The sequence below is a fragment of the Poecilia mexicana genome, unplaced genomic scaffold (genome assembly GCF_051168715.1).
Source record: "Poecilia mexicana isolate PSO_F unplaced genomic scaffold, ASM5116871v1 scaffold_20, whole genome shotgun sequence".
Classification (NCBI taxonomy): Eukaryota; Metazoa; Chordata; class Actinopteri; order Cyprinodontiformes; family Poeciliidae; genus Poecilia; species Poecilia mexicana.
This window is the reverse complement of record NW_028263389.1, coordinates 22,013,971-22,077,185: the sequence shown is the minus strand read 5'-3', so window position 1 is coordinate 22,077,185 and position 63,215 is coordinate 22,013,971. Positions and strand designations below refer to the sequence as shown.

Here is a 63,215-nt window from a genome sequence, read left to right as displayed (position 1 = left end):
AATCACTGAATCATCTTTCAGTGATTACCATCACTGAATGATGATAATTCATTCAGTGATGCATTATAATAAAATAGAATGGCAGAGTAAAAACTGTAAAACATTGTAGAGAATAAAATCATAACTTCTGGCTCGTTATATTCTCTTGTCCTCCCGGACTCAATGATCCCATGCGTGGAAATAAAAGCCACATTGGGATGACAGTCAATGGTCCACAGCATACATTTTCAGAGTTTATTTTAACATTTAAAAGTATAAAATCACATTGAGAACACAGAAACTTCAAACACACTAAAACAGATATTCATTTCCCTGAGACAAATAGAAAAGGAGAAGAAAGAAAGGCAAAGACGTCTTTGGAGAGTTGCAAAAGCAAATCTAGTTTGTTCCTCACGTGCACAAATTTTTATAGTAAAGGCGTATTCTTTTATTCAAATAAGGCCTATCTTTGCTCATCCAACCAGGAGCTGTCTCGGCCCTCTTAAAAGTTAGAAACTCCCTACAATTTCTTTTCAAGATCAAACATCAGTTGTCACCTTTATCTAAACAAAGTGGAAGCAGAGCTTCTCCTCCACTGGCCTGAACTCCTGCTGTTTTATGGCTTTTCACAGATCAGTGTGAAGCTGGAACTTCTCCTGATTGTTTCCCACACAGAAAAAAGGGCAGATTAAAAGTTTTAGCAGGCAATCTGCTGTAACCACAGGTAACATAAAGATTACTCCAATAACTATATTTAGGCTATTTTAATCAAGACATGTTAACAACTAGGAGAGATTACAAATTAGATTATGTGTTTTACAGATATTCTATGTTGAATTCAGTTTTACACCAGCTGTTAAAATCTTATCAAGATGGTCAAAAGGTTAAACTCACACAAACAGCCATGACCCCCTGTGGATGCCTGCTCAGTCCACAGGGAGGTTAAGAACTGTCTTTTAAATTATAGAAAACTAAAAACTAAACTATTTTAAATTCAACTTATTGTGTCATATTTAACATAAACATCCTACAAATGAAATGCAGATTGGACCTTGGAGGCAATTTGGAACCAAATTTCCTTATTTTAAAATGCTGTTCATTTCATATAATATTGTACATGTGGTTAAGTTCAAAAACTAGTATGTTTAAATTTATTTTCCTAATCTTTTGATGACTAAAGAAAAAAGAACAAAAGGAGGAGGGATTCAGGAACAGAAAGAGGAGCAGCTGTCCTGTTACCCCTCCCCAACACATGCTGTCTCCTCCTGACTGACTGTTAAACCACACAACCAGATGAAAGTTGATAAAAATCTGAATTGAATCATTTTAACTTCAACTGTTGCTGCAACAAAAAGTTAGAAAACTAGTAACTGTGAATGCAAGTAACTCCCTGTTTGTATTGAACTATAAGTAATAGGTAAACATCCATTTATTCTTAGTGATGTCTCCCTCCATAACTTAGTCAGGGGGACAAGCTGTTAGTGTTTTGATGGAAACACTTAGTATTTTTAACCTCTAAGTTCAAATTGTGTTGTTGTTTCTTAAAGTGAGGGATTTCAAATGTTAAATATTGCATATTTAATGGCTTATTTACTGTTCACCTTTTAGTTCTTCCAGCACCTTAAATGGTTTTGATGGACAAGTTGTTGTTTTTTCCCCACTCTCTAGTTAAATATTAACTGTTGGTGGGGTTTTTGTTGTTGTTGTTGTTGTTTATTATTGTGACTTGCTGTAAAATTAATTGCCCATTGGGGACATGAAATCTGAATCTGAATTGATGTAATACCATGACGTGGACAGCAGGGGGACCAAACCACCCTTAAAATGACTAAGTTGGGTTGAAATGTCACCTCTCTGGCTATGCAGTAGATTACTGTCAATTTCAATGAATAAAAATTTAATTTTAACATTATTTAGAGTTGAAATAGCATATTTTCAACTGAGATTAAAGTGACAAAATTGATTTACTGTTGATTTAACCTTTTTAGGTAACATCACAATTCCAGATGTGTGACACAAGGCCCCCATAGCAACTGTTGCTGCTACAGAAAGCAGCAACTAAAAGCAGAACATTATATTTTTAGCATAAAATGTTCATCAGGCAATTAAAGCCAAAAACTGACATAATAAGGCACAAAGAGAACACCAGCATCACATCTCCAGCTGCCACACCACATAAACAGAAACAATAACACCACAGATTACGAGGAGAGCATTGATGATTGATTAGTGAAGATTCTGAAGGGATAAGTTAACCCTCAGAAGTCTTTTTGTTATCTAAAATATTCTTTTGTAGTTTTTCTTTAACAGGGTTCATCCAGCTTTCCAGCAACTTCTAACTAACATTTCATTACTTTTTATCTCATTGGGGCACAGCACAAGAAGACATTGCCAATGCTCCAATAGCAGATCAAACTGCTTGGTGGTGCATCAAACACAACCAAGCGTTGACTGTTCTGAGGATGAGGAGCACTGTTTTAAATGTGCTCCTCATCCTCGAAGCATCCCAGTATCAGAGAGTTGACTGTCAGCTGTGTGTCCGAAGAGGCACAGAGCCTCTGATAAACCCACCTTCACACCTCCATCTAGTTTACTGCAACACCAATGGAGTCCTTCCTAAAATTAGTCCCCAGAGTTCAGGACAAATGGGTGCACTTTCTGCCTATATGTGTGTGTGTGTGCGTGGATGCGTGTGTGTGTGTGTGTGTGTGTGTGTGTTCTCTTTTGAGGAAAGGAATGCTATCACTCTTAGTGCAACAGATAACAGAGGTGTGATGCAGGCAGGAGGACAGTGAAGTCTTTCACCTAGACATCACCATCCACTCAGAGCAGCTGATGAAGAGGTGATGACAAGAACTGAAAGTCTGCTCGTATCCTGCTGTTCATCACTGAGTAAAGTTCAGCTTTGCAATAATGAAAAATAGACCTTTCGCATAAACACATTATTAAGCATCAATAAAATTCACATTCAACTTTTTCTTTAAATCATCAGTCCAAAAAAATCACACACTAATATTTCTTGGACTGTTTTAAGTTTTGATAACGTCATGGCATGTGCAACTTGACATCAAGTTTGCTGCGGCCCCTTCCTTGGGCCGCAGCAAAATTTCTAAGTCTTGACCGGTCCACAGTAATAAAAAGGTTGGGGACCACTGGCATAGCTGACACAGAGGGAAAAAGTAGAAGAATACAAATGGCTTTGAGTTATTCTTCAATGGTTCTTCTGTGTTATTTTTCCCTTTGCTGTGGTACTTTGTACTAAATTAATAATCCCTTCATCTCCAGGTTTCATTTTGTTAACAGAATTGTTCTACCACAGCAGCTCGGCTATGGATAGCAAGTAAAAGAATCATCTTTTTGCCATACAGCATTGTGGGCATGTGCAAAATTTACACATATCAACAACAACATGCAACATGTCTGCAGAGATGATGGCAGATTTGTTAATCTTTGGACTTTGGGCTTCTTTTTGGGTTGGAGTCTAGTCTTTGTGGTGGCCAACCCATGTAAGGAAACTCTTTTTGATGAACCCTGGCATTGTCACCTTGCCATCAGGGAATAATACACTGTACAAACAAAATAACTGAACGGTCTTAATTGAATCGCTTCAATTGGTAACAAGTAATTCAATTAAGTTTACCCAAATGAACTTCAATTGGTTTAACTTGACAAATTGAAGTCATTCTTAATCAAATCATTTAGTTTACTTTAAACAAAGAAGTAAACTAATAAAGGATCTTTTATTAAAAGTTTTTTTTTGTTTTGCTCACGCTGGCTTTACTTGACAGTAGTGGTATGTAATAAACGAGGGAGAAGACATGTGCCAAAGATCATCAGGCCAGGAATCGGACCTTAGCCGTGTCGAGGGCTAAGGTCTCCTTACGTTTGTTGTGCTCCACCCCTGCACCACCACAGCCTGGTGGCTACAGGATCTGTTCCTGGTGAAGCTTTCGTCATTATTTCAGATGTAGGACATTGAACTTAATTGTTTCAAGTAAAGTAAAATGTTCCTTTAGATTAAAAATTTGTAATTTGTAATTCAACACAAAAAAGTAAGTTGTCATCATAAAACCAAAAGAATTAAGTGAGATTAATATAAATAAGTCCATAACATGAACTACAGCCCAAATACACTTTTTAGAGTGTACACCCATTCATGGAATAACCTGGTCATTCTGTATATTCACGTGCTCAGCTAACCTCATTCTTTCTGCTTATCATGTTGATGTTAATGAAACAGATGTTTTTTTTCATTCATCCTGGTTTGTGAAAAGAATTAACTGCTGTTTAGTGTCTGCTTTGACAAACAGGTCATATGAAGCCAAAGCCAATATGTAAAAGTTAAAAGAGACTCATATCTTTGAGAAATCAGTAATGTTTTATTGCATTTGTGTGACTTTTCAGTAAGTCTTTGATTAAAATCCAACTACAAAGTGGAACTTAATAGCTGCCAAATAGCCTGAGGTTGTGCTAACTCAATAGTCAACTCGCTTTGATATCATCTGTCATGACATGTAATAGAAACTTTAGCACAGTGCAGCCTCCTCAAAATCAAAACTAAGTTTAGATTGACTTATATTTGGAGTAAAATCAAACGTTTGTGGGATAACGTTGTTCCTCACCAATGTTCAAAGTGTCACATGGTGCGACTGCAACTTCAGAAGTGCAAGATAAAACCCAGCAGTAATGGCCTGTGGGCAGTTACGGCGCATTTGAATCTATCACAAGTTCTGTTGTAAAAAAAAAAAAAAAAAAAAGTCGTAACCACTACAAAATTCCTCTGCATGCATCATTAGAGCCTTAAGCAAAATTGTGGGAGAAAATCCTCTCCTTCTATCATTCTGGAGTCATGAACTAATATCACATGTTGCATCTGTACACATTACTTTTTGGATAGAACTACTCCTTACCTCATTGATCCTTAGATACCATGTCTCAGCTCCAAGTTCACAGAAAATGCCTAAAAATAAAGTTTTTTTTTTGTAACGTTGGAAACACTCTGAGTTGATCTACAAATGAGGAAACGAAAGCAAGGAGAACTAAAACTCTTTTATTGGAGCTATGTCCTGTGAAAGTATTGCTACCCATCCCCCAAAATTGTTTCAGATCATCAAATAATTGTTACAATTAGACAAAGAAAACCTGACTACAATGACATATTGCTTTTTATAGATCTACTACTTTATGTTGTCAGACAGGTTCTATTTGTGTGATTTTTTTTTTAATCAGTTGATGAAATTGGATCAAAAATGTGTTTAGTCACAGTTAATTCGTGGCTTCAAATGAGGAAAAATTATATTTTCACTTAAAGCCAGGTTGATTTGAACAGCACAAAAACGTTACGGCCAAATTCAGGGTTTCTCCCAGCGTATTATACACCTGTCGGCCGCCATGCTTTACTAGCCCCCTCTCCCGCCGCCAGGCTAAGCGTTGCTTGTTTTTAGGAACATTAAAAAAAAAAAAAAAAAAATCAAGCTGGATTGCAAGCTTCTCTGTTGCTCTGAGCATTTCACTGGCGGAGCAGATTTATTTCTAAAATATAGGTTCATAGAAGAGCTGAAGCCTCTGTGCGGTACCTCGCGCTTCGTCACTGCTTTATTTTTTTTAGTTGACCTCAGCGGGGATCGCGCGCGCCTCCTTTGACTCAAACTGGACACAGGCTGACCTGTATGGATATTTACATCAACCCGCTGTGATCAATTCGGTTTCTTTGCAAAACTTTGCATCGAGGTACGAGTTTACAACCCACCGCATAGCTCTGGTTGCACAGCTGTATGTGAACCGCAGGAATAACTTGTAGTGGTGCTTACAGAGGAGCGTTGAGGAGTGGTGAGAATGATTTATCTTTATGAATTATGCGGCTTTACATGTCAACACGCAGCCCAGCGCCTGGCTCTGTCTTCCCTGTAAAGTTCATGTATGTGTTACTGGTTGGCCGGTGCCTTACAGATTAATTAACCAGTGCTAACTTCATCATGAAGGTTCAGCCTGGCAAGGAAATTTCGTGCTCGCCTCGTAGTGACGCATCACGTTGGTTTTATATTATTTTATTATTATTTCCATTATTATTTTCTGGTTACATGAAGCATCAAACCATACCAAATGCTTTGTCCACTTAGGGTGCGTTCACACTGCAGCCTGAAGTGACTCAATTCCGATTTTTTTGCTGGGCTGTTCACACTACCAGTAAATGCGACCTGTATGTGTTCTGCAGTGTAAACGCACCCAAAGATCTCCTATACTGGGGCCTCTGATGTTCCTATTATTTCTAAACTTTCCAAACTTCTGGAAAATCGCAAAACAGCCGAAACATTGAGTTCCTTTCACAACAATCTTACAAGTGACTAAAATCCCACCTGTTTAGAGTGGCTTTTGAACCATAATAAATGAAAAACTTAGAAACATTTTGAGGTGTAATGACGGCATTTTACAAAATGTTTTAAATGTTGACTATGTTCTATAACTTTGTATTTTTGTGTTTTTATTATATCAAGCACTTTGAACTTCCTTGTTACTGAAATATGCTATACAAATAAGCTTGACCAATTGATTGATTGACTGATTACACATAGATGTATGCGTTGTTCCTTACCATCTGATCCACCTCACCACCAGGGGCTAGTTGGCTTACAGCTTAGCTCTTCTGTTCACTCTAGGATCCAACAGATAGTCACTGGTGTAATCACACAAGAAAGGCAGAAATCATCAGCAGGAGACCTGAGGGTTCCTGATGCCATGTCTACTTACTGACATGCCTAGTCTCAGACAGAGCGTTTGGTATGGCCAAACAATGACTAGTAGGTCAGATTGGGTCCCCCATTCATGGCCATCATCATCTCCAACACGGGATGAGATGACTGATCTGTCATCTTACCAAGACAGATGAGTTCAGCTTTTCCTTCATTCGCTGCAAGAATGGTAAATGGCTTGGATTTACAAAGCACTTTGTGAAATCCAGAGGACCCCACAGCACTTCACTCTACATTCAGTCATTCACATATTCACACGCCGATGGTGGGAAGCTACTGGATTGTAGCCATAGCTGCCACAGCTGCCCTGAGACACCAGGGCAGCTGTGGCAGTGCTGTCATAGGGTCCCTCTGACAGCCACCAGCAGGTATAGCTGAAGCTGGCTACCTACTCTTGACACTGTCACCACCATAACCCATAGAAGGAAAGAATTCTTCTGATCTGGATGGTATAGTTTGTAAGCAACTAAAAGAGTTGCTCCTTAAATTCAGCAATGTCAAATTTAGTGCTGAACTTGGATGGTTAATGAGAACTCTGTCAGTAGCTGTTATTTACGGCAGTAAAGGGCAACCGGAGACATATAGAGAAGAACACATGAAGGAATGCAGGACGGAGACCTTCAGCTATTGTGTCCTCGTACAATACACGACTTCCTTCAGATGCCAGAAGCCGCAAACAAACATACATTAATTTTGAATAGCAGGCAGCAAGGCACCAGGCCCACTTCCTCTGGAGATGTGGATAAGAAAGAGAAGCAGAGAGGAAAGGAGGGGGGGAGAAGGGGCGTGAATAAATCAGTCTCCCTCACATTTAGTTTCATTCCAGATCTCTGGATCCAAACAGCAGCTGGTTGGACTCCGTTTACTCAACTCTCCTAGTTCATCCGTCTTTGCGTCGGTCTCCATTGGTTTTTTTCCTGAGATTGAAGTTATCGGCCTGGGCTGAGGCAAACTACAGACAACAGAAAGGCACTGTGGCTTGTGTCAGATGCAAACTGTGTTCAGCGAATCCCTTCGGATCACCTGTGAAGTAAGGCATCAAGTGCCTTGTTCAAGGGCACTTCAGCAACACCTACCTCAAGGAAAGAGGCGTCCATCGCTTTACCGTCACAAAACCCTTTTGTGAGTTTGCATCAAACTACCAACATCTACATTTAAAATCAGGTAAAATGTCTTCACTGCTCTTAAGCACCCTGCAGTCCAGAACTTTCTAAATTTGAAAACAAAAACATCCTCAACTCTCATGTTGAGTCAAAATGGGGAGTGAAATACGGATAATTATGAATTTTCCAGGCACTTGCTGCCATTTTGATTGTTAACATAGTCACAATCAAGTGATAATGTTACAGTCAGGTGACTATGTTAACTTAAGTTGTAAAAATGTTACATGAAATATGACTTTAAAAAATTGATTCAATATTTAACGCCTTGAAATTGGGCATTTTAAAAAAAAAGTAGTTATGTTAAAAAGCTAATTTATTTTAGCAATGCAATTTGCAAAGTGAAACACACCATGTAGTTTATTTACTGAAGTTTTCAATCCTCTCTCTCTTAATGATGTTTTTCAGCCTAAATAAAAACATGACATTAAGAGCAGAATATTACATTAGACCAATAAAAAAAGCTTAATATTTGTGTGGTTAATGAAACATAAGTTAAAAACCTTCTTGGAAATTATTCGTTTCAAAAAGTGTCTCTAATTAGAGAATCAAGCCTCATTGGAACACATATTTTAATTTATTGAATATTGGTAAGTGATTTATTATATATGTTATTGAAAATTCATATTAATTGTCAGTTTGAAATGATTTCAAGTCTTAATCATTTTTTATTGCATATTAGCAAACAAAGGAGAAGTTATAGGTATGTATGCGTGTGTGTGTGTGTGTGTAGGTGTGTGCGTGTGTGTGTGTGTGTGTGTGTGTGTGTGTGTGTGTGTGTGCGTGGGGGTGTGTGTGTGTGTGTGTGTGCGCTACAGGATGCAGGACAATACCAAGGGCTGGTAATGAACACACACATATATTGACACACAAAGGTCAAGCGAATGTCTATACCAGGAAGTAATATTGTTATTAATGATGCTGGGAGCACTTATGAAAGACATGAACACACACACCCACACACACACAACATCTGTTTAAAGCTCTTATGGGTTCAGAAAAACAGGAAAGGAAGGGCATTAATGTGGTTAAAAATGTGGAGTTCTGATTAATCCTTGGTTTCTTCCAGGCATCATTTAAACATAGTTTCTGCAGTAAATTCCAAGTTAAATGTTATCTTCCATTTTTGTCCAATGAAATCACAGCAAGTAAATTGTAAATTGAAATAAAAAAGCTAATAAAAGTAATCGATGAAAAGAATCCGTTCAGAAAGACACAGAAAGCAAAGTCAGATCATGTTATTGAGGTCAACTGTGGTGTTTCATAGAATGATAATTACTTTGCAAACAAATCGGCATGTCTGCTGAGAAATTTTAAGATGTTGTTTCTTTTATGGAATTAAATCCAGCCGGAGGAGATGGAAATATTTTTTACTTAACTGTGTCTGCGACTGTCTCCTTAAAACCTGAGAAAACAGGATTTATGAAGTTTTATATTGTTGTGTCATTTGTTTCTCTAAATAAACTACTTTTCTATGGCCAATTTCATCAAATTTGTAAAAAGATTAATACAATGCTTTACAGATACACATAGTCACCTAACTAGTTAAATAAATAAATAAATATATAAAAGCAAATGGAAAATTGGAGATAAGATGGCCAATATTGTTATTTTCACTGTATGACCTTCCAAGATGAATAACTGACATTTTTATGACCAAGATTCACCTATTCAGCTCCCTGAGATCTCTTTAAGATCTAAAATCTATTTTTCAAGAGGAACCTGGCAAAATAGTAGCAACATTTACAAGCATTAACATTTACATTCAACCACAGAAACAGATGTAATTATCTTTAGAAGCATTAAAGCATAAAAAAATAAAACATAAGGATCAAAAGTGATGGCAGTTAAAACTCTTCATTTTTTAACAGTGTCTCAGAGTCACTTTCTGCCAATTTAGACTCTTGCTGAAAGTCATTCCAAAACGTAAAGAATACCTTTGAAATATGTTCGTATAAGATGCTTAAATATATAACTTGTTTATATATATTTAGTTTATATATTTATATATAAATACTTGATATATTTAAGCGACTTGTATTCAATTGTTTCATCCAGTACAACGTAATGGGTTTTATAAAGGGTTTTACAAAACCCATTATTTATGCAGGAGCTAAGCTGTAAACTCCAAAGTTTGCTTAATACATTCAGGTCATTTTAATTTAAAGAACACGAGAGGGCAGTGATACAGTGAAGGCTGTCTGTGCGTGCGTGCGTGCGTGCGTGCGTGCGTGCGTGTGTCCAGTTTTCCGTCCCCTGAGGCAGACAGAGAGGGAGTGTGGGAACTGGAATGAGTCTAAACTAAGACATGGGCACAGACATTTTTATAAATGAGGTCAGGGCCAGAGTGGAGATGGAGTCAATAGGGTTAAGATAATAGAAGAACACACACATATACACACAACACAACATGAGTGCAATCTATACTTTTTCAATGCCTTCTTCACTTTTTAATTTTAGAATTACTTATAAAGGCTGCAGGAGACAGTAAGATCTTCTAAATGACCTTTTATGCATCACGTTTGTTGCTCTCTGAATACATTATTATGTATGACTAAAAAGGAAAATCACAGCCTTGTTGGAAGGCATGAAAGCTAAGACAATAGTTTGAGGTACTTTGACGCCCCTTGTAACCCACCTGAACATTTTAAACCTGCTGTTTGTTCTCTCTTACTTTCGATCATCTTGTATCTGCAGCTCAGCAGCTCAGCGGTCATCAGAGCGGTGAATTAAAAGCTCCAAGCCCAGCTTGAGTCAGTCATGGCAGACTGGAGCCTTTTGGGAAACTTTCTGGAGGAAGTACAGGAGCACTCCACCTCTGTTGGCAAGGTATGACACGTCCAAGCACAAAAAGACACACTGAGTACATCCACATGGAGCAGGACAACACTCTGGCTACTGATAAACATTTATACTCTCAGAATAGAACATGTTTCTTCAGATTGTCCTGTTTATGTCCTGATCTGAAGTTTATGTCTGGGCAGACATAAGATAATGTTAATGCTGTTTAGTTTGTTTTATTGTACAAAAATATGAAAATCATTAATTCTTGAAGGGAAACACATGAGCTTATGTTATCCAACATCTGTGTTGTATAAAATGATAGTGATGCACAAGATTGTGTTTTCATTGAGTTAAGCTTAGTTTTTTTAAGTAGATAACAAAAGGAGAAAATTTGCTTAAATAGGTGTCACGGGTCAAATATCAGCATTGTAGTCCAGACAACCTAATTTGAAAACAAGCTGAGATCAGACAAAGCCAACAACAAGACAATACCAAGACTTTGAGGCCCAGTTCACATGGAGCCGGATATTTGGAAAACAATTAAATTTTCATGTGTTTTGGTCTTTCGTCCACATGAAAACTCTGATTAGTATCACTAAAAAGGACTATTTATAAAAACTCGGACGAAAGTGAAGATTTAACACTTCAGTGTTTGTGTATGTGGAGGAAAAACAGAATTTTAGGGTCCAACACATTCTAGTCTGTGACAAATAATGCGCTAATATATCCACATACTTGCCTTGATGCAATTCCCACACAATTGAAACCTCCAGGCGCCAAGTTTAATTCCTAACAGGAAGTTCTGGTTGTTTTACAGCAGGGGTGTCCAAAGTCGGTCCTGGAGGGCCGACATCCTGCATGCTTTAGTTTAACACACCTGGATCAAATGATGGCTCGTTAGAAGGCCTAAGGAGAACATTGACATGCTGAAAAATTGGCATAATCCCAAAACGGATTAAAACAACAGAGCACCGATGTCCTAAGGCAGTGGTCATAGACATAATATAAGGATAGACCCTCATGGACCGCTCTCGTCTATTATCGCTGACGAGATTTAGGGCGGCCATCTTGGAGCAGTACTTCACTCCACTCAGCGTTATGTGTTTAGCAGCACAATGACGTATCAGTGCATTTAATCGATCATAACACACTTTTTTGTTACTGTAAACCATATTCAAACACATATCAAAGCTACATTTATAAACAATTGTATTTTTTAAGTGTTTTTAATACATAGTTCATCATATTTAAATATGCTTAGTGGCTATAACAATAGAATAGGAATATTCTGATATCGATGTATGAGAGCATATTACAAAGCACACAGCCGTTCATCATTTATTTAATAAATTATTTAGTAATATCAATACATATTTATATAACTATACAAACACAAATAAATAATGATTAATAATGACACAAATAAATAATTATTAATACTGAATAATATATATTGGATACATGTTTATATATGTATGTATATACATACATATATATATAGATATATGTATATGTTTTTCAGCTGAGGATTTCCAGCTTCAGAGATTCAGCAGATGAGATTGAGTCCAAAATCCGATGAGATTCATCCGTGCTGCAGTGAATCCGTCTCTCTTTATAGATTTCTCCCTCTTCTTCCTCACATCGTGTCTTTAGGAAACTTTCAAAACAAAAACGGAAGATTTAGGATGTATCTTATTTTTCACTGAGTGAAAGAATATAAATAATAGTCTTTACCACCTGTGTAAACTTTGCCGGTGGATGTTACAACACATAATGTAAGTTTTATAATATGTGTTATATTGTTTCATTTCTAATATAGGCTCTTGTGTCAGATAATCTAAGTCAATGTTAGAGAATAATATTTTTTTTAGATTTACAGAATCTCAGTTAGCCTTCATAGCGGGGCTGAACCCGTATTACACCAAGCACTGTAGCTAATATTAGCTGGTATCTCGCCGATGGACATAAATACAGTAAAGTAATATTCTAATCACAATATATACACAATAATATGTCCATCTTACTTGTGAAATGTTGTCTGTGGAGCCCTCACATCAATAATCCATAGATCCGAACAACAATATCCCTCAGTGCTGAGGCATCTTCTGCTGTTTTGATTGAGCAAAGTAGGAGGGACAACCGTTCCAAGATGGCCGCAGTATTTCCTGCACCGGAGCAGCCAATGCGGGGTCTACTCTTATAGTATGTCTATGGCAGTGGTCCCCAACCCTCGGTCCGTGGACCAATAGACCCTTTTCACATGACGTCAGACAACATCCGTTTTGACTCGATCCAGTGTCTCTTTAGTTCCGGTGTGTGTAGTTAACGCTGTTTCTGGACTCTAAAGCAGCTGCCACAAATACGATTTGAAGATATATCACTATTTGCAATTAGTTTTTCTTCATCAACATAATCTAAACTGGACAAATTCCTCGCTGATTGATACCAGTTTGACTACGAAGGTACGTGTTTTGTTTTTTTCTAGCTGTTAGTTGATATGCTAGGATAGCAATAGTAATTTGTTAGCTGGCTAACATTACGTAGCCTTTCTGTTTTGGAAATAGAACGTATTTAGGCTCTAATCTTAATCAGATTTTTATAGTATAGACTGGGGTTGCCACCCGTCACGTAAAATGCATGATCGTATTAACCCCTTGTTACGGCCCTGGGCCTTGTAGGCTGGGCTGCAGGTGTTGCTTTTGTCTGTCTTTGTGCTCCTCCCCTTTGCAGGTGTCTCTGGTTCATTGATTGGGAGCGCAGAGTACTTGAACCTGGCTGTCTCCGTCTTCTGTCGCCTTCAGCGTCCACTCTGCCGATTGACACTTATGGTGTTTGTTGCCAGGCCTCAGCTCCCCTCCTTTTTGCACATTTGAGTTTGTCTTTGTTTTTGCACTTCAACACTTCCATATGCACCCATACAACACATCCAAGCATTTGCATTACCCCACTGATACTGATATCTACAATCCATTGTTGTTTTTGTTAATAAATATTAATTTAAATGCATTTAACCCCTGCATGGTCTTCCGTTTTGTTATGACCTTGAGCCAGTCGTAACACCCTCCTCACGTCATACTCTAGTTTCACCACCCGCTAAGTAGCGACATTACCTGCAGCCACAAGTCCAAAACTTGACAGTTATGCCAAACACCCGCTGCTCCATCACGTCCTGAGAAGTCAAACTCCTGCTACAATCAAGACATGAGGAGGAAGATGCTGTCATAGATAGATAGATAGATATTAATGTTTCATTGGAGAAATGTGATGAGCTATCTCTCTCTCTCTCTCTCTCTCTCTCTATATATATATATATATATATATATATATATATATATATATATATATATATATATATACATATATATATATATATATTAGCTCATTAACTTCATTAACTTAACCTATGATTAGGTTAAGTTTCTTATACTTTGTTTTGCTGTGGTTGTAGACTTGGCAGTAGAAAATTGATAACATAGGAATAACACCTTTATATCCCTTTTAACAGGTTACAATTGATTCTGCTGTGGTGCCTGTGGAAACAAAGTGCATGAAGTTTGTACTCAGGTGGGAAAACCCTGTGGATCACATGGTGGGACTTCTGCTTCAAACTGCTCACTACAGTTTACCATTGTCTCTGTCATCCACCAGTTCACTGCAGACTGGCACCCGCCAAGGATCCTACATGGATGTCTTCTTAAGTTGTAAACCCTGAGTACATACTGTTGAAATAAAATTGATATGCTTTTGTAAATACATTTTCTCTATCAATGACTTAAATTGTTAACTGTGGTAATTATGTTTGTGTAATGTAGTAACCATGTACAGTGTTTAATATAATTATTAAATAGATGTTTTAAAGAAACAGCCACAAACCTTATGTCTTTGTTCCACAATAGCAGCTTTAATTTTAGCATTTCCTCTCCTCCACATACTTCGTTCCCAGATGTGTAAAATTTACAAAAAGAAACAATTTAAATGTAAAAGTTGCACATATGTAGATTACTCAAGAGAAGCTTTTTACAATAGTTTTTACAGAACTCTACACAACATCAATTCATTTATTAATAGATACATATAGATATTAATTACAGAATAGATACACAAAGATTTCATTTCTAACACAGCTGCTTGCAGTAGTGAGTGTTCATCCAAGAAGTGTGACTTGAAGAAGCAGGGAGGCTCTGTACTGGTTTCTCCTTTTAAATGAAGAGGCCCATGATAGTTTGACTAGACAGCAGTTGTCCTACAGCTGATGGACCTTACCAAGCTCCGCCCAGAAACGCCCCCTAAAATCCCACGTGGCCGCATGTCTCACAAACAAAGCCTCGCGGAGCTTAGTTTCTATGTAAACATGGCGTCTTTCGTTTCAACTGACTCTCTACAAAGTATTTCTGAGTCGATTAGTGTAGCCTTTCTGCCGGATTTTCAAAAAATATCAGCCACGACAATGGACAGGGAAACCAACAAGTTCATCAAGGTGTTTGAGCCAGGCGATGCCTCCAACATTGTGCGCGTCGCAGCTAAATGCTACCGATCAATGAGGAAAACAGCAGATCCTCACACCCTCAGCATAAATATAGCTGTGGACAAGATCACTGATGCCTATTGTTCTTGCAAGGCTGGGTAAGTCGGCATTCATGGTTTTGAGGGTTACTTTTGAAATCAGTGATTTCTGTTGTTGGCAAATGTTTGAGTGTGCCTAGGCCTGATACTCGGTGCTAGCGTGGCTAACACGATTACAGTTTTGTAAAAAGCCTTTTCAGGTAAAATAAAATCATTAATGTATGTCAGATACGGTACACATTTTATTAATCTTACGACGGTTGAGCTGCAAATGCGGTCGTGCACAAACTTTGATCCAAGCAAGGCATTCCGTATCAGATTTGGGAAATCTGTGAATTTTATTTCCACAAATACGATCAGGATACCTGACATCGCCTGTACAGATTCCCCACTGACAGTGGAGAACCGTTCTTATTTGAGTTCTGTCGCAAAAACTTTGATTGTGTAGATTGTGGTCTGCTAGTCCACAATCTACATAGCATGTGTATACTACTTTAGCTTTTGTTTGTGAGACGGTCAAGCACGTGGTAGCTGTGCAGTGACGTCAAATGGGCATTAGCCAATGAAACGCGGACCCTGTGGTAAGGTCCATTGACTGAATCTGCCATGGACAGAGGAACAGAACCATCCCAGATATGGTAGGTTGTTAGGTAGGCTACTGCTGAGAAAGATGAAAACAAATGGAGAAATTATGAATCACATCAGAATATGTAAATTATTACATATTCTATGTAAAAATATTTAATTTTAAATATTAAATCAATATTTAAAATGCTTTTCTAAACAACAGTGTTGGAAGATGTCAGTGATTTTTGTGAAACTTTTAACAACACAGCACTGAAAGGCACTGTGGCTAAAGCTGCTGCTAGCTGGTTTACTCTCCGATGAGAGGCTGTTTATTATATACACAGTCAGAGAATGGTGGATTGACAATGAGTAATGACGGTTATCTAACACTTAAATGCTGTTTTATTAAAGTTGATAAATAAAGTGAATCTCTAAACGTTACAGCACTTACAGAGCAGTGTATATTTTTCTTAACTGTGGCTAAAGCTGCTGCTAGCTGGTTTACTCTCCGATCGGAGACTGGTTCCTTTAAATACAGTTGGAGAAAGGCTAACATGTAAATACTGTTTTATTACAGTTAATACAGAAAGTGAACCTTTTAACGTTACAACACTGACCTCGGCCCTGCTGGCGGTGTATTTTCCCAACTGTGGCTAAATCTGCTGCTAGCTGGTTTATTCTCCGATTGGAGGCTGTTTATTATATACACAGTCAGAGAATGGTGGATTGACAATGAGTAATAACAGCTATCTAACACTTAAATGCTGTTATTATTAACCTTACCTTTTATTATGTCCTTAAGATAATGAGTATCCATGAATTTTTCAGTCTGGTTTCCCGAGGCAAAATCACACCGGAAGTAAAGATACACCGCTTCGAGTTATGGCGGCCAATGTCTGACGTCACTGTGAAAAGGGTCTATTGGTACCGGGCCGCGCAAGAAATGATTAAATATTTCCGTTTTATGTATTATTTGAGTCTGGAGGATCTTTTATTTTGAAAATCCTTTAACCGGATTCTCTCGGTTACTTGCGCGCCAACACTGAGCCCACAAGCAGCAAAATGAGTAAGAAACAGATCAGGTATCTTTGGAAAGTTTCTTTGCAATGTGGTAAAGGCCCAGAGAAGAGACAGGAGGATGGATTTATCCCGGACCGGTAGGTGAGTCAAATATTACAAGCCGCTCTGTGTAACATGCGGCGACCGGCTGCTAATGAGGCAATGAAGCTTCAAACTGCTTCACCACGTAGAGACCAAGCAGGCTGTGGATATAAGCAACACTTCGGGTGTCATTGTCTCCCATCACTCCCAGATGGGACCGTCTCGTTGCAGAGAAACAAGCTCAGGGCTCCGTTAGTCATTATCGTGAGTTAAAATTTTCACGAAAGTAAAATGTTCGTTTTTGTGGCGCATCTGTATCTTATTTTGAAGGGATATGTAAACGTTACCATAGCGTCCAGAGTCGAAGAGCGTTTGGGCAGTGGTCGAGAGGAGATGAGTAGAGCTTGTGAGTCTTAAGTCTGGTTTAGACGGCAAGATTTAAGAATGTCGGCCGATCCTCCAAATCTCTGTGACCACAGAGCTGATAAAAGTAAAACAGGTTCGATCGGTTCGTGTGTCCAGCCACAAGGCAGGAGCAACACAAACCGTTTCCAGTCACGAACATCGCGATTGATAATCCAGTAAAACCCCCAACATAGCATACGGGAATTTAGAATAACCAAACACGGATGACAATGTAGAAGCAATAGTGACAGTTTGTCGACTCATTTTAAAAGATAAAAGACGTAACAAAAAGAAAAAGCGGTGGATAAAAGACAGCGGGAGCAGCCTCTCTATTTGCTGCACTATGATTTAGAGGTAACTATGTTTGTTCATAGTTAACATTTTTAACTGAATAAACATAATAATGACCTTTACATATAATAATAAACATTTCCACATATCATCTCCGATGTCCACCGGACTCTCAGTTGCGTGATATGTCAGCTGTTTGGGATTCCCCTCTGTTCTGACGTCACCGCGCTTTCTGATTGGCTACCTGTCACATTCAGCAGGTTGTATTCTCGTTCCCAGTCAGGGAAAACCCCACAGGCTGCGATAAAAAGGCCAAGACAACCCAAATTGAGTATATTCAGGATTTAGCGGAACATCAACATGCAGAGAAGCCTTATCTGACGATTCACGACCCCCCCTCCCACTCCGGCCGCAGCAAAATTTCCAAGTCTTGACTGGTCCGCAGTAATAAAAAGGTTGGGGACCACTGTTCTAAGGCACAGGTACTGAACCTGTTCTAGAATGAGAGTTCTTTCTGTGGAAACATACTGTTGTATGAACAGAAAAACAAATAAATGCACTGGAATATTTGTCTTCCTCTTGTTTTTTCCCTCGGGACACAGGTGGCAGCATTAAATTCTTCAAAGCAAAATGACTTTATTGGTTGCATTTGAATATGAGTTTCATTCTAAATTGAAGAGGAAACAAAACTTGCAGCTGTGATTTTGTTGGTATACTCTTGAGAAAATTTGAAAACTCATAGTCCAAGTCCAAGATGATCAAGAATTTGACCATGCTGAAGTATCACATCAGTAGCATAAATCAATAAACGTTAAATTGTTTCAGTACTTTGCGGCTGATAGAAGTTTTAAACCTCTACAATATTAACACTAGTTCACCTGTAAAAAGGAAGATGATGCTACTTAAATTTCTTTTCTCACATCTAACAACATTCTTGCTAGCCTGTGTGTGCTAATGAAAAAAAACATTTTTTTGTTGCAACTTGGCTAAAATTACTGTTGATTTACTGTGCCACATCCTTCAGCTACAACACTTCACATACTACCGACAAAGATGGTAACTAACATTTCTACCTGTTGTATTTGCCATGTTGTTTTGGCTTCCAAGCGTTTTCATATGGATTCTGTTTGTTGATTCTCACTCCTCAGGTGTGGCTGACCATCCTGTTTATCTTCCGTATCCTGGTGCTCGGGACGGCAGCCGAGTCATCATGGGGCGATGAGCAGGAAGACTTCAACTGTGACTCAGTGCAGCCGGGCTGCGAGAATGTCTGTTATGACCGAGCATTTCCTATAGCACACATACGATACTGGGTAATAACCTGAACACACTCAATCAAAATTTGCTGTTATACATCAATTAATATTAGGACTCTTACACATCCTGACCCACGTTCAGAAGCTGATTTGAAATCTAAGACAAATTAAATGTAATTATCCGTTCAAAGGGTCTGGACCCTCGGCTATTGAGAAATGATTGTTTCCTGGAGGTATTGCCTCTTAAGTTTTGCCTATCGATTTTTCCCAATCAATGAAGTTTGCCTGTGATTTGTAATGCACCAGTTTGACTCTATGAAGCTTACAGGAAATCGCCTGTGCCATCCTCCACTGCAAAGAGAGAAGAGCCGAGTCGAACAAAGAAGCTGTTTATGTTAATTCAATATTTGAAAGGTGACCAACATGGACTGAACGCTTTGTTCATTTCCTCAGTTGCCGTAGCTAAAACTACAGGCAGACATCACCATTCACTACTCTTTCTGTTGGCTGATTGGCCATGGAGTTTGTTTTCTTCTTGCAGAGAAAACAAACTCCATGTGAGAAATCCCAGATTGTGCTGCAAGTCAGATTTGAATCGTGCAGGATTGCATAAGAAGGTAATGGCCAGGCTAGTTTGATGCCATAAATTCACAGTGTGTTAAAAAGCATGGACTTTAAAGATATTTTCACATTTTGTGATGTTACAAGTACAAATATGTGTCTGTGTGTATGACAAATGCAAAACTATGCAGAAATACTCTTGTTGTGCTTTGGCATTCATCGCTGTTGTCTTTTCAGGTGCTGCAAATTGTATTTGTGTCGACTCCGAGTCTAATCTACATGGGCCACGCCATGCACACGGTTCGCAGGGAGGAGAAGAGAAAGAGTAGCGAGGAGGAGGATGCGGGTGGAGGAGGGAAAGAGGAAGACCAAGGAGGAGGTGAAAAAGGAGGAGGAGGTAGAAACAAGCAGGGAAGGAGTGCTGAGAAGGATGAAGGAAAGGAAAAAGATGAAGGTTCGTCTGCAGGTCGAGTTCGGCTGAGGGGGGCGCTGCTGAAGACATACATACTGAGTATTCTGATCCGTACCATCCTGGAGGTAAGCTTTACTCCACACAACTTTATACGTCCTCATAACCTTTTAAATACATCTTTGATTTCTGAAAGTTTTTCTTTAGACTTTGGCTGCTTTTTAAAATATGCGCCAATTCTCTATACCACTTGATCATGACTGCATGTTAAAAATCTTGAGCAAAAGAATCATATGGGGACAGTCCCCAACCCCCGGGCCGCGGACTGGTACCGGTCCATGGACCAATTGGTACCGGGCCACACAAGAAATAGATATTTCCGTTTTATGTATTATCTGAGTCTGGAGGATCTTTTATTTTGAAAATCCTTTAACTGCCCAGATAGCACACGATGGTATTTCAACATTGAATTATAGTCAGAATGGTTAATTTTTGGTTGAGGTCGACAACTGACGGTGGATCAACCATCAAACAACCATCCAATTCTAGCCAAGTAACCAATGTTGAAAATGTGTCATTGAATCAATGTTGTTTTGGGGTTGAAATCTAATGAATGAAATGCTGATGTCTGATCAATGTCTGATCAATGTTGAATCAATGTATGATGTTTTGCCGCACCCCTTCCCCTCCTCATCAGAGCTCTGGCTGAGAGCATTTTATTACTGAGCAACGTTTTAAATTTAGCACTGTTCAGGATAGTGGGTGGTGATTCCTTTCTATACATTTTCTTACTTGATCATAAAAATTCTCACTGACTGTTTGTGTGTGATATGTTGACACAAAAACATCTACAACTTACTACAAGGAGTGGAGCGGTCCACCCCCACCATTTACATGAGTGGGATGGCCCAACCACACAGCCACTTCGCTGTTGGCTTGTTGGCAAAAGATGTTAATTATATGTTTAATTATGATCACCAAGGTTGAATTTATGGTTGGTTGATGACTGATGGTGGAAAAACTATCAAACAATCATCCAATTCTAGCCAATTAACTAATATTGAAAATGTCTCATGGAATCAATGTTGTTTTGGGGTCGAATTTTAATAGTTGAAATGCCAACGTTGAATCCAGTGTTTTTCCAGCACTGGTCCTCAGAGCACACTGCCTTGCAAGATTTAGGCATTTCCATAATTAGGCACACATGTTTATAATTGATGGCTGATTAACAGGGTTTTGCTGAAATGAAAACATGCAGGTCAGCTTACCTTGAGAACCAGTGTCCAATCAATTTTGAATCCAAGTATGCTGTTTGTTGCACCCCTCCTCACCTCCTCCTCATTGCCTCCTACTCCCCATAAATCTCCCCCCCACCCCACCTGCTCCTCTCAACCTCCCCCTCTTTACGCCCCCCTCACCCCTTTTGAAGGGTGGACACCAGTGGGAAGAGGGGGAGGTCGTGGAAGAAATAAAATAGATGAAGGAAAAGGAATTGGTGATCGCCAAAGCAGTAAACGGGAACTGGAAGGAAGTAGCTCAGAAGAAGAAAGGATTTAAAGTAATATTAAAACTTAAGAACGAGGAAGAACAGGATAAAATCAGCCCCATTGTGGTATCAAGAGAAATTAAAAAGAAATTTTTAATTTTACATACTACCAATTTTTAATTGGTAGTATGTAAAGATATAGAACAAAAAAATAAGGCTTTAAATGTGGATAATATTTGCGAAAGATCTGTGCTGGAGAAAAAAAGTCATGGGAAAAAATAAAAAAAATTAGAGGAGTGATTTATGGGATCCCTCTTGATGAAGATCTTGATAAAATTAAGAGAAGTGTTGTAGGTGCAAAAGTGAATAACTTGAAAAGATTGTCAAAAACAGTGGATGGAGAAAGAGTACGAAGTTTGTCAATCCTTATTGAGTTTGAAGAAAAAGAGTTGCCAAAAAAAATCAAAGTAGGGTATCTCAGTTTTCAAGTTAGACCTTATGTACCTCCACCACTTCGGTGTTTCAATTGCCAAAGGTATGGACACATAGCAGCTTGTAAAGGGAAACAGAGATGTCCAAAATGTGGAGAAGATCACAAATTAGAAGAATGTAAAGAAGAAGCACAAGAGAAATGTTGTAACTGTGGAGGGAATCAGAGTCACATATGGAGGATGTGAAGTAAGGAAGAGAGCAAAAGAAATCATACAGATTAAAACAACTAAAAACATAAGCTATGCAGAAGCAGTTAAAAATGTGAAGGAACAGAAAACAAGAGAGATTGAACAAACAGTGAGTCAAACTATACAGCAATCCAAAGTACAGATAGAAGAAAATGTCACAATACCAGTAGAAAAACTAATATTATTTATAGCTTATGTTATCAACTGCACTGACCAAGCCAAGCACAAAACTGAGAAGATTAAAATAATAGTGAGAGGAGCTGAAAGTTTTTGGGCTTTAAAGAAGGATCACGGGAGAACATAAATAAAACGTTGGAGGAAGATGGGAGACCAGGACCATCAGGTGAATACGGTTCATGTTAATATTACAATGGATGCTAGAAGTTTAATTGCTAATGGACAGGAACTTAAAGGTTATATTGATGAGCTTGAAGAACAACCGGAAATTATTTGTGTTCAGGAAACATGGTTAAAAACAACATTAGATTTTGTGATTAAAGGATATGATAGTGTAAGAAGACATCGACCAGAGAGAGGTGGAGGAGGATGTGGAATATTTATTAAACAAGGGATACAATATCAGGCATTAGGAAAAGGTAAAGAACTAGAATATGTGGTAATTGAGATATGGGAAGAAGAAGGTAAATTCAAAATAATACATTTTTATAATCCATGTAAAACATTATCGATTGAAATAATGGAGGAGTTAACTGAATATTTGGAAGGGAAAGTAATTTGGTGTGGAGATTTTAATGCAAATAGTACATTGTGGGGTAAATGTAATGATAAAAACGGACAAGTTATAGAAGAATTAATGGAAATGAAAAATCTGGTATGTATTAATGATGGAACAAATCAATATAAGAATGGGGATGGAATCAACTATTGATTTAACAATTGTTTCAATTGTTTTAGCTGGTATTAGTGAATGGTTCATTGATAAAAAATCTACAATAGGTAGTGATCATTATCCCATAACAATAAGAGTAGGACTGAATCTAAATAATAAGAATATAAAGCTTGGGAAAAAGTTTAATTTTAATAAGGCAGACTGGATAAAATTTAGATATATGAGTCAAATAAACTTAGAAAAAGTAAATTTGAGTAGGGATATAAATGATGCTAATTTAATAATTTGTAAGATAATAATGGAAGCAGCAGATCATTCTATAAAGAAATCAGGGTGTAAGAATGATAAGAAAATGGTGCCATGGTGGAAAAATGAGTGCAAAGAAGCAATAAAATTAAGAAATAAAGCATTTAAGGTACTCAAGCATAATCCAATTTATAAGAATTTAATTGATTATAAAAGAAAGAAAGCAATAGTAAGGAGAACTATAAAGAAAGCAAAAAGAGAATATTGGAGAAATTTTTGTAATATGATAGGGAAAGAAACAAAAATTGAGAAAATATGGAAAGTAATCAAAAGAATGAATGGTATAAAAAGAGAGTTTGAATATCCTATACTAAAAATAGATGATACAAATATATATAATGAGATGAAGACAAAGTTGAAATATTGGCAAGAACGTTTAGTAAAATTCATAGTTCAAATAATATTAGTGAAAAGGGAAGAAAAGGAAGAGAACATACAAAAATGAAATATAAAGATTTTTACAGAGCGTTGAAGAAACAAATAATTTGTTGAATGTTGAGTTTACAAAAGCTGAATTGAATTATGCACTTAAGAAGACAAAAAACACAGCACCATGTAAAGATCAAATCTGGTATAGAATGATAAGGCAACTCAGTGAAAAATCTAAAGATATATTATTACAATTATATAATAAAATTTGGGAGGAGGGAAAATTACCGTGGAATTGGAAGGAATTAATTATAATACCAATAGCCAAACCAGGAAAAGATAATTCAAACCCAGAAAACTACAGACCAATAGCTTTAACATCAAATCTATGTAAAATAATGGAAAAAATGATTAATAATACACTAGTATATTATTTAAATAGTAAAGGATATATGTCAAAATATCAAAGTGGTTTTTGAAAAGGGAGGAGTACAAATGATCCAACATTATGTTTAGAGCATGACATTAGAAGAGCTCAAGGAAATAAAGCAAGTGTAGTGGTAGTATTTTTTGATATAGAAAAGGCAGATGACATGATGTGTGTGGATGGATTATTAATTAAATTATACAAGTTGGGTATTAAAGGGAGAATATTTAAATGGATTAAAGACTTTTTAACAAATAGAAAAATACAAGTTAGAATTGGTGAAGTTATCTCAGGAAAATATGTAGTAGAAAATGGACTCCACAAGGGAGTATTATAAGTCCATTACTGTTTTCAATGATGATAAATGACGTATTTAAAGATATTGGAAAAGATATGGGTTGTTCACTTTTCGCAGATGATGGAGCTGTTTGGAAAAGTGGGAAAAACGTTGATTTTATTCTTAAATATTACAAGAGGTTATTATTGAAATAGAGAAATGGGCGTTAAAATGGGGATTTAAGTTCTCAGTTGATAAAACGAAAAAGTAATAATATTTACTCAGAAAAAAATAAACAAGGAAATAAAATTAAAATTATATAACCAAGAGTTAGAGCAGGTAAAGTGTATAAAATTTTTAGGGCTATGGTTTGATGAAAAGTTAAAATGGAATATACATATTCAAAAAGTTGTTGATAAATGTAAGAACATTTTGAATATTTTGAGATGTTTGGCTGGCAGTGACTGGGGAGCAGATAGACAATCACTAAAACAGATTTACACAGGAATGACAAGATCCAACATAGACTTTGGTTGTCTAGTTTATGGTTCAGCAGATAAAACACATCTGGTTAAATTAGACATTATCCAACATCAGGCATTAAGATTAAGTACTGGAGCATTTAAAACCACACCAACAGCAGCCTTAGAAATAGAAATGGGAGAAATGCTGTTAGATTTAAGAAGAACAAAACTAGAAATAAATTATTGGTTAAATTTGCAAGGCAATAACTTTGATCATCCAACTCTGGAAATTTTAAATCAATGTTGGGAAAAAGAAAATAAAGAAATGAGGAGTTTTGGATGGACAATTGAAAATAAGATAAAAGAATTTAAAATGAATAGTTTAGAAATTAGTCAAACACCAATATCAATTATATCACCCTGGATTCTACCAGAAGCAACAGTAGATGTCAATAATGGAAAAGAAACAAGATAAATCATACATTGTAGATAGTTATTCAGTGCAATATGTTCAGATTTATACAGATGCATCAAAAATAACTGGGAAAACTGGAATAGCGTTTGTAGAACCAGAATTCAATATACAAATAGGAAAACCAATTACAGACGGATTATCAGTGTGTCTGAACAGACGGTGGACTGCAGCTTTCTGGGAATTGCTTTGGTTTTTGCAGATCGTCATGTTGGTGTGTGCTGCTGCTTTTCCGTAATTATCTTATCGTTGGATAAATTGTGGGAAAGTGTGTTCTTAGTGTAAAAGGTGGAGGAATCGAATGAGGTGAAGCTGTATTAATAAAATATATAATATGCTCAATTCTTTGGCGTGTTTCCTGTAATCTAAGATTTTAGAAAGGTAAAACCAGCAATGATATTAGATAAACATTTAATATAACTGCCATGGCAGAAAAAAAAAAAAAAAAAAAAAAATATATATATATATATATCTCAAAAAGGCCAAGAAAGATAATGAAAGTTCTGTCCGTAAACCTTACTCATGAGGGCTTGATCAAACCTTTAATTTCAATGCAAAAAAAAAAAAATGCAGCAATTCTTCAATATACACTGATTTTATTCTAAAAATATTTAATGTGAATAATCCACAGCCTGGGCTTTACTTGGAACAGCCAGAAAACACCACAGTGCAAAGATAAGATTTTAATTGGGGCTAATTAGAATCCAAATTTTACAAATGCAGTGTGTTATACAGCCTGTATGCAGTTGTTACAACACAAATCCTGGTGAGTCTCATTTCTCATGTTAAAAGTACCTGGAGAAAAAAAAAATGCTCACCAGATATTTAACAAACTTTTCATAAAACTCGTGTTTCTCTTTTTAAAAATAGTACTTTTTGGTTTGGTGTAACATAATGTTAAATATGTTTTCAGAAAAAGATATTAAACATCAGTCTTTGACTGTACAATGTTTTTCACTTAGCGATGGACTGACTGAAATAAATGACATTTCTAATAATATTGAATGAGTCTGTAGTTACTGCAGAACCATTGAACTTAACCACACTAGTGCTGCGTTGCTGTGAGTCAACATAAAGCCAGTGACACCAAAAAGTAATATGTTTGTGTTTGTGAATGAATTTATCTTTTAAATATTTCAGTGGTGATTATGTATTCTGTAGCTAAAGGAGTTTTCCAGCACAGTTGCAATACTGTGCATTGGGTGAGAAGCATTGTAGCAACAATGTGTTGCATTCAAATATCAACTGAGCTACATTTAGGCCCAGCTAGTCTGACCCATTGCAGATTCAAATTTGACATTTTAATTCAATCAAGAAGTTAGTTTCTGATCATAAAAATATGTTAGAGGGGTCACTGCATGATTAAAAACATTTAGCTGTTCTTATCTGTTTGAACTTATATTAAAAATGATATCTAAACCTTTCTTATAGTTGCTGACCACCTTCTTTACATGTTTCCATGGGAAGTTTTATTATTTTGGGTGGTTAGCTCCAAGTCTTTGAGGTTAGAATGGTCGCCTGCCATCATCGTAATCTAATTAAGTATAATTTTGGACTTAACTAAAAGTTCCTGTGAAAAGGAAGGAGGGTTGATGCTGAAGTGTCTAAAAGAAGCATTTTGTGATTTAGTGTCAAACTTCCTTCTTTTCTCCTGCTCACAGCTATTTTTCAGAATACACAGGAGTGTTGAAAAGAAAAGCCATTACACTTGATAGACACTCTATTCAGGTGGACAGGACGCAATAATAGACTATTCATCTGTTCAGGTACTGATTGTCAACCTGAATGCTCAAGAGACAATAGAGGATTCCATTGAAAATCATGTCATTCTCCACATTACTCTCTGCTGAACCACTTCTCCAGACCAATTACTAAACCTTTGTGAAGCTTTGTGGAATGAAATGAGAACTACCTTCAGAGCTTCACTGACTCCAACAAGCAGATGAAAGGATGAAAGCTGGGTTGTCACTGCTTTTATATATATATATATATATATATATATATGTATATGTATATATAGTTTTTAGTTCAATTAACTAAAATGAACTATAGATAGATAGATAGATAGATAGATATCTTATAAAGATCTTTACGCTCTTTAGACGCGTAAAGACATCATGACGCTTTGTCGCACATTGCTCCAGTAGTCTTTTCTTTTTAAGGATTTTTTCGGCACTAGTTTATTTGACAGCAATCTGACTGTAAGGGGGCAGAGAGAGCGGTTGTCATGGGCCCAGCGAATGGAGGACGGGAGTCGGACTCCTGACTACCGCGGCTAAAGTCTCTGTATGCGGGGCGCCGTGCTAACCACCGCGCCGCGCAACGCCCCTATTGCGGTAGCCTATGCTGTAATTTACAGATTGTCTTTGTTAAATTATTTACATTTTTATACAATTTGAGCTTTCTGACGAACTCACCTAGTCCACCTTCTTTCATTTCCTTGGAAAAATCTGTTTTGTCATGTGATTGCGACTAGTGGACTAGCCCAGAAAAAAATCATTGCAGAGAAAAGAATCGACTACTCGATTAATTGATGCAACCCCTATTTCAGATTGTGTCAGGAAGCCGGAGTGCCCGGAGAGAAACCTGCAAACAGGAAACCTGTCAAATCTTTTTACCTTTTGCCCCATAAGTTTGGTCCCAGTCAGATTTCTCCAGCCTCAAAATGGTCACTAGGTCTTCTAGGATTCTTTTCTTCTTCCGATGTTAATATTTTTAGCTCCTCTCCAAAGGGCCCTTTGTCATCTTCCAGAGGAGGCGCTGGAGAAATTAACCTCTGGTGTTCTCAGTTCTTTTCATATATATAAATGAAGCCGTTGTTGTACATGTCTTCACTGCAGTCACTGTCTGCAGTGAAGACATGCTCGTTTTCTGCCTTCACGGTTCGTTCTCCCTTATTTAAATAGCAGTAGAACTCTGTCAGCTTCGGATCCCCACAGATGACAGAGGACAGGTGGTACGTCTCCGTCCCACATTCTGCAGGGACCTCGATGGTCTGAGTGGCTTTTGTTTGGTACCTCCTGGTCACCCTGTGCAGAAAAAACACCAGGACCTTGTTATCGGCCAGACAGTGTTTTTTCTGCCAGGGTGACCCGCAGCCTGAACAACGGCGCTTACATGCTAAATCCAACCAGTACTCCAGCAGTATAGATATACTGGTTGAGAATAATATTGGTGGAAGGGCAATCATGGCGCCGTTGTTCAGGAGCCTGAGGGAAGTGGCTCCACAGTTAGAGCAGAAGTCGTTGTCATACATCTCTCTATCTGTGTCGCCGCCAAACGAGTCCAACCAGACCAGAACAGACTCCAGCAATCTTTTTATGTCGTAGTCCTTTCCCAGACCTGAAGGTAGCTTCTTCTCCGTCAGCTCCATCAGAACTGGGGAAAGGTCTTGTTGACAAAAATGTTTGCCGGGCTGACGGACAGCTGAGTGTATGAGCTTCCCACAGCAGGGGATGGACGATGCCTCCAGAAAAATCCTTTCCTGAGCGAGACACCGCTTGGTGACGCTCAGGTTCAGGATGCTCTGGAAAGCAACGTTCACCCAGCTGTTCTGGAGCTCATCTGAGAACTTGAAAAAGTTCTCCTCAGCTTGTCCGGGTCCTGCAGATGCTGTCCTCCCTACATCTGGGAGATCCGAGCCAACGCCATCTACTGAATTAGGGGAACTTGAAACCTCGACACCAACGGAAATCTTTAAATTTAGAGGTGGATAAAAGGGCAAAGGAGCAGCTCTGTTGTTATCAGAAATACAAAGTTCCCCATCCGGGGAACTTTGTATTTCAAAAGTCCCTGTGAACGTCCCCTTCAGAGGACTGTTCTTTAAGGATGGGACCAGGGAAACCAAAGCTTTGGCTGTCTCTTTACCCAGAGCTTTGGCTGCGAGATCAGCCGCAGACAAATCTTCCCCAGCCGGGTCAGATTTTTCTGCGACTGTTGTCTCACCCCCATGGTGTACCATAGTCTCTGGACAAACCTCCCCAGCCGGGTCGGTTTGCCCAGAGACAGTACAGTCGTCCTCTGTACTGTTTTGTACAGAGGATGAGATGGAGTCCGTGGTCCCATCGTCCAAAGCCTTTTCAGGACAAACCTCCCCAGCCGGGTCGGTTTGTTTTTCGGAAGTGGATGGAAATCCTGTCCAAAATAGATCATCCTCTTCAGTCTGATTGTTTTCTTCTTTGCCATCCTTCCCAGGAAAGAAATGATCGCATACTTTCTTCATCCCGGTGGTCACGGCATATCCAATGCCCCAACCAACCGGGAATATCAGGGGAACAATCGCCGTCGCAAAACCGAACATTGTTGCTGTATACAAATCTGAAACTCCAAGAAATGTCTGGATCCTGACTGATGCTTAGAGATTCCAGAATTCAAGCATTAGAACTTCTTTGATCTACTGTGATGTACGTCTATGACCTCATCAGTGAGCTCACTGGACTTCTGGAGCAACATCTTGCTTCTGATCGTTGCTATGGAAATGATCAGCTCAGCTCTGCATGACTCAAGCTGACATAAATATTTAAATAAAACGTTATACTTTTTATTTATTTAACATGTTGAGATTAATAGATTTGTATATGATTTAATTTTTGCTTTTGTGGTTTTCCATACCTGCTGTGGTATAAATGTTCTGAAGCCTTTTATCCACTATTATTTTTAATTACAATTAATTCATTAGGATTATTCATGTATTAATCATTGCACAGTGCTAGAAACACTCTGTGACCTATTATATTTATTTTTATTAATTTTCGCAGACAATTTAATGCTGACTATTTTACCAAACATAAGAAACAAAAGCAGAAGAGCGACCCAGGCATGCACTAATACATAATTTTATTGAGGTCCAGAACCCAGAAGTTCTTGTCTTGTGTCATTCAGGAGCCTTGGGGATAAAAGGGCTTCATGATTGTATTTCAAAGGCAGATTTCAAGAACAACTCGGGCAAGAGTTTGGGTCAGGTGCTATTCCGGGATGTAGACGTGTGAAGGAATCTCCACGATGTCAGTAACACAGAGTAAGGATGACTTAGTAGGTGTGTGTGTGCAAGTAAAATGCTCGCTACATTTCTGTGCGAGCATTTTATATATATATATATATATATATATATATATATATATATATATATATGTGTGTGTGTGTGTGTATATATATGTGTGTGTGTGTGTGTATATATATGTGTGTGTGTGTGTGTGTGTGTTACGGAGTGAAAGCTTCTTCAATCAAGACGTAGGGTCGGATGCCTTTTATTGAACATTTCTGTTCAGTTTTTATTGAGGTGACAACGGTCCAGGCAACAGCTGTTCGTTACCTAGCAACTAAAATCAACAGAAGCAAGACAGTGGCCGTTTCTCAATACTCAAGAACGCAAGTACGTTCTTGAGTTCTTGGCAAGTACGTACCCGCAAGAACAGTTGAAAGTCCGTTCTTACCGAGTTCACAAGGACGCAGTATGCTAGTTCGCCATGACGTCACTCAACTTCCGTAAATTTCAATAATGGTTCCGTTTAACACAGGATAACTCCTGTGTTAAACGGAACAATTTAACAATTAGGACTGGACAATTTTATAATTGGGACAAATATTAGCATATATCAAATATACATAATTAAGGAAAAGTAATTTCTAAGTAGAAAGACCTTCAAAATGAAGGGATTAAGTTTTATATTACTGATTGAAAAAAGCTTGATAGAAAACAATTTATTACCTCAAATTACTTTTTCAGACTTCTGTTACCAGTGAAGCTTGAGTCTTGTTTGCCACCTTCATCAGATTATTTGCTTATAAAGTATTTATCTCAAATGACAAATCATAATACATGATGGCCAGCCTGTCATGGAGTTAACTGATTTCTTCCTTATTCCCCAGGTTTGCCAGGGATTCATAAACAGGGAAAGTTAAAACAATTATTTAATATTTAATGTTTTACCAACCTGCATCTGGCCAGAGTTCCTGTCACACAACTGGATGATTATTTTATAACTTCTAAACACTTATTAACAAACTTATGTTTCCTTTGTTATCATAATCAAGTATACTCTAGTAAGATACCAGCATAGAAAGAGAAACATAATTTTTGTAGGAATGTCTTTATTAGAATAACAAAATAAATAAATAAACAAAAACAAGCAGATAATCACTCAATAACTCCAGGAAATTCATACTGAGACTGTCAAAAGAAAATATTACCATAATTTAATAGTTTTTTTTTTTTTAAGAAGATGAGGAGACAGTGAAGAGAACATCGGCAGGACACGGGGATGAAGAGAACCTCCAGGAGTTTTTGGGAAGCTGGAAGTAAACCTGGAGCTGCAGTCTGCTCACCTGAAGAGCTGCCTGCATAAAACAATGAAAAATAAGAGTTCACTCTCATACATGAAATGATAATCCTAGGGAAATGTTTTTTTTAAATTTACAAATTAAAGTATGATTCTCTGATCATGAAGGGACATTGTATTAAAATATTTTTCTGACTACTAATTTAAATGCCCAAAAACAGTTAATTAGCGAATGAAAGTAATTGGTTTTGAAAGTCTGTCAACACAATTTATAAAATACCTATATTAACTAAAGAAATATAAAAAATAAGCTGAGAGAAAATATATCTCACTTTCAGCCGCTACGAACAGATAACAAGCAGCGGAAAACGACAGTGACTTGCTGAAAACAGGCTGCGGTTAGCGGGGAAAACACGTTCCAACCGCCCGTTAAACTGGGAGCTCCTCCGGTCTGTTAGCGGAGCTATGCTACTCCGAAAAACTCCGGAGCAAATATTAAAGTATGAATATTCTGGATGAACTGAGTGGATAGATGAAGCTATAAGGTCTACTTTCTCGCCTAAAAACAAATTTAAATGAGTTTTCGTGGCAATTAATGGTGGTAAAAATGCAATACATTTCTGTACTGACCTTCTCTATTTACCGCTGCTGGTGGCGCATTGCATTGTGGGATATCTTGCTGCCTCAAGTCCGCAGAAGGATGCATTCATAGACATAATATAAGCATAGACGCCTCATGGACCGCTCCGGCGCAGGAAATACGGCGGCCATCTTGGAGCGGTATACCCTCCTACTTTGCTCAATCAAAACAGCAGAAGATGCCTCAGCACTGAGGGATATTGTTGTTCTGGTCGATGGATTACTGATGCGAGGGCTCCACAGACAACATTTCACAAGTAAGATGGACATATTATTGTGTATATATTGTGATTAGAATATTACTTTACTGTATTTATGTCCACCGGCGAGATATCAGCTAATATTAGCTACAGTGCTTGGTGTAATACGGGTTCAGCCCCGCTATGAAGGCTGACTGAGATTCTGTAAATCTAAAAAAGTTAATTATTCTCTAACATTGAGTTAGATTATCTGACACAAAGGCCTATATTAGAAATGAAACAATATAACACATATTATAAAACTTATATTATGTGTTATAACATTCATCGGCAAAGTTTACACAGGTGGTAAAGACTATTATTTATATTCTTTCACTCTGTCAAAAGTAAGATACATCCTAAATCTTCCATTTTTGTTTTGAAAGTTTCCTAAAGACACGATGTGAGGAAGAAGAGGGAGAAATCTATAAAGAGAGACGGATTCACTGCAGCACGGATGAATCTCACATCGGATTTTGGACTCGTCGGCTGGGAAAAAAAAAAAAAAAAAATATATATATATATATATATATATATATATATATAATTCATTATTAATCTTTATTTATAGTGTTTGTATAGTTATATAAATATATATTGATATTACTAAATAATTTATTAAATAAATTATGAACAGCTGTGTGCTTTGTAATATGCTCTTCATACATCGATATCAGAATATTCCATTCCTATTCTATTGTTATAGCCACTAAGCATATTTAAATATGATGAACTATGTATTAAAAACACACTTAAAAAATACAATTGTTTATAAATGTTGCTTTGATAGATGTTTGAATATGGTTTACAGTAACAAAAAAGTGTGTTATGATCGATTAAATCCGCTGATATGTCATTGTGCTGCTAAACACATAACGCTAAGTGGAGTGGAGTACCGCTCCAAGATGGCCGCCCTAAATCTCGTCAGCGACAATAGGCGAGAGCGGTCCATGAGGCGTCCTTATATTATGTCTATGGATGCATTGATGCATCCTCGATAAAATGGGCGGAGCAAGAACACATCCGGGTACTTTGAGCGTTCTTGCCTGGATGTGTACTTTGAATGGGCTCTTTGCACCTAAGGCGTTGACGTCACATCTCCAGGAGCTAATGCGGCTCACTTTTTTCCGCTTTGAGTTACCATGACTGGTAGAAAAGACTAAGTCGTATTTCAGATGCAAAAAAACAATACTATGAACATTGTTGTCTTCCTAATATAATGGGCTTTTAAGTTTTCGTTAATTTCCAAGCGATCCTGAATTAAGGAGATGGCTTGTAAATATCTGTCGCTACCAGCTAACGCCGCACAGCAAAGTTTGCAGCCTTCACTTCACTCCGGATCAGCCTAAAACTACCGGGGATACGGATGGTAAATAAAGGAGCCTCCCTGAGTTATTTCCATGGAATCACTTCTATATTCAGCCTGAAAGAGTTTATGGGAACGAGAGAGCAGACCAGAGCCAGACAGCCGAGCAACTGATCCGCCTGTACATCCTGCTGTAAACACCGTCCTATCTGAGCTCTTCACAAGAAACATGCAAAGGTAATAAAACGAAATAACACGGAGACATGAAGCAACACGGTCATATTTTTCTAAAAGCAGCAACTTTGAACCTGAACAGCTGAACCAGATCTCTGACACCAGAGCTGCGCTACGTCAAGCTATGAGGCTTGTTGAGCTTCGTCAGGCTTCGGAAGTAAAAAGCCCGAACCGTAACCGAACCCCAACCCCGTTAGTCTGACACTAACGACAATAAACACACATAATATACTTGAAAATAAGATAAATACATTGTCCGTTAGAATGTTTAGATACTTAAATAGCACATTTTTACAAGAACAATGTCCGAGAATATTGCCTACTAGCATAAGCTAACATTAATCACAAAGTTTAAGTAAAACTCACCTTCGTGTCAGTGAATGTATAACGAGGCGAACATCTAAAACCTTTCTCCAGCTGACTTGTTGGGGCTTCGGATCGATGTACAAACCTTGACCAAGCACTGCAAGCAGCTAATGTAAATGATATTTGTATTGGATCGGAAACAATCGAGCCGCTTTACCCCGAACGCGGAAGCTGAGGTGCAAAGAGCCCATTGGAACAGTACTTGGGCCGCTGTCGATGACGTTTCACGAGGACGCGAGAACACAAGTACAGACAAGAACGCATATTGAGAAACGGCCATGCAAACATTTTCCATACTAAGAACAGAACACTGAATCCATTACTCCAACAGCTACAGCCAGTCTAAGTAACTGACTCAGTAGCAATGAGGAAAAAAAGCAACATGAACACTTTGCAAGCTAGTGGCTTTTCACAGCTTATCGAGCTATCAAAACTGCCTCGTTACTCTCTCCCAAGCACACAACTTACAAATTTGATCAGTAACAACTGTTTTTTTGTGAACTACTTTGATAAACGATGATGTACTGATCTGTACTAGAGCTAATCCCCGGGTGCTAATAACGGTAGCTAGCAAAGTGAAAACCAAAGAACATGCAGAAGGTTTACAAATGACTTCTCATACAGAATGATAATTTTTGTGGAAACATTCCCAACTACAAAAAATAATATTTAGATCACTTACCTAATCGGTCCACCTCCAAAGACTTGTCTTGTGGTCTTGTGGCTGAATAGTCAGAAGAAACTGCGCGGCAATCGCGATATCTTTAAAATTATCTTTTGACTTCTTATTGGTTAAGATTCAAAAGCCCGCTCTTATTATTGTCCAATCATATTTAATTCTTGTCTTTGTTATATTGCATCATTTCCGGTAATGATAAAACATGATTACAATGGTTTTAGTAATCTAATTTAATCACGTTAAATCAACATATGAAAAATTTGTAGTTTCATTATTGTTGGTTATTAAGTAAATTGTTCTTTATTCAATTGTGTAAATACAAGAAAGATGACTGAATTGTGTAGTATTAACTTATTTTGTTTGTGCAAATTCAAAAACCCCTCAATTCTCATTTTTTCAGTGTATACACAGGAGAAATGTTGGCAATATTATTGACTTTACAATGATATAAGACATAAAACCATTAAAAACAATAATATGTTCAGATTCAAGCTCTGCATTATTAAGTTTAAAATATAATCAAACAAACAGTAGGATGGACATTTTATTAGAAATATTTCATACATTATTCAGAATACAAAACATGGTTTTAATAGTTATATTTGTGTGGGTTCCAGCACATATTGGAGTAGAAGGAAACGAGAAGGCAGATAAAATGGCAAAGAGGGCAATTAAAAATCCTATTAGTTTTACAGTTAAAATAAGTAAAGCTGAAGGAAAAAGTATTGTTAAAGAGAAACTGATGAAAGCTTGGCAAAAAAGGTGGGATGAAGATAAAACAGGAAGATGGTTTTATAAAATTCAGAAGATAGGAGAAATAAGAAATAGAAAGGAGGAAAGAGTGATAAGGTTAAGATTTGGACATACAGGACTTAATTATACACTTTAAAATTCAAAAGCATAAAACTGGCAAATGTGATTACTGTGAGAAATATGAAACTATAGAGCATGTTATATTAGAATGCGATAAATATGAAAAAGATAGAAGATATATGAAGAGAGAGTGTGAAAGTATTAAGGAGAAGGTTAATTCATTAGATATGTTGAGGAAGAATTTGGGGAGTAAACATGCAAATAATTATTTGATTTCTAAAGAAAACTAAATTATTTCATAGAATTTGATTATAGTAGGTGTGTTTGTGAATGAGGGCATAATATAGAAGAATGGTATACAAAGTTGTGCATAAGCATGTATGTGTTTTTACATGTGAATGTGTGATTGTATGTTTAGATAGAATTTATGGTAGAATATATGAAAGAAGAGGAGGAAGAACCAGCTTCTGAATTGAATTCTACTCTGAGCACTTTTATGGTAAGTTTGGCAATATTACTTTGATCTTAAATGTGTTTATTGAAAAGTAACTGCATTGTTTTCTGCCTGTAGTAATCTTGGTTATTTTGGGGCAAACCAGATATTTTTAATAATGGGCTCTTTGCACCTCAGCTTCCGCGTTCGGGGTAAAGCGGCTCGATTGTTTCCGATCCAATACAAATATCATTTACATTAGGTGCTTGCAGTGCTTGACCAAGGTTTGTACATCAATCCGAAGCCCCAACAAGTCAGCTGGAGAAAGGTTTTAGATGTTCGCCTCGTTATACATTCACTGATACGAAGGTGAGTTTTACTTAAACTTTGTGGCTAACATTAACGTTAGCTTATGCTAGTAGGCAATATTCTCGGACATTGTTCTTGTAAAATGTGCTATTTAAGTATCTAAACATTCTAACGGACAATGTATTTATCTTATTTTCAAGTATATTATGTGTGTTTATTGTCGTTAGTGTCACAGACTAACGGGGAGGTCACGGTTCGGACTTTTTACTTACGAAGCCTGACGAAGCTCAACAAGCCTCATAGCTTAACAGTAGCGCAGCTCTGGTGTCAGAGATCTGGTTCAGCTGTTCAGGTTCAAAGTTGCTGCTTTTAGAAAAATATGACCGTGTTGCTTCATGTCTCCGTGTTATTTCGTTTTATTACCTTTGCATGTTTCTTGTGAAGAGCTCAGATAGGACGGTGTTTACAGCAGGATGTACAGGCGGATCAGTTGCTCGGCTGTCTGGCTCTGGTCTGCTCTCTCGTTCCCATAAACTCTTTCAGGCTGAATATAGAAGTGATTCCATGGAAATAACTCAGGGAGGCTCCTTTATTTACCATCCGTATCCCCTGTAGTTTTAGGCTGACCCGGAGTGAAGTGAAGGCTGCAAACTTTGCTGTGCGGCGTTAGCTGGTAGCGACAGATATTTACAAGCCATCTTCTTAATTCAGGATCGCTTGGAAATTAACGAAAACTTAAAAGCCCATTATATTAGGAAGACAACAATGTTAATAGTATTGTTTTTTTGCATCTGAAATACGACTTAGTCTTTTCTACCAGTCATGGTAACTCAAAGCGGAAAAAAGTGAGCCGCATTAGCTCCTGGAGATGTGACGTCAACGCCTTAGGTGCAAAGAGCCCATTGAGGTCATGTCTCCTTATGTATTTTTTTATCCTACTCACCGCTCTAGGCTTAAAGTATGAAATCCTGCGAGATTTTGTGGGATTTGAGTTTTTAAAATAGGGTGGAGGGTTAGGGTTAGGGTTAGAGCATGTGTGGACAAGGAAGTGTAAAGCTGGCTGCTCCAGGTGGGCTTTAAATCATTTCAAATCACTTGTTTTAAATATTTTATTATGATGTGCTTAGAGACATGTTTAGATATGCCTCTGTTCCAGAACAGCTGAGTTAGATGATTGCATGATCTCTTTTGCAGCCATCAAGAACTCCAGAAGGCTGTTCATCATCCACAGTTTCAATCCAGGTGCAGCAGAAGGGAAACACCTGAAACATGTAAGGCAGGTGAAACACTGAACTAAACCTGCTAATGACTGATTCAGTCTGTTGATTCTTGGATTGGTAACTGGCTAAACTGAACTGGACTATTGTTACTTGTGCTGGATCTTTATCAGCATATGGACATTTTTTAAGGAATTTAAGCAACTTATTTGGAAATATGTGTAGTTAATGGAAGATTGAACCAGCTATTTGATGGAAGTTTATTCTGTATAAATTGTAAATAATTTTTCCAAATACAGTACACATCACTTTTTGCTCTCTTTATTTGTCTCTGGTGTGTTAAATAAACCCTGATCCTCTGAGTTTTATCTTTAGGTTTTCTGATAAACAGCCTTTATTTTAAATATTGATTCCCTCATTTTAACGAGTGCAGCATCATAAATGCTGCAGCTTGATAGGCAAATGTAGTTGTATACATAAACATTAAGATAAATATTAACTTAACACTGAGTGTACATGAGGAACTATATGGTTTGTGTTTGTTCTCTGACCTGTAACCAGTTCACTGTTTAATCTTTCAGTGTCTTTCAGAACTTTTCAAATGTTTATCATCTTTCTAACCGGCACCTTCCTCACTTTTATTTTTGTGTTTTTCAGCTGCTGCTCTGCAGTTTGAACCAAAACTGACTCTTGAGGACTGCAGCGAAACTGTCAAGAAGTGGCTTCATTACGTGCCAGAAAGCATTATGGAACCAAAGTGACAACAACCAGAGTCAAACTTCGGTTACCCCAACGCAGGCGTGGAGCTATGGGGTGGGCTGGGGGTGCGGCTGCCCCCTGGCCCAGGATGGGTGCCCATGGGGCCCTGGGTCTGGAGGTGCCAGGGAGGGAGGAATGGTTTCAAGTCACTTTAATGTCTGATAAGAAAGTGCGCCCCCACCTGTTGAGAAAGGTGTATTTAATGTTAAAGTTACTTTTCCTCAATGGAATATATAGTAGTCAGTCCCAGTGACTGTTTCACTCATGGTTTAGCCGATGTGATTTCTGGGTAAGAATCAAACGACAAACACACCCCTCCCCACCCCCACCCTCCACTGCCGGTCAACAGTTTTCACCAGTGGCCCAAACCTCCCCCCCATGAGCCCCCCCACCCAACAGTTTCCAGAAACGCGTCAGGGGCCCGGTCATTGGCCCCACCCCCCGACCCGACGCTGACTTGTTCCGCTAGTGCCCCAACTTGTACCGTTTCCCAGGTTCATACAGTACAAAGCTTAACGACATGGACGCCGTTCTTCGATGGACAATAAACTGTTGTTCTGACAGTGAAAAGGAGTCAAATATGTTTAAAGATCTATCCCTCTTTTCTTAAATAAAATGTTATATCAATCCCATGTCATTTTTAACCTTTTGTACACATAGTTTTGGTAATATGTTAATGTAAGATACTTTTGAATGACATACCCATGATATATCATCTGCCAATAAAACTTTAACACCAGTGAATAAACCTTTAGTGGCATGTTATGATGTAGACCCATCAGGCCAAAAAATGTACATAAATCCTTAGCTTTCATTTAATATAAAATCAACCCAAATGTGCATGTAGATCCACATTCAATGATGGTTGAATTAACATTGATTCCTAACTGATTCAATGTAACACAAATATGCATGCAAATTGACATACAGATGATGGTTGAATCAACATTGATTGTGTCGGTTATGGTTGAAACCCTAACATTGATTCAACATACAAGTCACCGACCACTTTCAATTCCGTTTCAATGCCAAGCTTCAGTGTTGTTTCACTCATATTGTGCTATCTGGGCGGATTCTCTGTTACGTCTTGCGCGCCAACATTGAGCCCACAAGCAGCAAAATGAGTAAGAAACAGATGTCCTTGAAAAGTTTATTTGCGAAGCGGAAAAGGCCCAGAGAAGAGTCATGAGAATGGATTTATCCCAGACCGGTAGGTGATTCCTACATTCCAAGTTTGTATAATATGCGGCGACCAATGAAGCCTTCAAACTGCTTTGCCACATAGAGACAAAGCACCCTGTGCTTAAGCAACACACCTCGGCTGGGCCGGCCCAAGCCTCCATGGGGCCCTAAGCGAAATTTGGTTTTGGGGCCCTCTAGTTCTGCTAACAATATGGACTGGCTGGAATCAACAGTCCGATCACATTCACACACCTGCTATAAACTTATTGCATCTCTGGCAGTGCTGTATACATTATATACATGTATAGTAGGATACATTTATTGGCCAACTGATTTATCGACCAGTTGATTTCTGGATTCCTTAATTTTGGGGGGTCGTGATTGGCCAATACTTATATGTGAGGCCCATCTTATGCCCTAATCTTATCTTCGTCAGCAAAGGTTTAAAAATCATCCTCTGTCCTCTTCTGCTCTGCAGTGAGAGGTTTGACCAGACCGGCCCATCAGTTCTGGTCTGCATGTTTGCAGTTGACAATATTCACACCACTGTTGCCAACTTAGCGACTTTCTTGCTATATTTAGCAACATCAAAATCAGCAGGTCAGGCTTTTTAAAGATTGGTAACCAGGGATCGGCCAGAAAACTGCAATTGGTGCAGCCCTACACACACATTCATGACATTCTTTGATTAAATACATTTCTCTTAAGCATTACTCCAATAGCTAAAAATTAAATTTTTATCAGGTGAGACTTTTTTTCAACTTAGAAGTTGATGTAAAAAATGTTTGTTTTAGCCACAAAATGATTCTGCTCAGCAGCAAACAACATATCCCCAACTACAGCATAGAGCAGCTCATTGATGTAGCAGCTATGTAGCCTGACGTAAAAACATTTTGCTAGACAATGTCAAACATTGAGAAGTTTTAATTATTATCAAACGTTATCAAACACGGCGTTCTGAAGCCAAAAATACCTCAGAAATATACAGAGCCAAGCAGTAGAATAAACTCATTTAAAGTTTAAACTCAGTTTCACACAAACACAAAGACCCTAGCATAAATGTTTGGCTGTTGAACTGGATCATTTCAGGTTGCTATCAAGCAAATTTTCTGAGCAGCTTGACTAATCTTTTACATTAGTAAGTCAAGACACATTAAAACAAACCTTTATCTTGGCTTTTTTCTATTTTCCCTCTTTCTTTTCTCCCTCCCTGAAGGATAAGACATTTTCTGAGACATTGTTTTGCTAACTTAACTTCTGACCGGAGCTTTGGACGTTTGGATGCTCTGCACGTTGAATAGCAGCTCATGTTACTGGCGAAGCGTGCAGTACCTACCGCGGCCACCAGGGGCCCCCAAGAGCAATTTATTTTTTTCCTTTTTATTGATAAAATAATAACTTCTACATACATGATCAAATATATATTACTGTAAAAACAAATAAACTCACAGTGAAACTGTGTGTTTTGGATATTATGACATAGAAATTACAAAAAAATAAAAAATCAGCTCCACTGAGGGGGCCCCTTAGTTGCCTTGGGGCCCTAAGCGGCTGCTTAGTTTGCTCATGCTTTGGGCTGAACCTGCACCTCAGGTGTCATTGTCTTCCATCACTCCCAGGTGGGACCGTCTCGTTGTAGAGAAACAAGATGAGAAACAAGACGACCAGAGTCAGAGCGTTAGTGCAGTGGTCGAGATGAGAGGAGTAGAGCTTGTGAGTCTTAAGTCTGGTTCACATGACACGATACAAGAATTGTCGGCCGATTTTCCAAATCTCTGTGACTACAGAGCTGATAAAACTACAACAGGTTAGATCGGTTCATGTGTTCAGCCACCAGTAGTGGAGAAAGTACTTAAAAATATACTTAAGTAAAAGTACAAATACACAGACAAAAATGTACTCAAGTAAAAGTAAAAGTACCACATTAACATTTGTAATGTTTGTAAATTTGTAATTTAAAAGTAAAAAAGTACTGGCTTTTAAAAATACTTAAGTATTAAAAGTAAAAGTACTTGCTGAATGCATTACCTAATCGCTAATATCATTAAGTGTACTGATTGTATTTAATTTTAGTACATTAGAAATGTGCCATTTTAATGAACAATGCCACAGATAAAGCATGTTTTTATTATGTTTACTCTGTAACATAGTTTAGGCTTAGATATGTGATTCTATGCATCATAATTTCAGGGATGGAAACATCTTGTCTCCTGTCCAAACATAGCATGAACTTCACTCTTTTTTTTTTGCCACTAGTGGCTTTTATTTTTAAAGAAATCCAACTGAAAGGGGATGGAAAGAGGGTGGGTGGGGGAGGACATGGAACCAAGGAGCCACGTAGCAGAGTTGTAGTCTAGACCACCGAACCAGAGACCAAATCAAGACCAAGACCAGCACCCCGCGCTACATGACACAATAAAATTAAGTGCACCTGTCAAAATTGCTTCTCAAATTGATCTGAAAGATCCACATTCCCATAAAACACCAAGATATTAAATACTTACAGCTGAAATAAATTTAACCAGTATCAATTCAAACTCCTCTTCATTCTGTTTTGCTTTCATCTCTGTGCCACAATCCGCAGAGGTCTCCTGCCATCCCTAAAAAAATAACGCCCTGGGCGGTTGCCCATATTGCCAATGTCAGAAACCACAACTGTCTGCACCATTAAACATAGCAATTAACGGTAAACAATGCTCAAGTTTGAAAACTGTCCAAGGCACAATAAGCAAGAAGTAACCAAGCAGAAGGAAGTGACTGTTTGTTCTCATCCTCCCTCCTGCTGCAACGTCTCCCACCATGACAGGTGACGAAAACAGAGCAATGAGCATGCTCTGTGTTCTTAGTTCTTACATTCTTGTTTTATTTATTCGCCTATATATATATATATATATATATATATATATATATATATATATATATATTTTTTTTTTTTTTTTTTTTTCATATATATGTATATATGAAATAAATAATAGCTACTGCAGTGTACACAGAGCATTACAAGAACAAAGAACGGCTCTCAGTGAGGCTTCAATCCTGTCAACCTTAGTAAAGATCTGTCCAAAAGAATCGGTTCGTTCCTGAATGTCATATCACTATATTGCACTTTGGTCACAGCTTTGTCCCATACATGCGACATGTCAGCCAACACCTCCACACAATAATTCAGCACATGAGTGACAACTTTTTTTCATCGCAGATGCAACATGTGTGTCTCAGTCAGTACAGCTAGAATTGCTAACATCACGTCCACGGAGCTTACTTTTCTTTAAGCTTTCCTTCCAAGTGACGCTAAAAGTTGGACATGAAGGCGAAGTGAAGCGTTGCTGATTTTACTTGTCGCCATATCTTATGATTTATGCAGCGCTATTATATTACTGACGATTAGACAGACATCTTCTCCCGCTCAGAGGAAACCACTGTGCATGTCTTGGAGCTCCGTATGCGAGTAAAGGTGGAGGCGATGGATGACAACAGACACTAAGTCACGTTATTGCTTGGATTTTACGGCGCCACCTTAAGACCCTGAACTTCACATTTTAACGAAAAAAAGCGCAACGCGACTTGGATGTAATGAGTAACGCGACAGTTTTGGAGAAATGTAGTGAAGTTGAAAGTACAGATACTTACTGTAAAATGTAGTGGAGTAAAAGTAGAAAGTACCCATTATTAAATCTACTTAAGTAAAGTACACGAAAAATGTACTAAGTACTTCCCACCACTGCCACACGGCACAAACCGATTTCTCTCACGAACATCCCGATTCCAGAAGAAAATGGACTCAAGTTAAGCGATAAAAGACATAACAAAAATGAGAAAGGAAAAAAAAAACGTTGGACAAAGACTGTGGGAGCAGCCGCTCTATTTGCTGTGCTATGCACTGAACCGGTGTTCTGTCAGATCAGCATACGTTGTCAGATAGTCATACGCAGTCATTACCATATGATTTTATTTAATCAGCAACATTGAATCATGACGTAGATCAACATACACTTTGTTATTAACAGCTGTATGGCATCCTGACTTAGCGGTTAAGTAGGTTAATGAGTTTTACACGGGTGTGTGTTGTAGTTGACTGCAGCTGCAGCTAGACCTGCTTTAAATACACTTTGAAACCACAACAACGCATGTATATTTATCTAGTTATTATATTATGATATTATAAACAATTTAATGACTTATTTTCGTCATAGCTTGTTGCGTATGCTGAACTGACAACTCCACTAACGGTCGGACTTCTTAATGCGCATGCACAAGCATGCGTACTAACTGTATGTATGCTATCCTGACAGCGTATGGCTATCTGACAGAACACTGGGCTCTCAGTTGCGCAATGTCAGCTGTTTGGGATTCCCCTCCATGCTTAGCTACGTCACCGCGCTTTCTGATTGGCTACCTGTCACATTCAACAGGCTTCCTTCTCTCTCCCAGTCAGGGAAAACCCCACAGGCTGCAATAAAAGGGCCAAAACAAACCAACATGTTCAATATGCCCGATTTTAGAGCGGAGCGGTCCCGATGTTCAGGACGATCGGTTATGGTTGTCATGTGTCCACTCCCCTCCAACCCCCCTCGGGCCGCAGTAAAATGTCAGTCTTGACCGCGGTTCGCGGTGATAAAAAGGTTGGGGGCCACTGCACTAACAAATTAATACCCATTGACTAAGGCCCAGGACCCATTCTTCTTACGCCTGATTCCAAAAAAGTCTAAAAGAGGCAGCAGCTCAGGGATCGAGTTTTGGGGGACAAAATTTTTTTGTGTGAAGCCACTATGGCTCTGGATAGTTGTTAAAGACGCCCGCTCTGAATTTTTTTTAATTTTTTTTATTTATTTATTTATTTTATCTAGGTAGTGTTTTTGTGTCTGCAATACTTTCTCTATGGCATCTTCCTCCATCCTCTATATGTGTGCAAGGTAAAAACAGAAATTATCAAAATCATCTCATAAAGTAATATCCTCAAATCCTAACTTGAGTTTATTTTCTTTTCCCCGAGGCGTTGCCGTGTCCGCATCCAGTCAACTGTTATGTCTCCAGACCCACTGAGAAAAATGTCTTCATTGTGTTCATGTTGGCCGTTTCGGTCGTCTCCTTGGTGCTCAGCGTGCTCGAGCTGCATCACCTGGCATGGAGACACTGCTGCAGGTAGTGTAGTGGATATCTGAGGAAAACAGTCCTTTTGTTGGCCTGCATCTATGTAACGCACTAAAAGGGCGTTCCCTAGCGCAGAGGTTCCCAAACTGTGGGGTGCGCCCCCTGGGAGGGGGGGAGCCGTCTGGATGAAAAAAAAAACAAACAAACAAAAAACAAAACACATGGACACTGTATGTGCTGGATTTTTACCTTAGAATGGCCAACTTTGTTATTCCTATGTCAATTTGATACAGTAGAGGCTTCCACACTTCCCATATTTGTGTCCTCTGTCACTTTTATCAGCAGTTAAAACTGTTTAATCCGTTGTTAACATGTGGAAACCTGTTTTTCCAAGCCGCCTTTAAACGCAACATGAGCGCTACGACGCTCGCTCTGGGTTTCCACCTGTGAAGGAGACCTGCTGCTGCTGGGCGGAGCTACAGGTGTGTTAGGATCACGGCAGCAAAACGCAAAGAACTTTTCACAGTTTTTCCTCCAAACTAACCGACTGAGTTGAGTAAAGCTGCTGGATGCAGGTAATGTTAGCTAAAAGATGACTAGCTAATATCAATACAGAACCTTAAGCTTGTTAACAAGTAGCCTGTAGGCTACTGGTGTTGTCTGTGTTCTGCTAAGTACATTTATTTTGCCCCAAGACACTTCGTTCAACCAGACAGCTATTTGTAATGCGTAGGAGGGGCCCAGGAAATATTAGGAAACCACTGGGGGGGCCCAGGAAGAAAAGTTTGGGAACCACTGCCCTAGTGTATCATTTCCTTTAACCTTAGCTTTGCTCGCATGTGCTCTCTCTCTCTCTCTCTCTCTGTGTGTGTGTGTGTGTGTGTGTGTGTGTGTGTGTGTGTGTGTGTGTGTGTGTGTGTGTGTATACAAGCATGCAGATAGCTAAAAGAGACAGAGGAAAACACAGAATAATTTTTTTCTCAACAGGACTTTAGAACTGTGTGATTTGCTTCATGTTCCTGCCTGGTTTTAGTGAGAACGCCAGCAGCAGCGTTTTGGATCAGCTCCTGCTGTTTGAGTGAATTTTTTAGGCAGACCTTTGAAGACACTGTTCAATAATCAATGTGACTAAAGATAAACACATGGATAAGTTTCCCTAGATCTCACTGAGACATTAGTCCTTTAATCCTGGAAATGTTCTTCAAGTGATAGAAGGCCAACTTTGTAACTGTCTGTGTGGCTCTTAAGGTTCAGGTCTGAGTCAATCACTACATCCAGATTTTGGGCCTGATTGCTGGTTGTAGCTGTAACAGGTGAAACTGTGCATTGACTTTAGATCGTTTCTCTTTAGGTCCAAAGATAATAACTTCAGTTTTGTTTCTGTTCAGCTGGAGAAGGTTTTGACACATCCACATTGGATAAAGCCTGGCATGGAGTATACAGGCTGCTTCTGACTGTAAAGACATCTGCTTCGAAGACTATTCAAGTCCATGTAGCGCCCCAAGATAGTTTAGGTTAAATCAGTGTTTCTCAACCTTTTTTGGGCCAGCGCCCCCCCAGCCTTTATCCAGGTCCCTCACCGCCCCCACCAAAGAATCTGTAGGCTACTTTGCACTGACTATTATTTTATCATTAATATTACTGTCACTATTGTAGATGTTGTGATTTTTATGCTTGTTTCTGTATTTATCATCAAAAATAATTTCCCAGAGAACAAAAAAGCCATGGGAATAGAAATTATTTTCACAGGAGTCTAAGAAAAATGCAGTGAACATTCAACTTAAAATCTGTAGGCCTAACAGCAGCCAATCAGAGTGGAAAAAATATTCTTATTTTGTGCCATTTTCTAGTTGTTAAATATTCCACAAAATGATCAGATAAAAGATGTTCAACATGCCAGTTTAAACTTTGAACTATTTGCAAAACGACTGAGCTCTGCAGCATTAAAACATGGATAGAACTGTAACTACATTAATCATAGCTCTTCTTCTCTTCAGTGTTTCTGTCGGTTTCTGGTGGTGCAGCTCTGTGCTGCCTTCAGGAGAATGGGACATCAGAGTATCATCCATAATATTTCACCCACATGGCATTTATTGTGCAAACCAGAGCTTTTAGTGGAAAAACAAAAGTTCCTTTTTAATGCCATACAAATATGAGACGGAAACATGGATTATATCTTTATATAGATCTGTCTATTGATTATAGATTAATAGTTTTACTGGACAGAAATGACGAAGAACAAATCTGGTTCTTAATCAAATCCTAATGAGTCAAATTGAAGGTGTCATGGAGTCATCAGCCTCATGACATTAACACCGACATGAAAAATAATATTGAAGAAATAAATATATCAAATCTAATTAAAGCATAAATAAGTGATAAGTTATTTACTGTTATGGTCTGTAAGATATATTTATTCTCAGTACTAGATATGGTCTCAACAAACCCATGGCACTTCATCAATATCATTTTACCTTTTTCTGGAAATGGTGTCCTTGCCATACAGTCTCTGTATTAATTATTGCTAGAAGGTCTTGCCATACCAGTTTATTCCTCTGTATTTACTTTAGTTTCTTAGTTTATTCTTGCATTTTGTTCTTCATTCATTTCCATTTAGTTTCCTATGATTAGTATTATCCTCTCTTGGTTTATTGCTATGTCCACTTTAGTTTCTTTCCTGTTGCTAGATTTATTTTATCGTTTACCATCGCTCACCATCTTCACTCATCACCTGCTGCGCCGCCTAATCGTCATGTTTCACATCATGTGTTGATTTTTCACTGTCCAGCGTCGGATTCTCTGTTTTTATGCCATAATTCACGTCTAGTTCGTTTTATGTCCCGCTTCTCCTGTTTCAGAGTTTTGCGCAATGTGCGCCTCTGTTTTTTTTAATTTTTTTATCCTGAGGTGCAGGGCGGTCGGAAAGCGTATCGACAGGGTAAAGGCAGACTGACATAAACCTTTTAAAACAACGGAAACAATTTCGGTATTCTGATTATTGAAATTTAAAAGTGCTGTGGTACCGTTGTTCCATCACCCCCCTTTCATACCGGACCACTTACAGCTCCGGTGTTAACGCTATAAAATGAACGCTCTCTGTGGTGGTATCACTATGGAGAGATTTCTTTTTTTTAAATGGGTTCATTTTTCAGAGGGATACAAAGTGAGGGTATCGTGATTTTAGCTACCAGTAGCAGGAGAATGGAGCTGCGCCAAGAAGCTAACAGAAGCTAACAAACACTGAATAGAAGAAGAGCTGCCATCGATACAGTTGCAGCCAAGCATGATTTAATGTTACACAATACAGTTTTACCAAATTGCTCAAAGTCTAAACTGGCATTGTTGTGCATTTAAGGCAGGGGTCCCCAAACTTTTTCCTGCGAGGGCCACATAGCTGTTCCTTTCTCTGGTCGGGGGCCGGTCTTAGTTTTTGGAGAAAGAAACCTCAGAAAATTCTTGTCGACGGGGGGAGGGGGGGAAGGAGGGCTGTTCTATCTTTGAAACTGTCGGATCCGGCATTGTTCAGGGGGCCGGACCAAATGACGTGGTGGGCCGGATCCCGCCCGCAGGCCGTAGTTTGGGGACCCCTGATTTAAGGTGTAAAGTTTACCTTCGACCAAACGCACCCCAGAGGAATCCCAGCGCCCCCCTTTTGTAAAAATGTCCGCCAGCGCCCCCTGCCGTCCTCTGAACGCCCCCTGGGGGGCGGTACCGCCCACGTTAGAACCGCTAGGTTAAATCATAAACTTATACTTTGTTGGTTCGTGTTTGTTGTCAACAGGAAATCTAAACAGGAAGGAGTTTCATTTGAAACTAATGCTTTTAAAATTTCTACTGCAGGAAGTTTTTCTTCTCCTCAAAGAGTGTCACATCTGCTAACACCTCCATGGTCCGACAGATCTCCATGTCTCCACCTCGACCGTCAACCCCTCCTCCTGATTTCAATCAGTGTGTGACTGGCTCCTCGCACTTCCTCCCGCTCCCCTTCCCTAACAACGGACTGGCCTCTCAGCAAAACTCTGAGAACATGGTGACGGAGAAGAACAAGAGGGCCGCTGCGGTTGAGGAGGCAAACTTTCTCCACATGAATTACTACTCAACCAAATGGGAGAACTGCGGAGATGGCCAGATTCAAGATGGAGTGTACATGAGTTCTGACAGTAACAGCTACAGTCCTGAGAGCAAAGAGATGATGTGCCTCCAGATCCAGAGCAATGGCCCAGATGCGCTGCTGCTGAAGGACAAGAGAAGATTCAGCAAAACAAGTGGAACAAGCAGCCGAACAAGAGTGGGCGATCTCTCAGTTTAGAAATCAAACCACATATAGACTCCAGCTACAATACACTTCCAACAGGTTTCATAACTCTTGACCTTTTGTACATTGGCTGTGATTCCATTGACTATGCAATTGGGGATGTTGGATTAGGAAAATAAATGCTTACTGGAAACACGGCAATTTCAAAAAACTTTAGCTTTTTCATAAAACATCTCTGCTCTAGGATGACATGGTTTTTCAGTTGTATCAGAATGTATCTGTTTCACTAAACTATAATGGTAATTTAGTTTATATGATCTTTGGATCATATAAGTTGCGTGATCAACAACCGGATGTTACTACTGTCAGAAAAGACAAAGACGATGACGACAGGAAGTGGTAGGAGGATGAAGGCGCAGGGTTTTTTTTAATGACTTATTGCATAAACAAACTTATTCACATGTTGCGTTTCCTATTTAATTGAAACACAGCAATTGCGAAATGCCACTACTACAGTTAACTACAGTGATGATGTGTTCAAGTTGATGTACAGTTTATGTGAATGTGACAGAGCTGCTGGATTTGATGTGAATCTTTGATAACTGTCCTGGTCACTGATTCACTGAAATAACTTTATCTTCAGACAGTACCTGCGTTTCCATGGTAAATGTGTGCAAATCTTTGTCTATTCTGCTAATGTACAGAAAAAAACACAATTTTTCAATTTCAGTGTTTCCATTAAATAAGAAGTGAAATGAAAATCACATTAAGTTTGTTCACACAATAAGTCATTAAAAATCATAGCAGCAATGGATGGAAACAATTACATGATATGTTCATGTTTCAAACATGGCTCTAGTGCTGGTGTCAGCTATCACAGAAGACATAGGTGTTTTATTCAAGCATTGGGCCAACAAGTTCCTTCAATTCAACACTTTGGAATGACACGATTTTGTGATGCTGTGAGAGCTCTGGTGGAGCCAGCTGCTCATTGTCTGTAAAATAAAATTCAAACCATCATTCTCCTACCACTTCCTGTTGTCTTCTTCGTCATTTTCGCCAGTAGTAACATCCAGCTGTTGATCAATCAAGTCGTGATTTGAAAAAAGTGCTTTTTCATTGCCGTTTCAGAAAGTACATATATTTCAAGAGAGCCAACAAACCACTTCATTCTAGCGTAAATCTTTTATCAAAAAACAAGAGATTTTGAGAAATCGGCGTATTTCCACTAAGCCAATGTATTTTTGTATTTTCAGTTTCTGTAGTTTTTTTTTAGATTAGGTGCTGCGAAGGTATTAGTAGCTCCCTTACCTGTAGCACAAAACATAATATAATCAAAATTATTGGTCACATAAACACATTAGTGTGGAGGAAGCTAACAGCTAGCCACACATGTACCATCTGTTACACTTGGTGCTGTTTTCTTTTTAGATTTTGAAATAGTACTAATAGTGTTATTTGTTACTGCAGATCACTTGGAAATCATCAGTGTTTTTTAGCTATGTCGAGAATGGAGTAAATCATTAGATTTTGTATCAGTTGTACTACAGCTTGGTAAAAAAAAAACAACAACCAAAAGACCCCTCTGCTCTATGCTTCACTTCGTTCAGAGTGTTTGGTCCCTCAGCTGTTGAGAAACGGTTGCTTGTTGGAGGCGTGGAAATTTTAATGGGGTAATCTGATTTTACCCCCTCACTAATGCTTGGTACTGATGCATTACGTGTGATGCAAACAACCGTCCCTCTTTGCAGAGAGAGAAGGGCCAAGCTGAATCTTTGCAAGCAATAAAAAATCTTAAATATTCAGTTTGTTCCAACTACTTGGAAATGCAGCCAACAACGCAGAGTTAATGACTTTGTTCAATTAGATACAAGGTCAGCTGGTGTAAGTCCACACAGAAACATGTTTTGTCCATATTCAAGTTTGGTACTGGACAAAGCAGTACCAAACTTAACAATGGTCTGTTGTGAAGTTGTAAAGTGTTAATATCAGCTAGTATATTGTTGCATCATGCTGTGAACACGTTTATTTTGAGTCCATTTAAGTTTTAATTTAAAAGTCATCTAAAACAGGTGGTGTTTGTTCGATTAGCAGTTAGCTTCCACCACTCAGAGCATTTATTTACTTCCAACATGCTCGCAGTGTTGTTACATCTTTTGAGCAGATGTAAGGGAATATTACTGATAATAACCGTTTAAACATTATAGACTGTACCTGAGCCAGTTGGTTTTGTGACAATGTAGAGACCTAAAAAATTATATAGAGTCCAAGAGCTCCATTTATTTTCCTTGGTTCTGTGGAAGAAGGCAGATGTTAGCTTCTGCAGTAGCGCTAAATTAGTTTCCATTGTGAGTATGAAGATATATTTGGCATTTAAAATATTAAAATAGGCAGTTCTAAGTGTTTTTATGGAGTTTGTGAAATGTTTGAGGATTGTTTGCACTATTGTTTCCTTATTTTCGGCACATCAGTTAACAACTCTTATATATCTTATATAATTTTTAAACCATCTGTCGGAGTCAATTCTGCCAAATGTTTTATTTAACATCCTTATTGGAAATATTCTCAAATAAAAATATACTCTCATGCTGTTTATCTGATATCAGTCCTTTTGCAGGATCTTTACTTGTACGTATTTATGTGGAATGATGAGACACAAATGAATGTAACTTTACTACTTATGTTCAATTGAAGCCTCTTAGACTTTTCTTGTTCGCTGAAGAAGAAAACAGAACTTGAGTATCAGACAGACAACCAGACAGTAAACTGTGAGAATGAAATTTGAAGAAGTGTATTCTGGGGTTAAAAAAATCTTCCCAAGTTGGTTCCCATGACCAGCGTCCAGAACAGGAATGTGGCTGATGGGAGAAATTCTACTAAGCTCGTCTTAATTTAGCAAAGGTTTGGGAACGATAAAAATGTTGGTTCTCTTTTTCTTTCTGTTTGAGTGTTTTCACTGTTATGGATGAAAAAATGTTTCTATGTATTTCAACTAAAAAAATATTTTACCTTTTTTAACCAGGAAAGTCCAATTGAGTTTTAAAAAGACATTTTTCAAGAAAGACCTGACCAAGAGGCAGCAAAGGTTATACAACCATTACAAGTAACTACACAATTAAATACAAATAAAACTGTCACAATTTAAGAAAGTCTTTAAAAAAGTCGTCCCTGGTGCTCTCAGTCTGGACTTAAAGTATTGAATGAATCAGTTAAGTTCATTTTGAGTCTTTTTGCATCATGTTCCAGATGGAGCACAATAGACAAAGGCCCCTTTTCCCCAGTCCTATGCAGGGAAATAGTACATGATTGGATGAAATAATAAAAATATCTGTAGAGGAATTAAATTAGAAATATAAAAAAAATGTTTGACTTTATATTTAATAATATAACCACAACGAACACATAGAACTATAAAGTGTTTAGTAACAGAAAGTACAAATGAGAATTTAACTATTATTCATCAAGAAAAATCAAATTAATAGAATGAGGCGAATCAGAACCTGGGAGAAGATTTAGACTTGGTTCTATATTTTGACAACCCAGTAAAATCAGTTACAAAATTATCTTAAAGACATTTCCAAAAGCTATTCAATCAAACGTTATCCCAGAAAAACTGGTGCAAGCCTTTATTTTTAGTGGGTTGCAGTAGATATTTACAGATCAATAAGGCAGTACTGCTGCCAGAGTCCTGATCAACACCAACAAACTGATCACATTCCACCACTGCTCTAATTCCTTGTTTATTAAGGAATAGGTTCTGAAGTTCTGCTATTAGTCTATAGATTATGGAATAGTCTTTGGCCGGAATACATGTTTGTATTACTTGTCGAGTATGAACCATAAACCTGACAAGCATAGTTCTGGTCTTCATAGACCAGAACTAGAGGTCAGACTGGATGCCCCACAATTCCCTGAAAACCTAAAATATGCATTAAGTGTTGGCTCCTTTAAATCAGGACTGAAAACATTTCTGTTTATATCAGCTTTTGATAAAAGAATCTGATAATTGAATGATTTAAAACATTTCTTTTTATATGCCTTCAGTAGATGTTTCAATAATAAATGTGCCTGAAATGTTATCGACATTCCACTAATGTAAAAAAAAAACAAAACACACAATTTCGTAATTGCAGTGTTTCTATTAAATAAGAAATGTAATTAAAATCACACATGAATAAATTTGTTCAAGCAATAAGTCGTTATAAAACATGTCGGACCATCAGCCTCCTATCACTTCACGTCGTCATCTTAGTCTTCTAGTTACATCCGGTTGTTTTTTTTTTGTTTTTTTTTTCTATTAATTTATTTCAAACAGGTTTTTAAAAACAAGAAAACAAGCAATCAGTAGGACAGAGAAATCTGTCATGATATGCGGTTGGATGAGGTGAGGCAGACGCAGCGGACCCAGGTTTAGGAAATGAAATGATGATTTTAATGTTAGTCCAGAAATATGAGGTCCAAACCAGGCAGCACAGAGACAGTGGAAGGCTAAGGCTCAACAACTGGAACCACTATGGACAATGCAACTAGACAACTAGACAAGACGTAACCCCAGACAAGGACACAACAAGGACCACAGGTGGGTTTAAATACACAGGGAGACAATCAGGAGAAACAAGGGACAGCTGGGGACAATCCAGGGGTAGACGGGACAACACAGAGACTCAACAGGACACAGAAACCTGAATAAACACACAAAAAACCCAAATCACTACAAAAACATCTATATACATAACATAATGTCGAGAAAAGTCGAGCTCATCCCACTTTACTCCATGCTTCGAGCCAAGATCGAGATGGACAAAGAACTCTGCAGCTGAAGAAGAGCCGGAGCCACAGAGCCGAAGACTGTTCTGCACATGGGGACCAACCCGTTAGCCCTGCAACATGTGGCTTCAAATTGCACTTTTCTCACCAGCTGGGTTCAGACCCCAAAGACAAAGACCAAGGCAAAGATGAAGATAAAGACAAAGGCAAAGAGGAAGAACTGGTGTGTTCCTTCCATGAGACCAGCCCTTCTACATCTCGAAGGACCAGAAAGATCGTGAGACGAAGAAAAAGGAGCTACAGAGCTGCAAGACAAGAAGGAGAGGACCGCTACGAGCATGAGGAAGTCACCCTGAGGCCCGATATCTGCCGCTCTGACTCAGTACTCTTCCTGTACTGGGAGCCTCCTGCTGCTGCAACACCTTTTTCATCATCAGGCCAGTTCTGGGGTTCAAAATGCCAAACTCCGTCTGTCTCTCTCAAAGTTTTCCTTTTTTAGTTCACAGTGTCAGCATTAGGGAAAGATAGGCTAGATTATTGATTTTACTTATTTGATTATTTCTGCTACTGATTTAAGCTGTACTGACCCTTGCAAAACTGCCTTACTAATAAAATAATTAGCATCAAGAAAATCTAAAAGATGTTGTGGACATTCAGTTAATGAGTCACCTTAAAGTTCTTTGATAGTTGTAAAATAGCTGTGAAGTTTGATTCTGGGAGGAGAGAGTGGAAAATGTTTTATAGGTTGCTTTTAGCCAAAACTAAAACAACATCCTTGGGACTCGCCCGAGTCACTAAAACCAACCTGGTTCAGTAACAAGTTGTAATAAGAGAAAGAGCGACCGTTAACAGGTGTGCTCTGTGAAACTAGCTGATTCCGGGCTGCTTTATCTGGCTAATTCACAGAGTGAAAAAGGGTGGGACATCTGGATGGAGGTCGTTAGAAACCAGGCTAGTCTTTCTCGCACCCAGCTTAAACAGAGTTTACTTCAGTTCTGGGTAGGGTAAATCTCGGCAGATTTAGGAAACTCAATTCACCCGTTAGACGGAGAGCTGGGAGCAACATCTCCCTCCTCTCAGAAGAGGAAGTAGAGAGAGAGAAGGGGGGGGGAGGTGTTGTGCAACAACAATAACCAAGAACAAAATAATTTATGTTTGATAACAAGGTTTGTGATGCTAAAAATAGTTTCCATTGCAGTTTTGTGAAATACACCAATTTCACAGCTGAAATACCACCTCATATAGCACAAAGATCTTTTATAAAAAAAAGTTGAGTTTTTTTTTTTTTTTTTTTTACTTTTATTTGGGGTGTTTTCATTAAGCATTTACTTTTGGAATTCCAATTTTTCTCTGTTTTAAAGCCTTTTCCCTTTAAGTGGTGATTTTACACTTGGACTTTATTTCCTGTAGAACTTTGATGCTGTAGAAATAAACTTGTCTTGACTGATGCTGCCACCCCTTGTTTTACAGGACTGACTGTGAGTTCAGTTTACTTGTATTTCATTTCCAATAACCTTTCTATTTTTAGATCATGGACTGAGCAGTGTATTTCTGTCAACAACTGGCTTCTTTTTGCTGCTCTTCCATAAAGGTCAGGTTTGTAAAGTACACCGCTAATAGTTCTGTTGACAGATTTTCCCACTTGAGCTGAACTCTGAGATGTTCAAACTTGGGATAGTGTTTCACAGACAAAACTTATCCTCTTTGTGATGCTGTTTGTTCAGTCATGTTTCCAAGAAAACCTCTCAGACAGAACACTTGAATTTATTCTGAGATTAAATTCAATATTACTACCTATTTACTAACAATAGGTTACTTCTGAAGCAGTTAATTTTGTTTAGAAGCAGCAGAGTAAATGCTGCAGAGAATAAATTTACTCCATACTATTAAGAATTTTATTTGTAGAAAATTGACAAAGCTACTAAATGTAAGGTTCAGTTGATTGATGTAACTGTAGAATAAAAATAAAGAGAGGTAATACTTTGGCCAACACCGCCCTCTGGTGGCTTTAATTATAATAAATCAGACCAGAGTAACTTTTTTCCCCACAAAATCTTGATTTTCTCAGATCAGAGGTGGGTAAAGTGGCCAAACATTTTACTTAAGTAAGAGTAGCACTAACTCAACATTTTTTGTATTAAAGTAAATGGAAAAAAAAAAAACATCCAAAAATTATTAGAGTAACATTAAAACAAGGTATTTGGTAAAAATGGGTACTTTACTGAGAAACTGATCCTAACATCTGATTTAATATTAAAAATGTCATCAGACAAACATAATTATGTTATGTGCAAATTTAGGTGTGTTGAAGTCTAAAATTAAAATAACGTATAACTACAGATAAATAAATAAGCAAGAGAAACTTTCTTTTCACAATACACTTCTTTTGATACAAACCTTATGAAACTACAATTTTTTGTAGGTCATGGCAAAAAGGCTCAGCAAATATAGAATAACATTAGAACAGCAAACAGGATGTCACAAACAGGATGTCTCACTTCAACATAAATTTCATGTCTCTGTGATGCATTTAGTCTAAAACATGTTACTCAGAGTTAGTAGAGTAGCTAGTAATTATAATGAGGTATGATTAGTGACACTTTACAGAAACATGACTGACATGTTGAAAATACCACTTCAAAATGAACCCTAATTTTTCTCCTATGACAGACTAAATAACCCAAATTATTGCTGGTAATTTTTGACTGCTACTTTACAAAACGCATCTTGTACCTGTAGGTCCCTTTATGACAATTCAGGGTTTTGGAGACTTCTTTTAGTATTTTGCGGCCTGCTTTCAGGGTTAGCTTGCTTGAAAAACCAAACTTGGGCATGTTGTTTTGAATGTCCTTCATTTTAAAACTATTTTCTATTCAGTTGGCTAGTTGCCTTTAGATTATTATCTTTAACTCCCTCACCAGCTGCTACAGTCTTCTTTTGAAGGCCTCAGAAAGCTTTTGATCTCAACATGGGATTTAGTCTCTCTTCAGCAGTAGCTGCGGTTCCATTAGCTGTTCCATTAAACATAACATTGCGCAAATTAGAATTATGAAAATAAATGTGCTTAACCGAAATAATAATAGTAATAATAATAATAAGATACAATAATAGCCATGTCAAAATTGGTGTTTTTCACTAAAAGCTTTTTCATATCACGCCTGTTTGTATACAGCAGCAATGTGGGCTCATCAAAAGTTGCATCATTGTAAAGTGTTGAATCCATGGCTCCTCTCTAAAATCTGCAACTACAAAATGCTGCATACGTAGTCGCTCCCAACTACAAGGAGCTTGTCAGCCTAACACCTGAACAAATTGAATGAATTGCAAAAAAAATAAAAAAATTATATATATATATAGATAGATAGATAGATAGATAGATAGATAGATAGATAGATAGATAGATAGATAGATAGATAGATAGATAGATAGATAGATAGATAGATAGATAGATAGATAGATAGATAGATAGATAGATAGATAGATAGATAGATAGATAGATAGATAGATAGATAGATAGATAGATAGATAGATAGATAGATAGATAGATAGATAGATAGATAGATAGATAGATAGATAGATATTTGGCATTAGAAGAATATTATATAAGTCTTTGTTGAAGCTGATCCCAGGTGAAGAATACAGCAGTGTTTGAACTTGATTGTTTCAGGTAAAGTCAAAGTAAAATGTTATGTTAAAAATTTGTAGCTTTTAAGTTGTGCACCTTTGTTTGATTTAATCAGTTTTGGTGGGAGTAAATGCCGAGTTGTCCTAGTTATTTTTCAAGTTGTAATGTCTTTTTTTTAGTAATAAAAGGGCATTCTCTTCTGTTTCTATTGTTCCTTCATGTTTTAGTTTCTTAGCATTACCAAAATCAATAACCAGTATTCATACGTAAAAAAAATATATATTTCAGTATAAATGAAAAATCACTTTGACACCTGATAAAACACTTGCTGTGTTGGTGTCATCTCTTTCGGCCATGTTTTACACTCTCACCTGTTTGACATCCATATTCTCACAGCATGTTGCAGCTCATGTGTCATCTATATTTATATCCTAAACATACCTTGTTTACTGCTGCCTCCATGTTCCCTGGGTAAGTCACAACACACAAATTAGATGATTTATTAAAGGAAACTCTTAGAATCTGTACATCTAAGTTTGAGTTTCCATTCGCCGGTCACATGAAACGTAACTAAAAACACATGTTTCTATTGAAATGTGTTAAGATGCATTTGTGCCTATAAACTTCTGCTTTTACGCCTCCAGGCAAGTGATTTGCACTTTTGTCCTTCAGCACAAAATGTGTGTCATGACAGAGCTTTTATTTTGAAACTCAATCCCGTGGGGATCAGAAATTCCCAGCATTCCTGTGACACAGCTGATCCTTCACTGTAGTCTCTGAATGGGTTTTACAAGTCAGTTTAGGTTGACACAAGATAATCTGAGGCAGGTTCAAAACAATTATCTAAACTGTTTAATCCAGACTCCTTTAAAAGACAGGCAATAAATTTAACTGCTGTTTACACTAAGTCATTGGCTGTTATGTGGGCTGAGTTAACCTGCTGTGGTTAATCTGACTGGTGACATAGTTTTTTCAATCTTTAACAGCCACTTTTAGTTATTGTCAGCATGAAATTTTATAACTTTTCCCTGCTCTATCTCCCTCTTTTGAGAAAAAGAGGGAGTGACTAAAGGACTACTGAACTGATTGCATAACACAAGCAGAATCTGAATCTGAACTAATTTTATTTAACTACATTGTTTCAACAACAGTTTGGCCGACTATACACTGAGGTGAAAAGGTGCCCTAACTAAGTTAGGCCGTCTTAAGAGATTAGCAGGTTCTCAGCTGACTTTACCAAGGTGTCAGACCTTAATGAGCTTTAGGTGGTTAAAGATTATTCAGAGCCGTTGTAAGGAAAATCCTGGTGAGTCAAATGTCAAAACATCTTACAGAAGGTGCATCCAAAGTGTGACCCTGGCACCATTCGTGAACCTCTGACTGATTTCATAATCTGGCTGATGGACATTGTTTTTATCTTTTCGGTCAACATTTTCACAAATAAATAAGATATTGTTGAAACAAAAAAATGTCAGGGACGTAATTTCATTTTCTGATTTGTTAACCAGGTTTCTGCATGTTTATTAACTTTGCACACCACATTTATCATTTATTTACGTCTGTAAATAAATGACTTTTAACAAAAGAAACACATTCAACGAATACACCATCAACTATCAAATAATTAGGAAATTTAAACTTGTAAGTGCATATAGAAATGATTCTTATCCAGACTGATTCTAAAATCAAAAATTTTATTTATTATGTCACAAATTCATTTATTTTTAAAAATTTAACGTTTTGTCAGTTCTGTGAGTATCACCAAAACCTAAAAGAAGAGATTTCATGGTCTAGTTCTGAGGATTACCTCCTTTATTCTAAAGTGTTTGCATACTTTAGTAAAAAAAGAAAAAAACACTCCTTGAATTCTAGGATTTTAATTAATTTGGACACAGGACCAGTTTAGACATTATTTAAATCTGATTTCAATAGTTTCAAAAAATATGCAACAGATTTTTTTGGCAAACAAAGATTGAGGCAAAAGAAAGAAAAACATTGTTACTTGGACAATAGAGTCAAACTATTTAGATAGTCAAACTAAAGCACCTTGTAGAACCATATTCCTTGTTCTTGTTGTCTGGAAGAATTTGGCAGTATCACATAACTATGGAGGAAAGTTCTTTAAAGCTTTGCTTTGGTTCATTCATTCATTCTGGACGACTCTTTTAAATTCCCACCACAATGTATGAACTGAATTAAGGTCTGACCTTTGAATGAGATTCTAACACTTTGATTCCTTCATTTATTTAGCCATAATGTTGTTGATGTGTTGCAGAGTAGGGGTCCTTTTACGATTATAACTCAGCACTGTTGCCTTGCAGCAAGAAGGTCCTGGGTTCAAATCCCTGCCTGGGGTCTTTCTGCACAGATTTTGCATGTTCTCCCTGTGGATGCATGGGTTCTCTCCAGGTACTCCGGCTTCCTCTCACAGTCCAATGTTAGGGCTGGTAGGTGAATTGTGGGGCACAGTTGTTTATTGACTGGTGATCTGTTCAGGGTGTTCCCAATAACCATGGGAGATAAGCAGAAGCCCCCCTGCAGTCCTGGGACAGATGATGGCTGGATGAAACTTTAAAGCATTTGGCTTCTATGAACTGTTTAGTTAAATGCATAGAATCAGGAAGTTTACTGGTTGAGGGAAGAATTGCTTCAGAAGCTAAAGTGAAAACATTTTTAACAAGTTGTTAATCTTCAACAGATCTTAAAATTGAGCAACTTTCTGTTCTTGGAACAGGGTTAGAGTCTTAAACAAACATGTAAAATGCCTTACAAAAGAATTCATAACCCTTGGACTCCATTTTGTGTCATTATGACCAAAAACATTGAAGTATTTAATTAGGATTTTATGTGACTGACCAACCCAAAGCAGTGCAAAACTTAGAAGTGAAAGGAAATTATACATTTTTTTTTCAAAATGTATTTTAAACAAAACTGAAAAGCTTGGCAGGATTTTCTATTTAGCTTATTCCTGCTGATAAAGCAGGAGCAAAACAGATGGTGAAAGTTAATGGGCAGATAGCTGGTGCTAATCCTGGAAAAAAAACTATTAGAAGCTGTAAAAGACTTGAGATTGAGGTGGAGGTTCACCTTCCAGCAGAACAACACCCTCATGCCAGAGCTACAATGGAATAGTTCATTTCAAAACATATTCATGTGCTAGAATGGTCTAGTCAAAGTCCAGACATGGATCCAAATGAGAATCTGTGGCAAAACCTGAATACTGATGCTGATAGATGCTCTCTATACAATCTGATAGAGTTTAAGCCATATTTAAAAGAACACAGGCCAAATTTCCATCTCTAGATGAGAATGGCTGGAACATTATTGAGTCTGGAGTGGGAGGGAGGGTACTCACCTTTCAGATTTCTTGTTGTAATAACAATAATACATTCCATTGTTTTGGTCTATGAAATAAAAATACATCACAGGTTTATGTTTGGATTCTTGTTGATGCGGGAACATTTGCTTCTGAATCTGAAACTGCTAACATCTGAAACAAAATTTGTTGTCTAAGAATAGTAATCCCATTTTTAATTTCGAAAAACAAAACCCATGCATGACACGTTAAAACTTTTTCTTCCAATCTTCCACCTTCAAAGACTTTTTGCCTCGTAACAGCTGAGGGGAGCTGGCCTCATTTAAAACAGACCCTGTTTCTCTAGTTCCTGTTTTTCTTTACACAACTGTCAGTGTTGCAAAAGGCCTTTTGTTGTGCAGTACCCACAGTTGCCATTAGGTGTCACTAAAAACAATAAATGCCTCCACAATTTCCCTGTTTGTTTTATATCAATCATCAGATTATAGATTTTAACCTGATGATTAATCTATGCGTTTTGTATTAACAAAACACATAGATTCCCACCTGAACCCGTAACAATGGATTCAAATTATTGTCAGGCTTTATTTCACGTTTTAAAGTTCGGAGTTTACAGCCAAACAGCAGCAGCCTTTGAATGCACCCACCATGCTGATCGTGGCTGTTTTTAAAGACATTCCTGTCACGTTGCTGCTGTTAGCTGAGCTTTGGTGGAAGGGAGGTGACACTGATCCCAGCCAGAGCTGCTTACAGCTGACTTATTTCCCACACATCCAAGAAGAGCAGTGAAGGATCATGTAACACAGACAGAAACTAAGCAGGTGTGGCACTCAGATTGTCCAGATCCATAAGTAGTGATTATAACACCTTAGAATAGGTAGCGTGTGTCCAAATCCAAAGATTATGTTGGTGAGGTCCTGTCTGAAGAAAACTAATCACACTTACAAATCAAGAAGCTTCAAGTGCCCTGGACTGATCAAAGACACTTCTCTGGAAGAAAACTTGAGATGAACTAGATGCTAGTTTAGTTAGCAAAGCTGGTTTATTAGGATGAGTGTATCAATGAATCCACCTTGCTTCCAAGTCCATAAATAAATAGAATAAAAATTTAATTTTATTAACTTCTTTCAACATAGAAAATATTCAACTTTGCATTTTGGTGACCCTTCTGGGCCACCGTAACTATCACAGTTTTTACCTACCAATACAAAAGCATGTGAGGGCAGTCGCATACCCCTACAGATGATTGCTTGAATCTAAGCATATTTCCACATTGCCACCACAAACTTCAATATGTGTTATTAGATTTTAGGCATGGCATCAAGAACATTTCTAAAATTTTGCTGAATCCATCCATGATGAACACAGAATTGTGAAGTGGAAGGAAAGATTTTGTGGTGTTTTCTGTCCCCTGAATCATGTAGAGCCACATTGCTGAAGTTACAACTGCAAGTCCTTTGGGGTTTGAGTCTGACAACATTGTCCTAGAGACTGACATTTTCAATGTCCCCCATTCTTCTTTGCAACATAGTTCAAGCTCAGTTAGAGCAGACAAAGAGGATTTACGAACAGCAATTTTCAAATATCGCCACACATTCTCAATTAGACTTTAGGATTTCTTATGTCAGTCTTTCAATTCCTCCATTTTCTCTCTCATATCCACAATTTTTGTCTAGAGGGGAATAGGTCAATGAAGGAAGCCCAGACATCCCTTCTGTAGTGACATCCTCCAACTTCCATGGTGTTTCCACCTGATATGTCCCATCTGATTCTGTATCAGATGGGACATATAATCCCTCCAGAGAGTTCTAAGTCTTCTCCAGGGTTTTGCTTAGTGCAATGTGCCAAGAAAACCTCCAAAGGAAGAGATGCCTGAACCACCTCAACCAACCCCTTTTGATGCAGAGAAGCAGCTGCTCTCTACTTTGAGCTCCAACTGGATAACAGAACTCCTTTCCATATCTAAGGCTGAGTCCAGTCAAACTACAGAGGAAATTCAATTCAGATGCTTGAATTTAGGATCTCATTCTTTTGGTTATGATCCATATCTCAAGACCATAGGTGGGTGTCAGAACATAGACAGGTAAATCACAAGCTTTGCTTCTGGAATCAGCTCTTTGTTCAGCACAACTGTCTGGAGCATTGGCTGAAATTCTGCAGTTGAAGCCACAAATAATGGGATTTGAAAAAAAAATAGATGAGTATCTAATAAAATGTCAAATATAATTTCTTAAGCTTCTTCTAATTTTCTTTTATGAACATATACATATTGTCAAAAGTATTTGCTCGGCCTTTGCACTCATGTCAACTTTAGTGGCACCCTGTTGTTAATTTGAAGGCTTTAAGAACTTTTCAGGACCTGCTTCCCAGGTGTAGAAGTGTAATTGTATCAGTTTTATACTATTCCTCCAGAATCACATTTGTCATTTTAGACACTAATAATTTACCAAAAGGCCTGACACTCCAATTCAGCTCAGAGATGTTGAAGTTAGTCAATTTCTTCCAAACCAAACTCACCCATCCATGTCTTTGTTGACCTTCCCCTGTGCCC

At 38.0% G+C, this 63,215-nt stretch overlaps 1 protein-coding gene across 1 annotated transcript; it reads left to right on the top strand.

Moving 5' to 3' along the window:
• Positions 1 to 7,564: 7,564 nt before the first annotated feature.
• Positions 7,565 to 51,542, top strand: LOC106911159 (gap junction alpha-5 protein-like). The gene is made up of 7 exons (XM_088001175.1): positions 7,565 to 7,892; positions 10,586 to 10,717; positions 18,748 to 18,912; positions 19,654 to 19,953; positions 44,458 to 44,523; positions 44,604 to 44,752; positions 48,542 to 51,542. The coding sequence occupies exons 2-7, from the start codon at positions 10,649 to 10,651 to the stop codon at positions 49,008 to 49,010; spliced, it is 1,218 nt and encodes a 405-aa protein (XP_087857301.1). The 5' UTR covers positions 7,565 to 7,892; positions 10,586 to 10,648; the 3' UTR covers positions 49,011 to 51,542.
• Positions 51,543 to 63,215: the final 11,673 nt, after the last annotated feature.

Bases quoted from the DNA above. Each gene is read 5' to 3' on its own strand.
- LOC106911159 (XM_088001175.1), top strand. From the start codon at position 10,649: ATGGCAGACTGGAGCCTTTTGGGAAACTTTCTGGAGGAAGTACAGGAG. The intron at 10,718-18,747 runs GTATGACACGTC...CTCACTCCTCAG, and splicing joins ACTCCACCTCTGTTGGCAAG to GTGTGGCTGACCATCCTGTT. The intron at 44,753-48,541 runs GTAGTGTAGTGG...TTTCTACTGCAG, and splicing joins GCATGGAGACACTGCTGCAG to GAAGTTTTTCTTCTCCTCAA.